General features: G+C 44.0%; 2 protein-coding genes across 3 annotated transcripts in view; both read left to right on the top strand.

Annotated features, from left to right (window-relative positions):
- Positions 1-844: 844 nt before the first annotated feature.
- On the top strand, positions 845-43,992 carry GUCY2F (guanylate cyclase 2F, retinal). Its single transcript, XM_057408540.1, has 18 exons — positions 845-1,657; positions 3,721-4,022; positions 5,550-5,904; positions 11,350-11,434; positions 14,830-14,926; positions 15,701-15,835; positions 16,853-16,933; positions 18,076-18,252; positions 19,175-19,331; positions 20,688-20,837; positions 22,938-23,086; positions 24,292-24,455; positions 24,735-24,927; positions 25,030-25,204; positions 30,793-30,891; positions 33,168-33,262; positions 34,389-34,474; positions 43,593-43,992. The coding sequence occupies exons 1-18, from the start codon at positions 925-927 to the stop codon at positions 43,729-43,731; spliced, it is 3,372 nt and encodes a 1,123-aa protein (XP_057264523.1). The 5' UTR covers positions 845-924; the 3' UTR covers positions 43,732-43,992.
- Positions 43,993-60,207: 16,215 nt separating this feature from the next.
- Positions 60,208-60,948, top strand: part of LRRC32 (leucine rich repeat containing 32) — a 17,151-nt gene continuing 16,410 nt past the window's right edge. Inside the window, exon 1 of one of the 2 annotated variants that reach the window (XM_057408549.1) lies at positions 60,208-60,661. The gene's annotated coding sequence lies outside the window, so the exon portion shown is untranslated. Of the gene's footprint in view, positions 60,782-60,948 lie in introns of both variants that reach the window. The other variant, XM_057408552.1, reaches the window with a different exon arrangement.

Genomic DNA, 60,948 nt, shown 5'->3' with positions numbered 1-60,948 from the left:
AAGGTTATCTTAACACAAAGCTTTTACTGTAATGGTTATTTAACATTTCTTCATCTAAATGCAAATCATAATCCTCCTTTCCCCTCGTTCTGTGATTGCCTGTTTATCCACCTTTCATTTTGCCAGGTTTAAGAGACTTTGCTAAGAATTGTCCCCAGAAAACCTTTTCAAACAGTTTTAAAATCAGATGCATGTACACAGATTTACTCCAAGTATGACGGAATAGGAGGATTCAGGATGGATGGGGCTTTGAGCAATCTGGTCTAGTGGAAGGTGTCCCTGCCTGCAGCAGGGGGTTGGAACTGGATGAGTTTTAAGAACCCTTCCAACCCAAACCATTCTGTGATTCTATGTATCTTTAAGTATGTGTATGTATGGGTCTATATGGATGTGTGTATTTATGTTTGTATGGGCTCTGATTCATGTTCTAAAGTCACTGAGGATTTTGGATTGGCAAAAGATGCTGACTTGGAGCATTCCACCTATTTATTTTCTTAAATGCATTTTTTTCCTGTGTGATTTGGGAATTATCCTTCCAAAGAAGGAAAGCCATAGTGCATCCATAGGTTGTGTTTACTGTTGCAATCAAAGCAGATTCACTCTTCGCTGCCTGGTTTCAGAATGTATTGCAAAGCACTTTAAGAAGTCTACATAAGTGTGCATTGAAGGGCTATGCTATGTTTAACTGACACTGGATGGACACTTGTCTACGTAGTCCTTGTCCACATGTCTGTGGAGGGTTTTGGCACATGGACGTGCACCTTGAGAACTGTTGTGTAATTTGGGCTGACTCAGCTCTCTGTACATGCACTGGACAAATACGTATGCCGGAAGGCAAATGTAATCTACTTTTCTTCCAGCTGCTGGTAATGCACTGCCTGGCTTCCCGAAGAACTCAGTGCAGCTCTACCCACCTGTAAAACAATGTCATTGCTCCCACTGTGTCCTAACAGCTTGCTCTGGTCAAGGCACATTAGATTGCATAAGTTCAACACTGGCAATTCATCCAAGACATTTTCCCAGGCTCTCTGGCAGCTGCTGTTGGGAATAACCCTGCTTTGCTCTCCAGCATGTTGTTCTGTCTTTAAAATTGGACTGCTTGGACCCTGGAGCTGTGACCCCTTCTTTTCCAAAGCCTTGCCCCACGTGGCTGCCAGGTTAGCAGTGGAACGAATAACCAAAGATCCTTCACTAGATCTTGGCCACAGGCTGGATTATGTGGTCCTGGAAGAAGAATGTGAGACATCAAGAGCTCTGGTTAAATTCATTGACTTTGGAAAGCTTTCCTCCGCTTTCGTAGGCCCTCTGAACCCTGGCTTCTGTGAGGTGGCCACACTCTTAGGGGAAAACTGGAATAAAGCCATCTTCTCATGGACGTGCATCAATTATAAACTGGATTCCACCACCCAACACCCCACATTTGCAAGGACCCTGCCCTCTCCAACCCGAGTTTTGTTTACAGTAATGAAACATTTTAGCTGGGCTCATGTTGGCATCATTGCTTCCAACGAGGATATTTGGATGGACACAGCCAACAAGCTAGCGAGTGCACTCAGGAACCAGGGTCTTCCTGTAGGCATTGTCATATCCATGCATAAAGGAGAAAAAGGCATTGAAGACACTTGGAACAAGGTTAAAGAAGTTGACAACATTAAAAGTAAGTGTTTTGAGTCTCCTTCCTTTCTTCATTTTCTTTTATCCGGGGTAGGACTGCATTGTTATCCAAAGGGCAGAACTTAGAGAATGAAGTTTTGAAGTCATTTAAGTCAAGCAAGAACTTTTTCTCTGACCTTAACAGAGCCAGGGCTTCAAGTAAAAGAATGCTGGGCATTTTGTGTGTGATGGACATAGGGCTAAGTAGTCTTCTACAACATGAAAGACTGGGTTCAGCTTGGAAAAATAGTTTTTAGTAGATGAGTGTCTGCTCTTGACCCTATTGATTGTAAAGAGGGATTTAGGGAAAGGTTTTATATTTATGCTTTTTGGATTATGGATTATCAAAAATTTCAATCTTTGATGCTGTGTTCTTGCTACCTGTGTTCAGGGGATGTATCAGAAGTGAAATCCACTGCTATACAGCACAAACTAAAGCAGTGGAAGGGCCCTTGCTGATCTACCTCAAATAGTAAAGAATGATCTTCTGTTGAGAAAATGTAGGGGAGAAAACAAGTTTTTCTGGGTCAGAGCCTTGTTAGGGAGTCTGTGATGGAGCTCTGATGCTGGGTGTGCACCTCTGCAGCACTGTGAATCTAGATGAGGATGCATTTTAACCAAGACTTTATGAATTTCATGTCAATGACAAACAAGGGTAGCAAGGTGCTATCTCGAAGTTGTATCAGTGCTCAAATCAGTATTTGAGACCAGATCCACCTTGGGTGGGTTCATCACCATCACATTTTCCATGTGAATTAGAGATGATAAACTCCTTTCATAATCAATGGAGAGAACCAGTCCCTCATCAGACATGATTCATCTGACCATCTTAAGCTCTCTGCTATAGCATGGGGTGAATCACTGTCTAGAAGTACCTGTAATTCAGCAACTTGAAAAACATCCCTGTTTACTTCAGCTTCTGCTTTGCCAAGGATTGTTTTTCTCCTAAGGAGAGACCACAGCTACTCTAGAGATCCTCTCCCTCCTGGTTTAGTAGCAGGCAGGTCTCTTTTGCAACTTTGCTTCCCATCATTGCCCTACTTTGCTCCTTTCACTGACTGAGTTTTGAAATGCTGTCTTGGATGAAAGATCAGGACTGATTCCTTTCATGAAAGGCCAGTGAGCAGGCTGGAAAGCCTGTTAAATAGATAGACCTGTATTTCAGATCACAGAATCATAGAACACCAGGTTGGAAAGGATCTCAAGGATCATCTGGTCCAACACTCTGTCCAGCCCAGTCTTAACAGTGTCCAATGCTGGGGAGTCACCACTTCCATGGGGAGATTATTCCAGGGGCTGATTGTCCTCTTTGGGAAAAATTTCCTCTTGTGCCCAGTGGGAATCTCCCCAGGAGTAACTTGTGCCCATCACCCCTCGTCTTTACCATGGGACTCCTTATTAAATGGGAGTCTCCATCTTCTTTGTAGTCACCCGTTGTCTCCTTACCAGACATGGAGACATTGGCTCCATGGCATTTTGGAGGCAAAGACAGACTCTGGGACAGCCAAGCATGGACCAGATGTTGAAACATAACACAGTGTCCTATGTTATGTACACGTGGTGACAGGGTGAGTGAGTGGAGTTTGTGCACTAACAAGCGTGTGGTGTCTGTCAGCTCAGGGCACACAAAGGGGAAGCTCACATCTCTCAGTCCATGACAGCAACGACCACAACTACCCATCATGTGAGGCACCCCTGCCCATGGCACAGAGTAGGAACTAGGTGATTATAAGGTCCTTTCCAACCCAAACCATTCTATGATTCTATGATTCATTCTATGTTAGCCTGTGCCTCACCTTTGTCAAAATCTCTCTTCCTTTCTCCTTATGTATGGCCCCAGGATTGGGTGATGCTCACAGCCTCCCTTGCTAGATACTGCAGTCCTCCAGAGGTTGAACAAAACTGGTGTAGCACCCAGCTTCCTCATCACATAACACTGGTATAGGACCACTAGAATCTGACCTGATAAGCAATTCAGACATCTTTTCTACTGGGGAGGTATGGAGCTATTTTGCATTGAAAACCCCAAATGGATTAACAACACTGTCTGTGATCCTTGTGTTTCAGTTATAATCCTGTGCATGCATTCTGTGCTCATTGGAGGGGAGGAACAGGCCACCCTACTCACAAAAGCTCTGGAAATGGGACTAGCAGATGGAAGATACGTCTTTGTTCCATACGACACTTTGCTGTACAGTCTTCCTTACCAAAACAACTCATTCAGCGTCTTTGATAATGACGAGAAGCTCCAGGAAGCATACGATGCTGTGTTGACTATCACACTGGAGTCTGGAGAAAGGACTTTCTATGATGCATTCAGGGAAGCCAAAATCAGCGGTGAAATAACCAGGGATTTGGAAGCCACCCAGGTAAATATTCTTTCTCTCTGTTTTATTCTGGAACCTGACAACAGGAGACATGGGACAAGCAATAGTTATAGAGGAGGTACAGGAGAGAGATAACCCAATCTCTATGCTTCTATTTTGGGAAGAATATGGTGAAATTTGGATGTGAACTGAGTTCATTTGGAAGAATTTTTCTGGATAGCTGGCATTCTGTCACAGCTGGTTCAACTGCAGGACTATGATGGGAATTGAAGAGAAAGGGGTTGTCTCTGAGGCTCTCATATTTGGTTTGCTACATGCTAACTGCTGCAGGCCCAAGTTGAAGAGGTGTCTCCTAAGGTGGATAAAGACCATAGAGTTTGTAAGGAGCCATAATAAGATGTCAGCATGCCTGAGAATCTGGGAGGATGCAACAGACAAAAGGAATATTGAATGCTTTTGAGGGAAATGGTTAGGATGGCTGCTGCCTCATTCTTCTTAAAACTACTGTCAAAGTCATTCTTTGTCAGCACAATTATCAAAATGTCACTAGAATCCTATGAAAAAACAAGTCAGTTGCTACCTTATAGGCATTAAAATAATTGGGAAATCTGAGAAAAGATGGAGGATTCAGCTGAGCTTTATCTCATTATGCTCTTTTAAAAATTCCAAGTATTTTTAAGGCATGATTTATGAGATCTGCATGGATGTCTACTTTAGGAGGAGATGAATCATGCCTTGAAAACATTCATTTCTTCTCCTTCACTCTAATGAGAGCCCTGATTAACTATATTGAGTCTATGGTTCTTCATTAAAGGTGTCTACTTCTGATCAATGAATCCCAACACAGATGTCAAATTCGATGGCTTCCAGCAGCAGTCCTCATTATATCATGAGTATACGGCTGTAATCAATGTTCGTCTGCCAACTGTGAATGACCATGTGACTAGAAAGGAAACCATGAGTGTGTTTTAGGGGAGGGGAAAGTTATAGGTTCCTAAAATCAAATCCAGCATGGAAAGGAGCAATATGAGGAGAAAAGGCTGTGGTACCCCTGAGAATGAGTTTGCCGTGGATCTGCTTTGTGATTTCTACATTTTAGGAATAAACAGTGTGCTGGCAAAGAGGACCAGTCCTTTGGGTATAACACTTTTCCTATCTGGGTAGGGAGGCGAGCCTCTGACTTTGATCTTCTATCTGTAGAAGATGTTTTAACATAGTTCTTTGAGGCAGGTTGTGCTAAAATGCCAGCTGATCATCAGGTTCAGAGTCTTGGTTCTTCCCTTCATAAAGCAATTTTACATGGGTTTAAAAACAGTTTGAAAATCTATTTTGGGAAGCAACCATAAGAAAAGACAGATATTCAAAGTCACACATAGATAGGGTCAACCCCAATAGCTCCCACAAGCCACCTTCAATCTAAGGTTCTTCAAACCCATTACTCTGTGAGCTCTTAATGCTCAGAGGTCTCAGTTCCTGAGTTTGCAGCTTAACCAGTGGGACGTTATTTTGCCACAAGTTTCAAATCAGAGGCTGTCAACATCCTGACCTCAATTTCTCCTGTATTTCCAGGTTTCTCCTCTTTTTGGGACAATCTATGATGGTTTTTACTTCATGGCAATGGCTATTGACAGTGCTCGGAGGAAAGGAGCCAGTGTCTCAGGAGCTAACATAGCTCAGCACACAAAAAACTTGAGTTTCCCTGGATTTAGTCACCAGGTAGAGACAGACCACTGTGGGAAAGGGCTGAGCAACTACGTGATACTGGACACAGATGGTCATGGGAACCAGCTCTTCCCAACCCACTTGCTGGATATGTCTTCAGACTCTGTGATGTCCTTAGGTCGGGACATCCACTTCCCCAGAGAAACTCTACCCAAGACAGACTCCAGCTGTTGGTTTGATCCAGATGTTCTCTGCACTGGAGGTAAGCTGGACATAAAAGCAGGGTTGAACGGCATTGGGTCAATGCAGCTTATTTCTTTCATCTTTTCTCTTATTACCCCTTTAAATTAGAGCCCCCCAAAGAGAAACATCTAAACTCAATAAATTACTATAAAGATGACCAGTCATCATGCTGTTTGTAATGGGAGTTCTATGCAGAGAACCCACTGTTGCTCCACAAGACTCTCGTATTGCTTGTTAGGTTCATATTCTATGATTCTACAAGGTTGTAGCCACTGTTGTGTGCTGGAAAGGGTTTTCCAGATCTGACAACCAACATCTGGATATGTTGATATCAATCAATACATGCCAAAGACTCTACCCAGCACTGCGTCCATGTCCTTCTGAGGGACAGGGCACTAAGAGGATTTGAAGACAGCCTAAGTGCTTCACAGCAGTAGATGCTCTCACCATCTCTCCTGGTTTAACCCCAGCTTCTTTACCCAGTCAGCTCTGCAGCTTTAAGGATCATCAGAGCTCACCTCATCAAGAAAAGATGATGATCATTACTCAAAATAATTAGAGTTACTTGTAGGTAGCAGAGGTGGTAATTGAAGACCTAAGGGCAGAGATAACTGCTTCCTCCTAGGTTTGCAAGGCTGGGCACTGGTTTTACTTATTGTTTTTAATTTGAGGCAACTATGGTGCAGTTTTAAAATCCACAGGGAGCCCAGCATCTCAGAGGAGGATACTTAGCCTCCACTTGACATATTTACATATAATGCTGAGCATTTACTCCTACTGCTCCAGGATATGACTTAAACAGAGAAAATTAACCTCATCTACACAATATTTAATGCAGCAGCTGTGAAAATCATTCCCCTTGGCTCAGCCATAACTGGTTTAAATCAGCGTTGCTCCATGAAAATTGGAGATACACTGATCTCACAGCAGCTGGCAAGCTATAGGAGAGACAAATATGATGCTATCGTATATCTAATTTTGCACTACAACTAGGACTGGAGTAGCAATTTATCATCCCATTGCTGTCTATGGAAAAATCACTGCTTCTTAGAGATCAGATTTTATGGTCACACTTTTACAGAAGCGTAAAGCTGAAGGCATTTTCAGTGGAGTGGTAATTTATTATTATTACTAATATTTCAGAGACTGAATTTTATGACTAGAATTAAATCCAGGCCTCAGTCTGCCTTTTGTATGGAGTTAACGTTGGAGACTGGTTGGATGTGAAGCTGCCAGGCTGCTGTGGTTCCTGACCCAAGTCTATCAGGAGCAGGCTGTTTCCAGTACATGTACACTTACAGACACACACACACAGAGCCAGTCCCCAACAGAGTAACATATACAGAAAAGCAATGTGCTTACAGCCACCACTACCCACAACCAGCATTGTCGAGACATGGACAACACAAATGGCATCATCCTGTTCTTATGCACCACTTAATCAGGCTCCAAGCTTGCTTCCATATCTCACAACCTCAGCTCCTACACACATATAGGTGTAGATGTACATACCATTGGTAGATGGTCCAAACCTGTAATTCCCCCATAGCCAGCTCTCAATCCCTTTGGTCTCTGCAGGAGCTGGTCTCCAGTCTTGTGTTCTCTGATGGGTCATAGGCTTCAGGACTCCTTATCTTACCTGTTGGCTAGGTTGATGTGAAGTCTACAAACATCACACACAGGCAATAAGCACACTCACACAGAACAAGAAATAGCCATAGGGGTTAAGAAGAAGGTAGGGCAGACTGCCGTGATCAGATGGCATGGTTTGGCTGCAAAAATGCACAACATATGTGTGACCAGCATCCACATCCTCTCCAGTATTTCATGCTTGAGCATCCCCAACCTACCTATATCCCCCCCCTTTCCCCATTTTCATCTTTTCCTCTAAAAGTCCCATATGAATTTTCACATACTTCTTATGGGAGATTTAGAGGAAGTCCCCTTCCTACAGCTCACTTAAAGCATCCCCTCATGAGTTTAACACAATCCTACAAGTGCCCTAAAGTATTCTCTAAACATGCTCTTTCCCATCATAAGCTTCCTTTCCCTTCTGATTAGTTATAAAGTTCTTGTGGAGCTTCCTCAAGGCTTTGCATGGTCTCTGCAATGGCCCATCCATCACTGACATGAACTCTGTGGTCTTTGGTATTGTCTTCACTCTCTCCTATTCCTTCAGGTTTGCTTATCAGGGTGTTTATTTATTTACTCCTCTTGTCCTTTTATTGTCTCTCATTCATCCCAGTGAATGCTGTGCTCCAACCAGCTCTCAATCTCAGTTTATCAGATGCTGTGTCACTGAATGAAATTGGATGGGCTTTGGACATTTTCCAGCTGTGTTTCCTCATGCCCTGATGTGTAACTGTGCCCCTGCTTCAGCAAAGGACGTGCTCAGAGAGACACCATTTGCTATTCTTTGGGGTTCTGCGCTGCCTTTCAAGTACCACATTGCCTTAGAGTCCTCTAAAGTGTGGCCAGACTCTTGTGGGTTATCATACGCAGTGTGAATAAGCAGAAGAATTTCTCCCAGGTTCTTTGTCAAAGGAGATTTGTTCAGACAGTAGGGTCTCTGGGAGCTACCTGAGGAAGCTCAGGAGACAGGACCAGTAAAAAACCCTGATGGAATACAATAGGGAGCATTAACAAACCCCACATTATTCCTACCACAGATTCTCTATGAAAGTGTTAGAAGGCCATGCAGAGATGTGAGATGGGATTTTCATACCGCTGCACTTCATCACTGGTTTGTCCAGGAGGCATTTACTTCTTGGTCCAGCAAATAAACCAACGTATGCCACTGTGACTGGACTATTCTAAGCTCATTCTCTCTTTAATAACAGATTTCCTAGCAGGAAACAGGCAATCACAGCACCAGAGCACTAGGCTTCCTGCAAATCTCTCCTAAACTGATCCAGTCCTTCCTTGTCCATGGATTTAACACTGTGCAAGACCTTTATGGGTTGTGTTCTGGCTTCATACTCACACCAGTCCTTTTGGAGGGGGGCACATCTTTGGCAGCTCCCTTGCCTCCTAGGGGTGAACATTGGGTTGCTGTCACTTGCTCTTTTGGGGACAGCAACACTTGACTTTCTCCATGCATGAAGAACAAACCATGTCTTCCAGTCCACCTTGGTGTGGTGTTGCTCATTCCTATATTCAAGGTGAAAGCTATTCCTGGAGAGAACTGGCTGTGTCTCCATTGCACTTTGGTGAAGTGAATCCTTGTTCCACATTGTGGTGGTTTAAGCTCAGCCAGCAACCTGGAACCACGCAGCTGCTCGCTCACCCAGCTCCCTTCCTCCCCCTGCTCCTGGAGGGATGGGGAGGAGAATCGAAAGAAGCTCCCATGGGTTGAGATAGGAACAGTGCAGTAACTAAGGTATAACACAAACCACTGCTGCTACCACCAATAATAATGATAAGGGAAATAACAAGGGAAGAGAATACAGCCGCTCACCACCCGCCAACCGATACCCAGCCTAACCGAGCAGTGATCCAGCCCTGCTGGGTAACTGCCCCCAGTTTATGCACTGGTCGTGATGTGCTGTGGTATGGAATACCCCTTTGGCTAGTTTGGGTCAGGTGTCCTGTCTCTGCTTCTTCCCTGCTTCCCCTCCTCCCTGGCAGAGCATGAGACTCACAAAGTCCTTGGTCAGAGTAAACATTACTGAGCAGCAACTGAAAACACCGGTGTTATCAGCACTGTTCCCAGGCCGAAAGTCAATAACACAGTGCTGCACCAGCTACTAAGAAGGAGAAAAATGCCTGCTAGTGCTGAACCCAGGGCACACATCCACATTGTCTGGGAAGCTGAGAAATGGGTATGAAGTATCTACCCTACTATGGCCAGATTCCTTCTCAGAAGGAGGTGTACAGGACTATACAGGCTGGAGTATGAAAGCAGTGACTTCTTATCTTGAATCTTAGTATCGTAGAATCCCAGACTGGTTTGTGTTGGAAGGGACCTTAAAGCTCATCCAGTTCCAACCCCTGCCACAGGCAGGGACACCTTCCACTAGAGCAGCTTGCTCCAAGCCCCTTGAGCACTGCCAGGGATGGGGCAGCCACAGTTCTCTGGGCATCCTGTGCCGGTGTATGTGTGAGAACAGGCAGGGACTGGGGCCCTGGGCTGAAGCTCAAAGTTTTTCCAAAGCAGGCAGAAAAACTACAGCTAAAATGCTCTCTTTTTTTCCTGAAAAGGACACACACTTTCAAAAATGCTGTTTTTCTGCTGGGGAGCTCTAGGTTTCAGTGCTTGATAAAAGGTGTGTGATTCAGGCACAAGTGTGACACAGAGTTATGAACCTTTTATCAACCCAAATTTCTCCATGCTCACCTGTGTTTAAGGATCTCTGAATACAGACAAAGTAGAAATATACGAAGACAGAAGAGGCAGAGACAGGAAAGAATTCCCACTGGAATTTACTCATCCACTCATGTCGGCATTCCTTAGCTCTCTAACAAATACACTCATGAGCAAACTATCCATCTCCAGTGCTCCCTGTCGATGGGCCCATTGAGGAAAACATCGACCTTCTCCTCCTCCTTTTCTGCTCTTTCCAGCGTTAGAAAAGTGTGGCAGGGAATGAAAAACCCCAGATGGGCTGGTGACTCACATGATAAAGATTTTTCAGCCTTTCAGTTCCTGGAGAGAAGAAGGTCAAATGTTGAGGAGTTATGAACTTTGCAGAAGCTGCCTCTAAAGCAAGTACTTCCCTATGAGTCCAGGCTTTATTTATTTGAAGAAAAAGCTGTTTTCCCACTGATTCAGGGCTCCATGGCTGGTATAGTAAAGAGTGCATGGAGACACAGAATTACAGTACTTGAAGTCATAGGATCACAGAATGGTTTGGGTGGGAAAGGACCTTAGGATCATCCAGTTTCAACCCCCCTCACATGGGCAGGGACACCTCACACTAAACCATCTCACCCAAGGCTCTGTCCAACCTGGCCTTGAACACTGACAGGGATGGAGCATTCGCAGCTTCCCTGGGCAACCCATTCCAGTGCCTCACCACCCTCACAGTAAAGAACTTCTTCCTTATATCCAATCTGAACTTCCCCTGTTTCAGTTTTAACCCATTACCCCTTGTCCTATCACTACAGTCCCTAATGAAGAGTCCCTCCCCAGCATCCTTGTAGCCCCCTTCACACACTGGAAGCTGCTCTGAGGTCTCCACGCAGCTTCTCTTCTCCAGGCTGAACAGCCCCAACTTTCTCAGCCTGTCTCCATACAGGAGCTGCTCCAGCCCCTGCTCATCCTCGTGGCCTCCTCTGGACTTGCTCCAACAGCTCCATGTCCTTCTCACGTGAAGTTTCTCATCAAAACACCTGTTTTCTATCATTCTCCCAGCTGAATATTTGACTTTGTAGTCAAATGGTCTGATACTGATATACGTGTGATATTATTGCCTAAGTGAAAGGGATTTTCTAATTCACTGTTTCTTTTCCCCTTTTTGCACAGGAATTGAGCCTACAGTCATCATTTTGGGAGTAATGGTGATATTTGGCCTGGTGCTTCTTGCTATGGGCCTGGCTTCTCTTATCAGGTGAGAACTGCAGGACCTCTTTGGTTTGGTGTCACTTCTAGTTTCTGCAGGAGGCTTTAGCCAGCAGTTTAGTTTGTGAACTCATAGCAGGCTTGGTTGTGGTCATTGGGGAAGTCAGTTTAATTGATTACCAATCAAATCAGAGTAGGATAATGAGAAATAAAACCAAATCGTAGAACACCTTCTCCCCACCCTTTGCTCTTTCTAGGCTCAACTTCACTCCTGAACTCTCTACCTCCTCCCCACCAGCGGTGCAGGGGGACAGGGTTGTGATCAGCTCATCACACATTGTTTCTGCAGCTACTTCCTCCCCAGGGAAGGATCCTCACACTCGTCCTCTGCTCCAAACTCAAACCCAATTCAACTTTATTAAGTGATAGTGGCCTGAGCACTGGGGGAATTGGTTCTGCAGTCTCAGGAGCAGCCACTGTACCCTTAAACCAGTCCAGGTTTGGAAGAGGATTGCAGTCTGTTCCTGGGAGGATTAGCTAGATGATGGCTCTGAAGCATTAAGAAGGTGGCTATCACTTTGGAAGTGCAAAGTACGCCACACAAACCAAAGACAGGAATCTGCTTTGAGAACATTGGGGTAGAAACTGAGTGGGCTGCCATGTTAAATGTCTTTTCCTTACCCGGATCACTCTTGATTGGATTTCTGTCCCTAATATAATCCTGTTTTCCATGGAGCACCTAGGCTGACCCTCTTTACTTTCTCCATGTATTAAAGAGGAAAAGAACATCTCTGGAGAGGGTTTGGAGCAATTAATTAGGATACCTCTTTATTACCAAGCTGATTCACTCCCTGTTATGGTCTGGAATCCAGCTCCCTGGTCATCCACAGTGCATCTATATTATTCTGGGCATGGGATCTGTGGAGCAAATGAAGCTTGGGAAGGGACAGTTTGAAACTATTGCATAGGTCACATCTGTGTCCTGACTCTATACCCAAGGTAGACATAATCCAGCAAGACCTAGCTGGTCCAGGAGCTATGGGTTGCTCTTTAGCAAGGCCACTATGGCCATAACCTAAAGTAATCTGCTCCAAAATAGCCTTTGGAGTAATCTGTCTCCCATTATTGATGTCTACATGGTACACGACTGAAATTAGAGTGAAATTAGAGTGAAATTAGAAGGCATATTTACTCAGCAGCACTGAGTTCAGCAGAACAAAGTTCCTGGACTGTCCCATACAGCTTTGCCTCTCAGATCTTCCCAGAATGTGTTTTCCTTCCACTTCTGAATCATCCTTCCTAACACAGATGATATCAGGCCACCCAGCAAGCAACACCCCAAACAGCTTTCTCCCTTATGACACACAGCTGCTTCTGATATCTTTTAATTGCAGGCACTGAGGAGGTTGCTCCATCCATCTGCACTTTAAAACCCTGCTCTATTCCTTTGGCCACCAGCCTCAACAATTAAGTAAATAGAAGACAATCTTTCTGCCTACTTTACTTGTAAGCTGTTCCACAAGTACCAGACTGTTCTTGGGAAGGCTCAGTAGTGAATAAAGATGTATGGCTGTCTGCAAGGGAAGAAAAGAAGTCTGGCATGACTCAGACAATGATTTATGTGAGGGAAGGGCATGTCTGGAACTAAATTTAAACCACAGCATGGTCTGAGTTCAAATGTGGGAGCTCTGGTCTTAGGCCTGCCAGGGATCTGCTGCATGACCTTAAGTGAATTGCTCCACAATCTGCGCTTTGCTTTTGGCAGAGGGATGCTTTCCTCCACGTTTGGGGGAGATGATGTGATTGACCAAGCAAGGTTTTCAGGTGGATAAGTGAAAGGTACATAAGTGATGAGGTTTTTCCATGAAGATAAGATGGGTGGCAAGGTGGTTAGAGAAAGGATAACAAAATCGCCCCAAGTGATGCCTGTGATTATGTGGCCAAGACTCTTGGACTCCAAAAAGCTGCCTGTGCTCTTATAAAATGCCCAGAGTGACACATAGGTTAGAAAAGTGAATTGTGGTGATGTATGGATATTTTACTGGATTCCCTCTAAAGCAGCCAGCAAAAGGCACCCTTTTCATCAGGAAAAATCTTAGGTGTGTGCAGATCAGATGTACTATACTGTAACCAAAGTTCCTTACACAAAAAAATGACGTGGAGAGCAATGGAGGAGCTTTCATTTGCCTTCTCTCTGTTCCTGCCTGATGAGTTTCTGACTGTCTAATACATGTAGTGTGCTTTGTGTTCAGTGTTAAACCTTGACATCCACTGAAACAGTGGGTTCAGAATGATGGCGTGTGAATTCTGACTCTTCCATGAGTCCCTAGAATAGCCATGTGTTGGGTATTAGTGTCAGATGTATTTCAGCTAAAAACTAACAAAGGAACTCTGGAATGTTCAGTAATGATTTGCATGAAGTGGACATCAGTCTGTTTAAACCATGCCATGAATGCAGTCCTTGACAACGCACCATTTCTTGTGGTTTCTTCTGCCTTGCCAATTAAAGAGAAGCTGAGAAAGTAGAAGGATGCAGTCAAGCAACAGGTAGTGTCTTTGCTGGTCTGATAGCTATACTGAACTTTCTTGCCTGTGGCAATTCTGCAGATCTAATAGTCTATCAAGGAATCAGAGAGTCATCCCTTGGAAAATGGGCACAGCATCCTGTGGAGATGCCAGGAGCACATTTGTCCTGTGTTACACAGTGCGTGGTAGCCATCCCATCTGGCTCAGGTCCTGGAAGAAGTAGGTCTGAATCAGCACAGTCTTCTTGATCTAATTACTCCTGACCAAGACAAAGAGCACTGGTTCAGCAATACTGTTTCTAAGACCCCAGGCTACATTGCACTATACTATGCACAGCAAACTGCTCATCCCCTGTAGCTTTCCCTTTTTATGAGCTGGCAGTCATTACAAGGAGGTATTTTGCTATGTGCATTACTTTACCATGGTACAATATAGAGATTTAACCAGCGTATTTTGATGGTAACTTGTTTTCAGGCTGCTTTTATAAGTTACCTGTGGTTTGGTTTCAGTTCCTAAGAAAAGCTGGTGTGCCTGAGAGCTGTTTGCCACCAGGCACATTGGCTGCTCTAATAAAACTTATTATTCTTTCCTAATGAAGAATAATTTGGGTTAGGAAAAGTAAAACTGAGCAAAGCAAAGTAAGCATTACCTACACATCTGATTCATATTTGTAACCAGATTAACTCAAGGCATCTATTTGACCCTTTGAGATTATAGCTTTTGTAGTGTGTGAATTGGATAACCCTTCACTCAGAGGGATTTGGTGCAAGTCAGGGCATCATAATTTGCCTATTGCTTTCGCCCATGCCCATCCCCACTGCCACTTAATACTGAGGGAAGGCAGATGTGGGGGACTTAGAGGTGGTGTAAACTGGTCACTACCTACAGATGTTAACTGTGACTTACCAAATCTTTCAGGCACAGTATCTTGAACAGCCAGCTATTCAGGGGACCTAACAAGATCATACTGACCTTGGATGACCTCGTCTTCATCAACCCTGAGCTACAGAAGAAGGTAAGTCCTTCAACTCCTGTAAGTAACCTGGTGGGACCCTCAAAACCAGGTTTGCTGTTTGGTATTTTCATACCCAAGAAGCTCTGGTAAAGTTCTTCACTTCTCCATGTCTCATTTTCCCCTGTATATCAGAAGATTTCCTATATGCAGAGTGCTTTTGAGTCTCAGATTAGATGCACATGCAATGTCAGAGCTGTTATGATGATGTAAAATAATTCCCTTGATTGCTTTTATTCTACCAACCAGCCCCTATTCTTTGTTCTTGAGGTTGGATGGTGCAGCATAGCTCATGTCCATACAGCTAAACCATCTTGCCCTCTAAAGCAGAGTGTCTGCATCTGAATTACTTATCTGGAACCATTCCTGGCCTGTGCTGGCTCCTGCCCAGAGCTGGGCATCTCCTGGGAGGGTGTTACTTGGCACAGAGGAGGACCATGCCAATGATACAGACTGCTGTGGAGCAATCCCTTTGCCTAGGTCACTGCCGCAGATTCAGGCTTCTTGCCTATGCCAAAGGAGACACTTCCCTGTGCCTTATTCAGAGTGACACCTGCCTTGTCTGCTATTTCCCCCAGTCCACAGCATTTCCATCACCTGAAGTGCTCCTGTAGTGTTTCAGCCTCATAGGGCTGACCTGTAGAGGTATTGAGAGGGGTGAGATGGGAAGTTCAGGAGGCTGCTAGCATGGGTGAATGTATGGCCAGAGGCAGAGCTGGAGGAGAGGGTTACATCCAGAGGTGGTAACTGTCCTACACCTGCTTTTCTTGCCTTCAGAGGATGACTTTGGACAGTCTGACTGAAGCAAACAGCATAGCAGCAGATGGCAGAAGCCTGAAATCCGTAACCCGCTCCTCCTCCTTGAAGAGTGAAGCTGCCACCTATGAAACCTCCAACGTGGCTCTGTATGAGGTAGGTAAGGACCTCAGGCAGCCTTCTCCCACCACTACTGTCCACTGAGCTGCTCAAGGGAGGGAAGTCTTGGGCTGCAGTACTGTAGGTCCCAGCATGGGAATGCTGCTGATGGACCTTAAGGGTGAAAATGAGTTACCCTCAAGCAGTGTTTAAGGTGACTCTACTTCAGCCCTCACCCTCATACCTGGAGGCATGTGGGGTGATGGTATTCAACATCCATCTGTAGCATTTCCAGGTCTGGTCCTTATTAGAGGTATCACCACCTAAAGGCACCGTGAAGCATCTTTCTTACAAAACAAGCTTTAGGTGGTAACATCTCCAGCAAGGACCTTTCTTACAAGGCAAGAATCCAAACACACAGAATAAAGGGTAGCAAATTCCCCTTTGTGCCAATAAGACTGTAAAGTGTTTAAGCAGAGGCAATGGCCAAGAAAACTCACCCCATCCATCAGTTCTTTCCTAAAAATGCAGCTTTTGGAAGAAAATGGCTTGTCAATTTTTCCTGAAAAAGAGCAAAATAAACTGGATCATTGATGTCAGAGAGAAGCTCTGGAGACAGTTACTTTCCTTTATCACAGGATCACAGACTGGTTTGTGTTGGAAGGGACCTTAAAGCTCACCCAGGTCCAATCCCTGCCATGGGCAGGGACCCCTTCCACTAGAGCAGCTTGCTCCAAGCCCCTGTGTCCAACCTGGCCTTGAACACTGCCAGGGATGGGGCAGCCACAGCTTCTCTGGGCAACCTTTTAATCAATTTATCATTGTTTATCAGATACAAATGCACCTTCCATGTAAGAAGTTCTAATCCAGATGAAGGTCCTGCCTTGCCCCATTTTTTTGAGGGTTTGCTGTGGATATTCTTATTTGGGTGCAGTATAGAAAGCATCCACTGCCAAGAACACTGAAAATCCCCAACCACTTTCAAAGTGAAGGATCTGAAATTCACACCCAAGTCCCAGTACTAGCTGCTGCTCAAAGGCTTCCTCTATCATTCACCCATTGTATTGTGGACAGGGAGACTGGGTATGGCTGAAAAAGTTCGAGAGGGGAGCAGCTCACCATCTGCGGCAAAGCTCCACAAGCATCTTGAGGAAGGTAGGAACAGGGGATGATGGGGTGTGTGGAGGGAAGGTTGCTTGGGGGACTTCTCATAGAATCATAGAATGGTTTGAGTTAGAAAGGACCTTCAGCTCATCCAGTTCCTACTTCCTGCTATGGGCAGGGACGCCTCACACTAGACCATATCGCCCATGAGTCTGCCCAGCGTAACCTTGGACTTGACTTTTGGTGACTGCAGCATGTTGTTGTTCTCTTTATCTCCTGTTTATTCACTGAATCAAACATCATGGCTGTCTGTGAGTCTTGCCCTGTGAAATCTGGTGGAACAGACCACACATGATTGCATTTGACTTACCAATGACCCACGTGTCATAGGCAGCAGCTTGCAGAGCACCCACCCTGGACCTACCCATGTCAAAGCTGGTGCAATGCTGAACGGACAATGAGGCCTTTAAGTGAGCTTGTCTGCAAAAGCAGAGCAGTTTGGAGGGAATCATCCCTGCCTGTGTCAGGGCAGGGTGATGCACTGGTAGCTGTTTTCATGTGCTCTTAGTTGCCAGTGTGGCACAAGCATGGTTGTGCATTTCTCTGGGATTTTTATGTCTCCAGCTAAGATGTTTCTTAGAAGTTTTACTTTTAGTTTTCAATTTTATTATTATAACTAAATGACAAGCAAATATATTTATTTTCCAAATTCAAGGCCATTAGTCGTTGGCAGCTACTGCTAACATGGTAGTGGCATTTTTATGTATATAAATAGATTTAGTAGGGCATGTTTCCAAAGGCAACACTGATGGATGCCTTTGGATCCTCCAGGCGTGGTGTTACTTTCCAGACCATACCAAAGCTGGAGCACGACTCCATGTGCTAAACCCAGTTTACCCCAGTTGAAGCCATTTTGTCCTAGTGGAAGATCCAATCCAGCTTGTCTTAAACAAATTTCTCTTCAGTTTGCTTTTGATGTCTTGCTTTCTTTGTCTTAATGGATAGACTAAGAAAAGGAAAGCTTAGATATAAGATAGTTGAAAGTAAGTACCAAAGACATTTTCTTCTCCAGTTTGTGCAGAACTATTTGGTAGTACAACGATAATGACATCTAATGATATAAAGAACTAGATATTAAGAGCAAAAGGCATCTGTCTGACTCGGTCTTGCTGTGATCCCCTGTCTTGTTTCAGATGAAACATCTACGCCATGAAAATGTGAATCTGTTCCTGGGCTTTTTCTCTGACTGTGGCATCTTTGCCATAGTGACAGAGTACTGCTCCCGAGGAAGCCTGGAGGACTTGCTGAGGAATGAAGATATGAAGCTGGATTGGATGTTCAAGTCCTCTCTTGTCATGGATCTAATCAAAGTAAATCCATTGCTACTGCTGAGGCAGGACCTGCATGTGACTTTTACATTGACATAGCTACTTTATCCAGGACTTTGGGATTGTTATAGTAATGCAGGGAAAACCAGTGTGAGTGTAATTGTACTGGTATACAGGGTCTTTAATGGAGACCTCTTGGTCTTCTTTTGTTACCATCTGAGAAAAGCACTATTTGGGATAATAGGGCTATATCCAAGCAGCAGGATAAGAGGTTAAAATTACACATCAGGCTAGAAGTGATCACTTAGAACACAGAAATTGGTGACAAATTCATAAGTACCAAAGGCTCCTTCTTGTCATAAATAAAAAATACATCCAGCATAGAATCAAATCACATCCATCCTCTGCAACATTATGGCTGCACATACGGTCACTTCAAAAGAGTGTTCACACACTTTCAAACATCTCCCATATGTTTTTATCCCCCTAATGGTGAACTACCAATTTGGGACAGGTGGCCTACAGACGGTAGACTGCCAGCATCGTTCTTACAGCCCATGATGAACCTTCTTATCCTCCTTGAGGGAGCTGGGTAAGGGCATCAGGCTCTTAATGGCTTCCCTTGACCTAGCCATTGAGTACCACTTGTGCCCACCCTCTTAACCTTGTCTCAAAGTACAACTTTCAAGTGCAATGAGTCCTAGGGCTATAGACGGAGACATTTGACTATTCCTGAAGTCCTTTCCAGTATTACTTCAGGTGCAGTGAACCTAATTCTGATTCCTTATCCACTTCTAAACTTTTCCCATAGTTTCTTGCATTGATCAGGACTGCATCTGACAGAGTCAATGCTGTTTATGATGCTGTATAGGGTGACAATTTGGTCTTCTGTCTCTGAATGCTGATGGATAGATGGATAATATCATTCTTAAGGAATAGCCTTGATCTTTTCTGTGTTTCATAGGGAATTAGGTATTTGCATCACAGAGATTTTGCCCATGGACGTCTCAAGTCTCGTAACTGTGTTGTGGATGGCCGCTTTGTGTTGAAGATAACTGACTATGGTTATAATGAGCTCTTAGAAGCACAGAAATGCCCATATATTCAGCCGCCCCCAGAAGGTAGGTGCCATAATGAAATATTTGGTTTAGATATATTCATCTATTGATTTAACACGTCCTAATGCAATTGCAGGCCAGTCGCCAAATAAGGATTTTATGTGCTCAGTCTCACAACATCTAGTTACCTGTATAAAATGCATTGTTACAGGAAAGGACAAGCAAAGCTTTTTTCAGACTTCCTGAAAGTGAAGTGAATAGCAGAGTGTCATGGCAAGGAAAAAGGATTTTATTGCAAGCAGTGACAGAACTTAAGCTTGTTGGATTTGGAAAAGGACTTAAGTGCCCCTGAAATCTGATAAAACCTGAATATCTGTGACTGGTAGAACTGGCTTTACATCCCTAGCCCAAACCCTGTATTTGAAGTTTTAGGTTAACCTAAATACGAAGAGATCTGTTTTGTAAAATTAAGCTGTCTGAGACACAAGATGATACAGGTCTCTTTGAAATAGGTCCAATGCCAAAGGCTGCTCAATGACATTCCCACCACTTAAGACAGCATTTCATGGCACCAGGTTTGGAGAATTGGACAGGTTTTCTTTCACCTGGCCATTGCTTTGGGGTTCCTCTGGTATCCCAGTTCATTCTTGAAACCTGGTTTCAAGTAGTATGTAGTGTTCCAATCCCTCTGTCTCAGGATTTGGTTCCTACACATTTCCAGTGTCTCAGATAGGACAGTTGCCAGAAGACTTTCTCCTCCTCCTTTACAAAAGTGATATATATTGTAGTAGCTGAAATGTTTCTTATTCCCATTACTCTCAATGCACAGTTACCTGGGTAACAATATCCCAGTCTGAAGGAGATTTATTTCTTGATGAAGCTGGGTATGTTTTACAACTGTGCCTTTCACCACTTGAACCATGGGATTATAAAGACTGATTGTGCTTCAGACTGCCACAAACTGCTTTTACAGAAACCACTTCCATCTAAGAAGAACTACAGAAAATATTTTATGAAGTGTTGCTTTGTGGAAGAGCAACAACAGAGGCGAGAAATCCAGGCTTCAGTGCCAAAGTTTTGTCTGAGTGATGTTTTCAAGCAATAAAATATGTTGAAGCTTTTGGCAATGGTGAGAAGATATTTTACGTTGAAGTTCAGGGCTGGTGTTATAGCATATAAGTCATTGTATATCAATAGATTTCTAGAACATAGAGTGAAATCTGGAAAATCCAAATGTTTCATCAGGATGGAAGTTTAGGATTTCTAAGACCTCACAAGAAATAGAGGACTTGATCCAGTAAATAATGAAGTATGTTCCAGCCTTTCCTCATATGACTGAAATGAAGTGTTCCTTTAAGCACCTAATTTGCCATAGTCTGAGCTGGCATGTAAGAAACCTGATGCTCCTGCATCTTTTAGAGTTGCTCTGGACAGCTCCTGAGCTGCTGAGGGACCCAGACATGCGCAGAAAGGGCACGTTCAAAGGGGACATTTACAGCTTTGCCATCATCCTACAAGAAGTGGTTGTTCGGGGTCCACCGTACTGCATGTCAGAACTCTCAGCTGAAGGTAGGCCACCATTTCAGTACATTTATAAAGCTTTACACAGAGACTCATAAAAGTTCTGGCCAAGCCCCTTGGGTAAAACATTAGAATGGAAATAATGTCCCAATCTCACAACCTTTCTCAGTGACAAAAGGTTGGTTTTGACAAAATATCCACAATGAACATCAAAATGTGTGGGTCTGGTACACTGACTCATCAATGCTATCAATGGGGTTCGGGCTCTGGGTACCTCTAAGATGCTTCAGATCTGGCCAGCAGTGAGGCTGTTGCAGCAGCACCACTTCCCTGTCCAAACTTTGACTTTTCATCACAGTGGAGGGAAATCTGATGTCCAAATTTCCTATAGCTTGGAAAATCCTTGTCTTCCCATAGCTTGGAAACTCCTTGACTTCCCATTCTTCAGCCCTTTTCTGTATGTCATAGAGGTTGAGAGTTTTGAGCTGGACCCCTCATTAGCATCCTATTTTATCCATCTGTCCATCTATGTTTCTTTAATTACTTCTCCATTTAAAGAGGTTCTTGATGTGTCTTGATGTATCCAAAGTGACACATCACTGACTTCTATATAAGGTGGCTTGTATCAGGAACAGCAAATAGGTGAACTCCTTAAGAACAGGTCACGATGCAATCTCCTTACTTCAAACTATGTTGTGCATACATAGGAAGGGCAAACACACTGTGGTCACAGTCAGATCACAAGCACTTGAACAGGGAAGGAGTGATAACAATCAAAAATGGGCTGATTTCAGTGAAAGCCTATTCTCAATGTCTTAAACTGGACAGTCAGTAGGTGAGCTATGGCTATCCAGCATCTGCCTGAAAAACTGGGGCCAAGCAGCTGCAGCAATGCGGTGACAATGATGATTATGACTGATGATGAGGATTATTAACCCACTCTGTAATTCAGAGCTGCACCTTTAATGTAGCCTATGATGTAATTAGCAGATGTCCCCCCCACCTATTCTCCCTGAGGAACCTCCAGCCCGTGTTGAACATCATGTTGACCTGATAAAATGATGAATTCCTACTCACTGCACTCTAATCCTCAAGGAGCTTTCACTCATGGCATGAACTTTAAAACTGACTTGGGAAGGCATTTCCTCTTGGCTGCCCCTTGGAAATATCTGGGCCAGGTGCTTTGTTTAGTTCATCTGGTGGAGACTGGTGGGATGAGCCAAAGAGCTTTAAAGTAAACTGTCAACACTGAAAGGCTTTGGGTACTCCCAGTAACAGCTGTGGAAATTCAGGGTTCTTGCCAGAAAGAGGGTGGTTTTCACTCCATTTGACTGCTCCGCACTAGGCAAAATGAAACCTTCAAATACAATCACTTGGAGTTTTTATTTTAAGCAGGAAGGTGTAGTTCTACTGTACAAAACCCACTTTTCCTCCAGGATATTCTTATTAAGAAATACCTAAATTGAAGTCACGCCTGGGTTCAGGCATCACAGTCCTCCATCCTTCAGCTGTCAGTGAAACCTGCGGCTTCACACCTCTGTAATGCTGTTTTATCTAAAAGCTGCAGATTCAAGGACTGACTTCTTAAGGTCTAAAAGCCCAAGCCCAGTTCCTTGTTAGTCTTTATTTTACCTCTGGATAGGGAGCCACTTCTCAGACATTGTTATGAACCCAAACTCTCCCCCTTAAAATACTTTCCACTGTCTCTGTTCCCATCAACCTCCTACATACTTGTTCCCAGTTAACAATGGAGCATCACAGGCTGGTATCCTTCGTGTCTGGGTTTAGGCATATCCCTCTGCACTCTCAGAACACTGCAGATCCTAATAGAGAGAGTCAGAGGCAATTTCATTAAACACAGCCCTGCAGTGTTGTCTGTCACACATTCATCTGTCACACATCCTTTCCCCATCCAGCCACTTCATTGCTCATACCCTGGTTCTCAGGGGACAAGGTGGCAGATGAATCTCTTGTCTTTTAAATCCTCCAAGACACACCTGGAAGTGGAAAGCAGAACCAGCCATTGGATGGTGAGGAATAAGAGTGATGAGTGATGGAGCAAGCAAGGGATAGGTGCAAAGATCCATGTCCTTTGCCCCCACCAAGACCCTGCATCTCACAATGTGCTTCCCATTCTCTTTGTCACAGAAATCATCAAGAAAGTGAAGAAGCCCCCTCCCTTGTGCCGCCCAAATGTAGCCCCTGAGTTGGCCCCCATGAGGTGCATCCAGGTAATGAAGGAATGCTGGGGTGAAGCCCCCGAACGACGTCCAACCTTTGAGGAGGTATTTCTTAAGGTCGGTGGAAGGAGCAGCGGGTTCAATCCTTTGTGTGCACTTGGCAGGGAATTGTTTTATTCCTTTAAGTGAGCCCTTAAGTAATGACTGAAGAAGTCCCAGAGCTCTCATTTGGCCTTTGCTAGTGGGCTATTTTACGGTTCATGGTGTCTGGTTTACATCTTGTCCTGAGCGTGGGCTGCCATGGCACCACTATGTGGGCTGCAAAGTAGGCTGAACATGAGATGGTGTCTTCACAATTGCAGTGTACCTTGCACAGATGATCTGATGGAGATGCGAGATCCATAAATTATGATAGCACCTTCAGATCAATATGGTTTTTGATCTTCTAAAGTATTTTAAAGGTGATTAATTTAAAAGGAGAATTCACCAAAGGCTTTTAAACACGAAGATATAGCCATTTGGCATATGAACTTTCTGAACTGCAGATTGGTGAAGACTGGAAGCCTATCCCACAGAAATATGATTATACCTGAGCTCTGTTTCAACAGCTTTCCCAGACATATGTTATTGGCCAATTTCATGGACTGGCAAAATAAACCCCTTGTCTGATCCAGTGGTACTGTTCCTATGTTCTTATAAGGCCAAAGTAAGTCAACCGATATTAATGGTTTTTACCTTTTTGTTCTAAGAAATTGTGAATAATTTTACACCCATATGACTCCACTGTTGAGTCTATGGCAGCTTCTAAAGCCATAGATGATCTGAATGGTCCAGAGGCTCATCTTCAGGTCAAGAGGAGAGAGCAAATCTTATTGAAGTACTGGGGATGGGAGGTGGCAGCACCCGTGCATGCCACAGTGCAAAGATGGATTTAAGACCAGTGACACATAAACAGGTTTCAAGCATTGTTACTGCCCTGCAATTTGCACCTCTGAATGCAAATGGCTGCAAGTTATCCTAAAGGTTGGTAACTGGATAAATCAGGATGCAAATCTGCAGCATGGTAGGACTCCATAACAACTATAGTGTTTCACCTCACCCTCACTGGAAGTTCATGTGTGAGCAACATGCTCCTGGGCAGCTTCCACAGCCATTGATGCTAATTCACCCTCTATCCAACCTTTCAACCCTTACTGTTGAACTCTTGCCACCCTTTAGCACTGTCCCTTTAAAATAAGTGTTGACTTTTTGTTCCTTTCCAAACTTACTATGCTACAATGGTGTAATGAGATGGAGAATAACTCTCCAGTTTGATTTTCCAGTTCAAAACCATCAACAAAGGGAAGAAGACCAATATCATTGACTCAATGCTCAGGATGCTTGAGCAGTATTCGAGCAACCTGGAAGATTTAATCAGGGAGAGGACTGAAGAGCTAGAGATTGAAAAACAGAAGACAGAGAAACTGTTGTCACAAATGCTCCCCCCGTAAGTACTGGTACTTTAGATGGTAAAAATAAACCAAACCCATAGCTAAACTGGACAGAACTGCTCCCCAAAAGTGAGCAGGATTGCAGAGCTGACCTCCAGTTTTGGCAAGCACCTTCCAATCAAAGTAAGAAACTTCAAGCAATGCTTATTACAGCCATATAAAACCTTCTATTTAGTGGCAAACCTTTTAAGCACGGCGGGGCAAGAGTGTCTGAGCTCTTGAGTATGTACTACAAAGGGGTTTGTGCCCTGCCATCTTTGCCTGTGCTATTACAGATCAGTGGCAGAAGCCCTCAAGACTGGTGGCACTGTGGAGCCAGAGTATTTTGACCAGGTGACCATCTACTTCAGTGACATCGTGGGCTTCACAACCATTTCAGCCCTCAGTGAACCCATCGAAGTAGTTGACCTCCTGAATGATCTTTACACGCTGTTTGACGCAGTTCTTGGAAACCACGATGTTTACAAGGTGAGAATCAAACTCTATGGGTCAAATACTTGTAGGTTTATTCTATGTCTCTTTTCCATCTTTTCTCCCCTATTTATTTATTAATCTAATGGCATTTGCTAGGTGGAGACGATTGGTGATGCCTACATGGTTGCCTCAGGGCTCCCAAAACGGAATGGAAACAAGCACGCGGCTGAGATAGCCAACATGTCCTTGGACATCCTCAGCTCGGTGGGGTCATTCAAAATGAGACACATGCCAGACATTCCCCTCAGGATACGAATTGGGCTGCACACAGGTAAGCACCTGAACATCAAAGAACGCTGCAATTGAATTTCCAGCTGTGAATGCTTTCTCCTTTCCTGACTCAAAGCAAGCACCCTTGGAAGATGCTTTAAAACCTTCCACAGCAACAAGGGCGTTAAAATGAAAACACAAACCCCGAGGAGGAAAATGGCTCAATGTCATCTGGGAGAGAAATTGCTCATTCTGTCCCAGTCAGGAACTACATCAGACACAGAAGTCACAAGGGTTTTGTTGAAAGGGTGGCTCTTTGATGTGCCACAGGATCTTCACTGGTGTGACATGGGGACATCCAAGTGATGCCTTTTAACTCTGTTATGAAATTAAAAAGCACAGAAAAGCAGGCACATAGAATGAAAGAATGAAAGTTTGTGGAGATTTATTGCAGGCAGGACATAACTTGAAGGGTATGCAATGCAGGTATTAAGAAGAAGTTATGTTGTAAAGAAAGTAAATTATCTCTAATGTAGAAGTCGTCATCTATTTAATTAACAGGAAAGTGGCTTGCTTACAAAGAAAAGAGGAAGTTCTTTTCTTTATAGGAAGTGTAATTCAATTCCAAAACAAAACAAAACAAAGACAGGAGGAGTGCATCATGTAAGTGAAAGCACGACTGGGATTTTAATAAAAGGCATCTGCTGCTATGATAGAATCATTATTTTTAGACAAGATATGAACCTTCATATTTTTATACCGTAGTCATTCATTAATACAATTTTCCCAGCTGTACATCACCAGAGTTCTTCTGTCTTCCCCTAAAGCACCAGGTACTTGCCCGTAGTGGGAAGCTAAACATGGAGTAAGACTGTCCAGGAGTCTGATTTAGAGTTACAGGAGGGTTTTGTCCTTCTGCCTATCCGATAATGCCCACATTTTTGCAGCTTTGGAATGCAAGCATTTTACAGAAGTCAATATCCCAGTTCCTGTTGTACACATGGGGAAACAAGAGCAGAGAAAAGGAAGTATCTCACCCAGAGCAGAGATAAAATCAGTATTTCATAGAATAACAGGTTGGAAAGGACCTTGAGGATCATCTGGTGCAACTTCTGGTATTTCATACCTCATATCAAAGGTTGATGTTTCATATCCCATGTTCAAGGTTGATATTTCATATCTCCTAGACAATATATGTTATTCTTTTGGGGTTACCTCTGAAAACTAATCTCCCTATTGTTTTCTTTGCAGTTTAGGGGTCTTAGCTGGCCATTCACAGGAGCCTAAAGTGCTAAGGAATGATTGCAGGAGCACTATGGGTTTTATACTCTGGCAGAAATTAGATGAGGCTATAGCCCCAGCTTGTCTTGCCCAGAGCAGGAGCACAAGCAGCACATTTTCAACATGGAAAGAGAGGAATTCGGTGCACAATATCTGCTGCTGCCTGTTGACAGCAGTTCTGCAACGTGTCTTCCGTGCACCCAGCCAAAAATCTATCCCTAGGTGATGCGTATGGGGGCTAGTTACGTTCTTTCTTGGTTTTATGAACTCTGGGTATCTGGAAAGCAGTGTTGCAACGAGCTGTTGTGTGGTGTGGTGTGTAAGAGGAAGAGGGGAAGGAACTGGAGTTTTCTTTCTAAAGAAGCAGAAGCCAGATCATGTTTTGCACAGATCTGGCAACTTCACACTCTCGTGGGAGCAGTGAGAAATGTATGCTCCAAAACAAACCAGATCTCCAAGCCACCGAGCTGACAGCAGAGTTTGATTAACCCTGGACCCCCTTTCTCCTGAGGAAAGAAGCATGAAGAGGGAATCACCAGCATCATGAAAGCATTGAGGATGTGCTTGGGGAGAGGAGGGCTTTGCTAACACTTTCACTGCCCTGGAAAGGATGGAGAATGGGTGTGAACACCAGTTTTGTTGGCCAGCTGCTCTCTGGAAACTGGTGTCAAGAACAGCTTGTGTTCCCCTCTCTGATAAAGCAATAAATGCCATTTGGGCATAGGCTGCCCATGTCCCTCCATCTCCAATGGAAAGCTGCACCCCTGGGAACTTCTGCTGGTCCATGCCCATAGCCCACTTGTGGTAATACATCGATGAGGAGAAGAGGACAAAAAGAACAGCGTTTGCTCTGCAGTTTCTGCCCTGCTTTGAACTGACCCTGGAGTCTTGGCTCTCCTCTCTGGACTTAACTCCATGTCCAGCAAAACTCAGCTGACTCAGCTGTTTCCATGTGTGTCTCCATCCGTGTGTGGGTTGGAGAATAGCAGTCAGGGAGAGCAGTGGTGAGAAAACAAGCTTTTCCAGAGGCTGAAAGGATCTGTTTATCAGCCAGGCTCTGTGGCAGGCAGCCCCACACTTCAACTGAGTGTATGAACCTCCACTGCACCACTGATGGTTGTTGCAGAGTCTTAGCCCCGCACCACTCATTAAGTGACCCTGCAAGCGCTGGCAAAGGGCCATTCCAAAACAAACCAGCTAACCTGTATAATTAAACAATGAGGCCATAACGTTCCCATCACAGGGTATCTGGTTTTCCCTGTAACTTGCTGCTGTGAGAGATTTATGGCTGGAAGCTTTTGGATAGCCATTTGCCGGAGCTGTCTAGACAAGGGGGAACACACACAGGCAGGGAAGGCAGCAAGTGGATGAACTCCTGGATGCTTTCACCATGGAGGAGTCCTTTGGGAATGCTTACACTGTAAGGTTGTTTTTGAACTGATAACTTTGTGCGGCAGGACGGGCTTAAAAGCTGTACTCTAGAATGATTGTATCTCACTCAAAAACTCTTGCCATTTAGCCATCAGCTTTGTAGATATGATTTCTGCCTATGGCAGAGGGGTTGGAACTGGATGATCTTAAGGTCCTTTTCAATCCAAACCATTCTGTGATGCTATGATTGGATGATTGCATTGACTAAATAGGAAACCTAAATTCAGGCACCCCATAGAGATGTTTCCAGGAGTGTTAGGGAGCATGCACTCATTTTGTGATTGATGGAGATGTGGTGGACATTTAAGTGGACCCTGGAGAGCTCTTCAGATGCAGGAGTGGAAAGGGTCTCATGGCTCAGTTGACTGCATTGATTTGGCTTCCACCAGCTGTTGACTGGGGCTCCCAAGATAAAAACACAGCTGACTCAGCTGTTTCCACACCATCCACAACCTGCTGGAGCAAGTCCAGAGGAGGCCACGGAGGTGCTGTGAGGGCTGGAGCAAGCTGCTCTAGTGGAAGGTGTCCCTGCCCGTGGCAGGGGGCTGGAACTGGATGAGCTGTAATGTCCCTTCCAATACAAACCATTCCATAATTCTATGAGTACGTAGGAGCTCAGCTCATATTTGTGCTTTTTAACTGAACTGAAATTCTCCTCAGTGAGGACTGTTTTTTGAACCACTTTCTTGTGTCTTTGCAACACCTATTGCAGAAGGAGCTTTGATCATTACTGAGATACCCGAGTGCCGCTGTCATGTCACCACCACAAGATGAAGGGAGGTGATGTTGTGTGAGTCAGTGTTTACTCAGGGAAAGCTTTTATGGAAGCATGAATTAAATAATCTCCAACAAGACTCTTTTTTAGTCAGTGTGAACACATTAAGGACCAGTTAGGTCAGCACTAGGCCCTTGACCCACTAGTATCAACAGTTGCGCTATGGAAGTGCCTATAGACTAGACCCTGAAAAGACTTCCTCTAGTGGATATAACACCTCTCCTGAAGAATTTAAACCAAATTAGGGATTACTGATAATAATGGGAATTACACTAGAAGAGATTCTGAGGGGCAATGTCTTATCCAAGGTTGCATGGCACATTGGCAGCATAAAACATTAAATCATGTTCTCCTGACCTCCAGCAGTCCCTGCATGCTGTGCTTGATCCAGACACGATGTTGAAGTCCTTGTAACATTTTTGGTATGAAGCATTCTTCTTCTCTCTTTTTTATTCTTTAATCAAGTTTTGCTTCACCAGGGGGAGGTAAAATCTGCCTCACTTCTGATTGCATCCTCTGTAAATTACATTACAATCCTGTTATTTTGATTCTGCAACAACAACTTTTCAGAGGTGACAATAAGAGGGGCTCTTGCAAAGTTTCCCATAGCTTTCAGCTAAGGAGTTTCATTGTCTTTAAAATGTGTTGGAAAACTATATGAAGAATCAGTTTTTGTAACTAAGAAGGCTAAAATCACTATAAAATTACACTGTCCTAAGGCAAGTAACTGATCATCAGGACTCTCTTTGTCAGGGACAGTAGTGACAGGACAAGGGGTGATGGGTTCAAACTGAAACAGGGGAAGTTCAGATTGGATATAAGGCAGAAGTTCTTTACTGTGAGGGTGCTGAGGCACTGGAATGGGTTGCCCAAGGAAGCTGTGAATGCTCCATCCCTGGCAGTGATCAAGGCCAGGTTGGACAGAGCCTTGGGTGCCATGGTTTAGTGTGAGGTGTCCCTGGCCATGGCTGGGGGTTGGAACTGGATGATCTTAAGGTCCTTTCCAACTCAGACCATTCTATGATTCCATGATAACTTCTAAATTAAGCTATTGTTAGTATTATTGTTATTATCAACATTATTATTATATTTTAAAACTAACGTTTTGACCTACAACTTTTTTCATTTAAAAACCTTATCTATACCATCATTTCAGATGTTGTTTATGTTGTACCATGTTCACATCTCTTGTAAGCTTGCATGGGAAAAGTTTTCCTTGTCATTTTGCCAGATCTTAATCCAGAAGGATTATGACATTGAAAGAGCACCCAGAGCCTGAAAAGACATCTGACATAAATGCATCCAATGGAAGGCACAGTCTTTTCTCTGCAGACAGCCCCAAGCCTCCTTTATATTGCTGAGAACACTCACTCTTTTTTCTTTACCTTTTTTCTCTCTTGCATTCCTTTTGAAATCCTGATATCTCTAATTGTGGGTGATGAAATTTGGCATATCATCCTCATCTCATCCACAGTCCAAACATCAGCTAAGACCAGTGCCCCACATGACAATTGGCTGTGCTGTTTGGCTGTCACGTATTATCTCCATGTAGGTTCATGTTCATGTAAATCCTGCGCACATACCTCTCCCCAAGAACTTGGCACAGGTTCTCTGGGAGCTGCTTTGGAAGGGAGTGGATCTTGTCTATGGAATAAGAAATAGGGAAAATCAACAGTTTTTGGCTAGACAGACAAGCTAATATGTCTTCTTTCCAAGGAAGGGTCACAGGGTAGTCCAGCATGCTGCCAGCATCTCTAGACTTCCAAGGCTGATTGGCAATCCTGTTTCACTGGGATGCAGGGCATGTCACAAGATCTGAACTTTAGTTTTCTTAGATGGAAAATGAGGTCTTTTTAAAATGAGATTGTGGCAGTTTTTGGGCTTCTATGAATTCTGAACAAATTTCTCCTAGATGATGGTGAACTGAGGTCCTATCACACAAGACCTTTCTCAAGCATAAAACACCACTGTGCAATACATAGAAAAGCTAAATTTCTATTCATCTCTAGCAAGCACCAAGGCCAACGAGATCTTTAAAAGTTGTTCTCCTATATTCCTAAGTGGGTTTTGAATACCGCAGGGGAGTATGAGGTTTGTTTGTTGGTGCATCCCTTGATTCATGCAGTACCATCTGGGTTATAGAGATGACACATGTCTTTCAGGGCCTTGTGTGGCAGGCGTGGTGGGGCTCACTATGCCACGGTACTGCCTCTTTGGAGACACAGTGAACACGGCATCACGAATGGAGTCCACGGGCCTGCGTGAGTATTTGGGACAGCCCCTGGGGTGGGTGGTTAAAGGAACTTCTCAAGAGGGATGAAGAGATGTTATATAGAGCATTATTTAGTTATAAACATCGCAACTAAATCAGCTGTGGAGGAAGAGGTAAGTCAAACAACAAAATTCAAAGCAGCCTGAAAGGAAGGCATCATCTTTCACATTATGGGTCTGCATTTAAGACCCTGCCTTCCAGCTACAGTCCTCTGATTTGGATCCCACCAACCAAAATCAACATGAATGTTGCCCTAGATTTCTCCTACATGGGTTGGATCTTGCTTTCAGTGCTGAGAACCCTTAATTCAGAGCTGATCTTGCGCAGTAAAATAAGGCACTTGCAGGGGTTGAAGCACATGTGGGCACTGCTTCCACTCTGCTGGAGGAGAAGAAAAGCAGACCACATGCAACCAGGTCCTGCAATATGAAAGGCATCACTTGTGATGGCTTTCATAATCAGTGATAATTCCATGAACAAGTGTCGGAAGATCCTAACAAAATCCTTAAGCTTTCCTTCCTCCTTGTTTTTTCTTGATGTCTTTCTTGATGGGTTGATGTTCAGACTATTTTTCCCTTAAGGTCTTACCTTTGTTTTTCTGAGGCTTCCAGTTGTAAAAGCAACAGCCTACATGCACAGAGCCAATAGTTGCAGCAAATAAGACTCATCTCTCAGCCAGTTCTTTTTGTCCCATGGCTGGAGACTTCTAGACATATAAAAAGAGCTGTTGGGCAAGAAACATTTACCTGCTTTTCAGTCATATGTGTACACGGATCTGCTGTTTGTTGCTTTGCTGTCCTTGGCTAATGGATATGCAAACCACAGTGGTTGAACTGTGTATGGCACAGTGGACAGCTAGTGACAGCTGTGTCAGAGCCCTGGATGTGTTCTGAATTTCCCTTTGATGTTCAAGCTTTTGGTACAAGTTGGCTTCCAAAGGCAATGTCTCATACATTTTCATCCTTGATCTCTGGTCTCCCTTTTGGTATTTTCAACAGCTCTAAGAAATTACCCATTGTGTCTGGTTTTCAAGCTACACAAAGCCTCAGATACTCAGTATTATCTTGAGGTCTTGCCAGGTTAGAAACAGATTGCAGTATATGTGCCACACTGGAACTTTTCCGCTCTTCCATACAATCCCCACATTCCTGGCTCCAGTGATTTTGATTAGACTAATAAAGACTAACAAAGACTAACAATCAGGCTAATCATTAATTAAGGAAAATTGTCTTTGTTTGTGATCATGGCTGGCTCATTTTAAGAAGCATGCACTTCATTTGGAAGGCAATGGAAAAGAGGAAATACTTTGATAGCAGATTTCAAATGGCAAGACACATACTTGAAGAATCCTGAGGTTTAGACCCTTGAAGTCCCACCGAGACTGGAGACAGCAGGAGCACTGCAGATGCAAAAGCACCTTTATACATTAATAGAAGTGCATATAGATAAGCATGTACATAGATATGCAGTAATAGAAAGACTGTAGGTTGGTGTCCCAGAAATGTAACTCAGAGCTCTCTGGTCTTCCTCTGCATAAATTGGTTCACCCCCCACCCTTCAAGGGGGAAGGGAATGTGATTGATGCATTTGAAAAAGAAATTCAACGAAAACAACAATAAAGGAAACTATTTTGTAGCAAAATGTTTAGCAACATTCCTTGGCTTGTCCACATCAGCAGAAAACCAACAAATTCCAGTGAGTTCCAGCAATGGTTGTGAAGCAAACTGGGGGAGATGGGAATTTTACTCTTTTTGTTCATAGACTGTTAGTGGCAGCTTATGGGTGGAATCAATTATTGGAAAAACCAAGATGGCTTTAGATGAACAGCCACATTTTTGTTATGTGCACTTGCAAACTCCATCTCTTCAAATCACTTTCAAATGATGTTGGGTGCCTGGAGCAGGACAGCTGGTTATCCTTCTTTTCTTTCTTGCTCCCTAGTTACTCTATGGCAATTCTTGATTCCACCTGATAATGTTGCTGAAAAAACACTTGCCATCTTTATTAAGAGCTGGACTTCTACACTTTGCATGTTTAGTATCCCTCTCCAAGAAGACCCCAGTGTAGATCTCCTCTTGCCCTGTTATAGCCCTACCTGGAAAGATCCATCTATCAGCGTCAAACTCTACATAGAAGAGCACCACGCAGCTCCAATAGCTTCACACCTGCGCGTTTTGGAGTGTTTTTCCTTGCCAGTATGAAGCAGGGGTAATTTGCAGCATGTGTGCGGTATAGTGATCCAGCTGTTTTGCTTTCCATTCCCAGCTTACAGAATTCATGTCAGCCAAAGTACAGTGGATACGCTTCGGAGTCTAAATGAAGGCTATGAAATTGTACTTAGGGGAAAAACAGAGCTCAAGGTAAGAAGACCAGGGCTGTATGAAATACTTCACACATGGGAATCTTCTTGCTTGAGGAATTTGCCTAATAAGCTCTTGTTTGACCTTCAACCACCAATCCACCTTTGGATCCTTCCCAAGTAGTCCACATCCATTGTTTCAATACATGAGGTAATTATTGAAAGACTGTGGGATCGAGGAATCAGCTGGATCTATTTATTTAGGACTCTATTTAACTCACCTTTGATAGAAGCTGCTACTTTTCAGTGTCCAAACAAGACAAATAATTCAAAATACCACTTCTCCCCTTACACAGCCAATAGACAGCGGTAGGATCTTTGTCTGCCTTAAACACCTGCAGTAAGAGGTCTGAATATGATCTCAGGTTCCACAACAATCTTTCACAATGAGTGGAATCATCTCAACTTATTCCATGGCAGCAAGTGGAGATAAAAGGCAATTATTCCAGGTTTAGTCAATGGAAGGAGATGAATTGGCACTTTAGGAAATTATTAACCTGACTTTCAGGGTCCAGTTTATGTGAATCATAAATCATAGAATCATAGAATAGTTAGGGTTGGAAAGGACCTTAAGATCATCCATGGGCAGGGACACCTCACACTAAACCATGGCACCCAAGGCTTCATCCAGCCTGGCCTTGAACACTGCCAAGGATGGAGCATTCACAACCTCCCTTGGGCAACCCATTCCAGTGCCTCACCAGCCTTACAGTAAAGAACTTCTGCCTTATATCCAATCTAAATCCATTTTCCCCTTCTTGAAAATGAGGGTTATATTTCCCTTTTTCCAGTCATGAAGATGAACGTCACTCAGGAAGTGTCTGTTTTCCTCCACTTCTCCCTTCAAGGGTCATTGATATCAGAGTTTGCAGTTCATCAGATACCTTCCACCCATAACCATCTTATTTGGTAGAGCAAGCATCATTAATTGAGAGAGTTTAAGATAGTTTGAGCCTCCTCTTTTAGGACAGTGAAATTCAAATCATCTCAGCCATTATGAGGGAGAGCCCAAGTTTTCCAGACGTGTTCTGTCTCTGGATATATATGAAGCCCAATGAGGTGGTTATGTATGGAGCAGAAGGTGGTCAGAAAGCTGCTCTTTATCTGGATTTTTGTTTTCATTTTAGGGCAAAGGAGTAGAAGACACATATTGGCTAGTCGGGAAAAAAGGCTTTCTGAAGCCCCTACCTAAACCTCCTGAAATAAAGCCAGGGTAAGTGTGACTTCCTCACTGTTCAATACATTCATTAAAAGGTCCTTGTTGGAGTTCACAGGCTGAAGATCTGTCTTTTGAAGTTATCTGTTTGCAAAGTCTACATCATTTTCCTTAGATGACTTACATTTTCAGGCATAGTACTGGGACTCAGAAGTGTGTTTTCTTCAGTTCCTTAATCACAGTTCCCAAGAAGTAGCAAGCAAACTTGCTGCTTCCCCCCATATTGTCCTGAATCCCCTTCCTGCTCTGCGTGAGTATGGGAGATGTACAAGCAGGAACACTTCCAGGTCTCTGGTGTCATCTGTATGTAGGTGACACTCAGATTTTTCTCTCCTTCCATCTAAAGGTGTTTTCTCCTGCAGAAAACTCCAGCCTCATTCACTATATAAACACGTTTCTTCCCTGTAACGCTGTTCATTTGAACAGAACAGTAAGGACACTTTGAGTTGTAAAAATATGTCACCCTTAGGCAACTAAAGACTTCATGATGTTGCTTCCATACAAGTGGTGGTAAGCAAAGATTGAGCATTTGAAATTCATTAAGCCATTCGGTAGCCTTGCAATGCTTGGCTTTGCAAGCAGAATACTCCCTGTTCAGCTGTCACATTCTGTATGCCTGGAAAGGATGTTGTGGTCAGGCCATAAAAACCAGGAGTGAGATTTGTTTGACAAGAGCAGTGTGGTCACCCATATTAAAACTACTCAACCTTGACTCCCTTTGTAGTCAACAAAGAGAAATACATGCACAGGGGTCTGATTTGACTTGCCTGTTTAGACATCTGCATCCTAAGATGAATTGCCCTCACAAGATGCTGGTTTTGTTGACTATAAAGACTAGCTCAGAGACAGATGTCTGACAGCAAACAAGGTCTGTTTTCACTTTGACTTTCCCTGAACAATCTTGTTCTAAGTTTTGCCTCATTTCTTCTTTGTAAAATGAAACTGGTTTTAATCTTCCTTTGCAGATAATGGTTAACTACTTGGGCAGTTGCATACAGGGCAGTCCATGTGCTCAGAGCCCTCCCAGAGCTTACCTGGAGTAGAATGGAATTAACAGCATTTGGGGCCATAACTTTGAAGTTATTTGGGTGTCAATCAGAGTGGAAGATAGAAGGTTACTGCAAGATAATTTTGAGACACAGTATTTCTTAGGCTTGGAGGCCTTGATGAAAATGAGCTATTGGGTAATGTGTGTTGATACCAAAGATGCCTTATTCATGGAAAATATGAAACTGGGAAGAGTTTTGCCAGATTGGCAAGGTGGGTTGCCTTACCATGCAGCCAAGGAAGCACCCGGACTTCTACCCTGAGAGTAGGTTCTTCTCATGCTGGTTTTACCATCTAAAAGTCATGTATTAGGCCTCTGTTGACTGCTGAGGTTCTTTCAATAATCCTCAAAGATCCTGTCCTCTGGTCATTTGTGCCAAAATCAGACCTATGCGGGCCTGAGCTGTTTCTAAGGATGGATTGTAAATGACAGAAAATACATCAGGTCCACAGGGACAATAAGAGGAGGCAAAGAATTTTCCTATGTACCCAGGATCAGGGAATCTTAAGCATCCTTGTGTAACCTCAAAAGAACCCATCAGTAGCACTGCAGAGAGGGAGGTGTCTGCTTTTATCCTAAGGCCCTGATCTTCACTGTTCTTTTGCAGTGTTTCTGTCCCCATAGCTCATCATACAGCAGTTGAACGGAATGTGAAAGTAATCAGGGGGAAAAACAAAGTTATACGAAACTGAGACCTAATAAAGGGTCAAAATGAAAGCTATACTGCATGGAAGCCAAATGTCAATGGGCAGAAAGAAGTAACTGGATGTTCAAGCAAGGCAAATATTTGGAGAATTGCCTCATGCATATGCTGTGCTATTATCGGGTAGATATCAGACATTATGTTCTGTTTTTCCAGCCTTATCTTGATAGTTCAGTTTTGTGCCAGATTATGAGAGGTTGAAGGTTGTTTCTCTTATATGAGCCAGTGTGGTAGATTCAAGTCACTGCCTCATACTTGTACAGGAGTTTCCACATCTATAAGCTCTTGAGCTGAAAAAGGAGGTACTGAATAAATTCCTCTCCTACTTATCTTTTCACCCTGTCCTGAAGCAACCCATCTTCTATTTAGGTCTTTCCTTTCCATGAGGTCCATGAGCATTTGCTTTTATGTAATGCTTTATTTTGTGACTTGAGTGGCCTAAACATCTACAGATGGGCAGTTGTGGTGGTCTTGCTGAGAGGTGATACTTAATAAGAGAAGGCTAATAAATTGTGTTTGGCCTCCTGCCTATACTGGAGAAACACAAACCTGTTGGCCATGTATTTAAGGGTCAGATACTAGGGGTGGATATTCTGTGTGGAGAAAGGGGTCGAAGATGCCCTAAGGAAAAATTGAATCTAATAAGGGCTTAATAAAAATATCTGTGTCTGTGTCTGACCCCATGAGTTATCTCATATGGACAACTTGATGAGCTTAGTTTCACTAAAGGTCTGTTAATGATTCATACTGCCATGACCAGTCATAGCCCTTGAAATATGAAGTTTTTCAGGCCTTCATTACAGTGTTTTATGGCAAAGAGAGCAGGTAACATTAGAAAACAGTGCTAGCTTCTTATTATTTCCCATGACCTAAAACCCATCAGCCAATCAAAGCTGCAAACGCAGCCCTTAGCAGGAGGATTTCCTGGCATGTGAAGTAAATTTCCCAGCTCTGATAGGTAGATCTATGATTAAGTAGCTCATAGAGCTGTTCATAGAAGGATAAATCAAGCTTCATTATCCTATTGTGCTTGCCGTAGTCTTAGCACCCTAGGCACTGGGAGCTGTCCTTGACCTTACAAAGGTGAGTTTATATGCAGAAGCCAAACTTCAGCAAACTTGAAAATATGAAGTGTTTCGTTATGTGATTGGGTTAATACTCAACCTCAAACCACCATCAAGTCAAAACCTGCTGCACTATTGTGCGAAAATAGGCAGCAATCTCCTCCACTCCCCTTTGGATGAAGTCCTGCTGGGTGCACTCAAAGAACAAGACTTTCATGCTTACCCATTTGTGGCTGAATTTTGCTATTGCTTGCATAAAGAGGAATGAGACAAAGCGTTCCTCTTCCTTCTCCAACTCTTATGATTTAATCTCATTAAAAGGTAGCATAGACACTTCCATATGAGCTGGTCATTTACACATCGTAGAGTCAGTACAGAGAAGCAGGCACATCTAGGTGCAGTTCTTCTGCCCCACAGAGGACATTTACATTGGGATAGACCCCATCTGCAGCCCAGCAGTGCCTGCTTCCTTCCACTGGCTCGGAAGAGAGCCCAAGGAATTTGGCACAGATGGAGACATCTCAGCTGCAGGTAGCTAAATTCCAGGGAGATGAACCCCACCTGAGCTGTAGATTCCCAGAAGAAGCTATTCCTTCTTCAGCCCATCAGGATTATAGCCTCCCGGCTTCCCTGTCCTTAGGACCTACCCCTAAAGGCTCCAGCACTCACAGGAAGGTTTATAAACAGGGATCAATGTTTCTATAAAAAGGAAAGGTATTTCCAGAGCTGAGGATTTAGGTAAGGTGTGGAAGGACAGCTTGGTGAGATGTTACCATACGTAGGACAGAGTTGACAAAAGAGCTGAAACTTGATTCTGATCTCCCTTGGGAAAGGCTGTTAAATTTGTGCTAAGCTTTCAGGCAAAACTGGCTGTCTCTAGGGACAGTTAAATAGGATTTCCATTTGGAAATGTGCCCACAGCTCAGAGAGCTGAGAGCTTCTGAAAGCAGCACCCTTGGAAGACCAAGAGGCACAGAGGTGGGAGCTGAACTAACCGAAGGCAAGATCTTCACAGCAGTTTTGTTCTGCTCTTCCCTTTGATGAATGAGGGGGAGGATCAGAGGAATAACGGAATAATTCTCCCAGGATTCATCTTGTCTAATGTATTCTGGACACATCCATGATAGATATGTAGTTTATGCTCCTCAATCAACAAAGTCATTCATCTCATCCTGGGAGAAGTGTCTAAGATGAGCCCTCTGGATGCGCCTGGCTATACAGATTACAAAAGATGCTTGTCTCAGAGCAGGCACTTCAGTTTGGGACAATTGAAATTAAATTAGCTAACCTCACCCTTTGCTGTAAGTCAAGATGAAGTGATACGGGAGGGGAATAAACAAAAATCAGAAGCAGACCCAATACTTGTTTTCCTTTTTCACACCAGAAGACACTTCCTTTTCAATCAGTCTCCGTTACGGTCTGTTCTTTATTGCAGATGAAACTGAACTGGTTCTTTCTCTAATGGCCTACATGTTCACTGCAGGTCTAAAGCCCATGGCTTACCCTTGGAAGAAATTGCAGAGTTCAAAAGGAGGAAAGCTGCAAAACTCATTGGCAAAAAGTCCTAGACCTGAGGTAGTAGCTGTAGGACAGTCCCAACGTAGCGCTGCTATTTAGTGCCTGCTTATGTGTTGTTCGTCTGCACTTTGCTGGTTTTAGTGTCATGCTTTATTTTTATTTGGCCAAAAATATGTATTATTCTTTTAAAGTGTCTCATTGGAAAGATGCTCAGAACAGCAGCAAAGCTGCCTAAAGATAGTAGTAACCTTGTTGGGTGATCTCCTATCAAATTTATGACCTATTACCACATTCATTCCTGAAAGACATACTATCTTACTGTGTTTACCTGCAGTGTATTATCAATCCACTGGGTGTCTATGTGCATTGTGCCAGGATGAGCCTAGTCCATGGTAAACACAGAGATAAAGCCTGAAAGAATTCAAATTGCCTGTTGTTGCTTTCTTGCAATGTCTATCTCCTGCCTAGTGTAATTCCATATCTCATGACGTGAAACAAGATGCATCTCTGTTATTCATCACTCTGGTTCCTGTGGTTCAAGAAATAAATGTGGATTTAGGATGATTTGGTTGGAATTCAGAAGTTACATGGAGTATAACAGCGTGAGCAAGGGTGCCTGATCACATAGGTGCTACCAGAACAAGGCTGGCATATGAGCAAGCAGACGCACACGTGCATAGAGAGGGTCTGATGTCCCTTTAAAGTGCTCTATGTTTGGGCAGTTTTACATAATATTTCTGAAAGCAGCAATAATGTTTCTGCTCAATGTCTTTGAACCAACTTTTACTCAATTTCCACTTTCTTAGATGTAGGCAGAGGTGGATGAAAGCTCAGAGTGCCGAGATACAGGCTGGTTACATACCCCTAAGATACACCATATCCAGCTGATAGATTACTCTAAAGCTCCATTCTGTTTTCTCACAAGGATAAAACCCAGCAGAGAACGTTTGGCTGTGTTCCTCTTTCCCAACCACAACTATTAAAGATTCAGGGGGTGTTATTAGGCTGTTTTATCTCCCTTAAGAGATTCTTAAATATTTGTATGAGGCTCTCCCTGTTCTAGAAACAGGGCAGAAATTCCACATTTTTTATAAAAAGATTTAAATATGGGACACACTGTGCAGAGACCTGCATAAGCACTACCATATGTGAGCACTCGCTGTTAAACATAAGCTCCAAGGCACAGAAGAACACCCTGCAGATCTATACCTAAGAGCTCCCTCAAGGAGCTCCTCCAAGGCCAGAGACAAAGAGGATCTCTCAATTGGGTTAGCCCTGCTTGGCAAAGAATGCACACATAGAAAATATTTAGGATGTATATCACCCCCACACATAGACTTTTGCACTGAAGCAAAGCTGGTTAGCAGTACCTCATGGAGAGCAGAAGGTCCTCATTAGATCACTTGGCTCGATTCATGGGGAAATAGCAGAAAAATCAATAAGGCATTTTATACCTGGAGCTTTTCAACACTCCTTGTTCAATTCTTCTTGTGTGCATGAAGCTTTCAATGGAGGCAATTATGTCCTCAACAACCACTTATTCCCACATGCCTGCTTGGTGGTTTAGTGGTGTTTCCAGCTAATCTATCTTAGACATTTTATAATAAAAGGGAATATGCCATCAATAACCTTGTTTTTCCTTGGTAGCAATAAAAAAAAACACTATACAAGGAACTCAGGTGTAGTGATCTATAGTCCATTCACCCAGTTTACAGTCCCATTACTCTGAGATGGTGAACTGTTAACAGTCTCACAGGGTCCTTGCTGTCTGTAGTAAGATAGGGATACTCATCTCTGAGTATTTATATGTTTTGGAGTATTCACCTGGCCTGGACTCTAGAGGAAGGCCTGCTTCTCATACTTAGGAAATGAATCCTTTAACCTTCAGTGAGTGACTATGGACTCTGCTGTCCTTGGTGGACACATTTTTGAACAGAAATGATGGTTCTGAATGGATCTGGATAAAAACATGCAGCAAAGCATGAGGATCACCAAAGTGCACCTCCACTTACTCCTGGCTATACCAGTAGTGAGCCTTATACTTTGTCCTGCAGTAGGATCTGTGGCTGTAACATGGACCTGCTAAACCATTCATCCAAGTGGGATTCAGCCTGAAGCACCAGAAACAATTGTGCAAGGCTGGCAGATGCAGATCACATAGGATAAATCATAGCAAGCACTGGTAGACAGCATCCTCAGGCACCCAAATCTCATCCCCAGCATCTTACAGTGCTTCTGATCTGGAGAAAGTGTTTCTTTCCTTCAAGGCCCAACAAAGAACTATCCCATAGAGATATTAATGATCCCTTGTGATCTCACTTTGGAGATGAGGCATAGATCCCATGTAGTCAGTCAGAGTTCATTGTGGAGTTCAAAGGGATGAGATTACACCCCAATGTTATTGGTAGCTGCTGTGTCTATGGAGGGATCCAGGATGTATAAATCTTAGCATCACCTGTATTGCTCTTTGCTGACTTTAGATGTATCAGCATACAGGCTGTGTGTCCTCCAAGGACAAAGGACCCGTCTGGGATCACCTAAAAGTCCTGAGGCTCAAATTTTTAAGTTATTTTCTATTCTTTTACTTTTCTCCTCAAGACTTTGCCTCTCCCTTTATTCTGGCTTCCTATACCATGAACTCAGCTTAGTGAAAAGAGATCCCTCCAGGTTCGTTCTTCTTCATTGCATCTTGCTGGGCAAGCCATAGACTAGCAAGGTGTGACTGACCAGCAGTCATTTAGGACAGGGTTTTTGGTTAAGATTCTCTCTGCCCTTAAAGGTGAAACCCCCACAGAAACTCCTTAACCTGCACTGCAAGATTGATCTCAGATGATTTTGCCTGCATGATCTATTCAAAAATTAAAACCACAACTGCAGAGACCAAACACTCATTTCTGCTGTTTTTTCCTCCCCATTATATCTTTCTTTTTTTCCTCATTTCTTCCACTCTGTATCAGCTACTTCTTCTCTTTTGGCATGCAGGGACACCTCCCAGCAACACACCGGAAGAGACATCTTCTTTGTCCAACACCAGAAAGGCCTAAAAAACCAACCAAGCAAACAATACCCCCAAACCAAAACCAAATTATGTATTTATTTTCCTTGTTTCCTTATGGTCTATTTTGGATAATTATTGACAAGGGCATCAGTTCTTTCTTATAAAGTTCAATGAAAGAATGTTCAGGGTGGATCCTCCATTGAATCCTAAATCACATTGGATTGATACATTTAGGTGATTTCTTAAGATTCAGCAATTTGCCTTTAGATCCCTTTCCTGCTTTTTTCCTTGCCTGTTCCAATGCCTGAGCACCCTCTGGGGCAGGAATTGTTCCTCAGCTCCATCTAAACCTGCCCTGGTGCAGCTTGAGGCCGGTTCCTCTTGTCCCATCCCTTGTTCCTTGGGAGCAGAGCCCAGCCCCTCCTGGCTCCATCCTCCTCTCAGGCACTTGTAGGCAGCCATCAGGTCTCTCTTCTCCACACTGACCCCCCCAGGTCCCTCAGCCCTTCCCCATCACACTTGGGCTCCAAGCCCTGCACCAGCTCCGCTGCCCTTCTCTGGCCCCGCTCCAGCACCTCAATGTCTCTCTTGTAGTGAGAAGAGCCTTGCACCCTTAAGCAGACCAACTCTCCAACTTGGTGTCATCTACAGATTTACTCTGTTCTATAGTAATTGCTTGTTCATGTACACACCAATGGTGTTTCCAGTTTAAAACCATATATATGTATGCACAATTTCTCAACTATTTGTTTTTAATTTAGCTATAATGGTGTTAGTGGTATGGGTTAGCATTTGGGTCTTTATTTTGGTTTACAACAGCAGTAACATGTTCTTCTATTATACACAAGGAGTTTGATTTCATATGATGCTTTGTAGGACAGGACAGCTGCAGAGTTGAGACCTCCCTAAAGCTCTGCCATTCACTCAGCTTCTGGCTTCCTACAGGTCCTTGATGTTTGTTTTGTATCTGAAACCCCATTCTGTCATAATAAATCTATGCCCACTGACAGATGGTAGAACCTGGGCATCATGGACACTTGAAGCACCAAAGCAAATGATAGCCTTCAGCTCCATCACATCAGTTTACTAGCCTGGATAGAGATAGAGTCTTTGAATTAGCCCAGCTCTTAAGTCCTGGTTCTCAGCAGAGCTCATTCTGCCAGGAGCAGTGGCAGCAAAACCACACCTGGATCTGAGATGAATGTCAGCTCTTTCTGGTTCTCTCCCCATCCTGTCTTGGGCTTGGTGAGATCATGGGGTTGTCTGAGTGGCTGGACCCTCATATGTCTCATTGGTGGCAGTGAATGGCCTCAAACCCAGAAAAGCCCAGCTGATTGAATAAATAATAATAAATATTAATAGGTAATAATAAATAATAAATGACTATAATAAAAAATAATAAATAATTATTATTAATGAAAAGGAATCTCTTTTATTACCAGCTAGGGGCTTTATGAGACTTCTGATGCAGTTAGGAATGTTTTTCAGGAGCAGCTGAAGCCCTCTGGTTGTTTTTATGCAAATAGAATTAGCATTGCTAAAGGGGATGTCCTTGGATGAAACCTCTGTGTATCCCATTAACCCATGCAACAGCTCCAGCAGTTGTATGGTCTACTGGGACCACATCCCTGCAGCTCTTTACCACCACCCCTGCTTGCCCGATGCCTCTTGATGGCTTTGAGAACATTTAATGGTTTTGCTTTGTCTGACACAAAATGATGCAGAACGAAAGGTGATTCCTTAGTGAGCAGGGTTGGTAACTCCTCCTCCTCTCTCTTTTACAGTCGCAAGTGGCCAGATGTACTGGCCAGGAAACTCAAAACTGTCCTGAGGGTCACAAAGAGGACACTGGCAAAAGCAGCCCTTACAGAGGTGGGGAGCATAAAGGAGGACAAAATGAGTAGTGAAGAAGAAGACATCTGAGAAGATCACAGCAAAGAACTAATGAGGTCAGAACGGACACCTTGAAGCCAACCCAGCAGAGGAGCTCACACCCTCCATTTAATTCCCTTCCAGCCAAAAGCAGTATAATCGATGAAGCCTCTTAGCTCTTGTAGAGGTTGAACCTCCGCAGGTAGATGAATCCTGACCATCATCTCTTGTGAAACTGGGCACCAGCTCAGAGCTGCATGTGTGCATTTTCAACAGGGGTCCACTGGGGAGGAAAGCGATGGTGATGGTAGTGCCAGCTCTTCATCAGCATCTGACACAAGGATGAGCTTAAAGAATACTTTAGCTAGGTCTGCATGGCAGCACAAACACATCCAGCTGCGTTTAGGTCTGGTTTCAAACAATAATGCCAAGTGCTAAAGTGGTTTAACTGTTTTGCATTCAATAGATTGTTGCTGCTGTCGTAGGAAGCTGGTTTCATGAAATTCAATGCCATTTGGGAGAAAAGGGTTTCGACAGCAGCAAAAAAATCTTTTTACTCTGCCATAAGGGGAAATTTTGAATCAAAATGTTTTGTTCCTGTATGTCAATTTAAGCTGAAACATTTTCTTTTCAATTGACATTTCAGCTGCAAATGTCATTTTAATGCCATTTTCAAGCTGAAATGACAGTTTGGAAATGAGGCAGTTTGGTATGAATCAATATTTGTTTCCAAATGCCAAAATGATTCTGCTGAAAATGTCAAAATATGTCATCTTTGCAATTCCAGATCTAAACTGGAAGAACATTCTGTTTTGCTTTACATACACATGTAGCACATCTAAAACATTTCATGCTTTTCATCCCGAAGCAGGATGAAAATGGAACGCCAGGATATTGGAAAACTGAGATGCAGAGAATGACATTCTGCAGTTCCTTTAGCTGAGTAATACTAATAAGAGATGACTCTTCTTTCCCGCAGAACTGGGGCTGAGGGAACAGAAAGTACATCAGTTAGGCAGTGCAAAGCCTGAAACACATCACTCTTCTTCCTTCCCTATCTCCAAATGGTCTAAAGGCACTTGTCTTCAAAGTAAGCCTCCCAGTGGGTAGAAACACCCTTCTGCAAAGGGACAGCACTTGGCTTCACACAGCACGCTTCACCAGGGTTGAATCCTTTTGTTGTTGGCCACTTCTTCTTCCAGGTTTCTTACTCCTGTTTATCATCTGGCTTCTAACAAGCTTCTGGGAATTGCTGTTCTCTCTTCTGCAAGGCTGCAGGGAAGAGCAGATATGGTAATCTTAGTCAATATTACCGCCAGAATGTGCTCACTGAAAACACGGAGACCTTTCCCAAGCTCAGTTTGAACTCTTCTCATCAGAGTGAGCACAGTGGATTTTTATCACTCAGATGATGACTAAGAGCCAAAAAGCACTTGCCAAGCCTGCTTGGGTTGTTGCAAATGTCTTCATGAAACGAGGCAAGCCAGAATCCAGATACTATTTTCACACTAATTCACCATAGCAAGTACAAAACACGTGAGCTGTCAAAGGAAGAGCTGTTTGGAGTTTAAACCTCTGAAAAGCAGAGATAGAAGGGAAATTCAGCTATGGTCTTTAATAATGAGATTTGACTCTGGTGCACCTGGTTTTGTGAAAGAAACTTGTCTATTTAGTGATGAGAGTTGATATGCCAGGTGGGAGAAGTTATCTGTCCTACAACACTTGGGCTGTCAGACAGGACTTAGGAAAGCTTTCACCTTCTGCACTGTGCTCACCATCCACTTGCAAATCCATCCAGAAATGATGTCCTGTGGAAGAGACCTGGGCCAGGCAATTCCGTTACCAATATACCTCAATATAGAGTTTCAGGGAGGGATGGTATCTGGATTGGTCTGTGAAAAAGTGAGTTTAAAATCAAACTATTCCTGCATAATTCATGTATTTTCTATTATTTTCCATGTTAAAAACATGGATCAGTGCTGCTCTGTTATGAAGTGGTGTGGGTTCAATTCCCTGAACTTCTGTCTTGGCTGAAGAGAACTGGAAGATGTGGCAGGCAGAAAGAAGGGACCTTAAGACTCATCCAGTTCCAACCCCTGCCATGGGCAGGGACCCCTTCCACTGGAGCAGCTTGCTCCAAGCCCCTGTGTCCAACCTGGCCTTGAACACTGCCAGGGATGGGGCAGCCACAGCTTCTCTGGGCACCCTGTGCCAGCGCCTCAGCACCCTCATAATGAAGAATTTCTTAGGCTCTTCCATGTGGATACCTCTGTGCCTGCTGGGTTTCTCAGCTCCCACCACAGTTCATGGAGATCAAGTTGAAAAGTCCAAGGAGCCTCATGACCCAGCTAAGCCCATAATGGGTACCTACATGTGGCTAGCACAGTCTTCGTTAAAGCAATGGGAACCTGATGCATGCAGAGATACCCAAACAGAGATATCTGTGATAGAATTCAGCTGCTGAAATACAGGTTCTTAATGCCGTTCATTAGGAGGTGCACAAGAGTACCTACAACATCCAACAAAGCCAAGACACAGGACTGCCTATAAGGATGCTGGGGAGGGACTCTTCATTAGGGACTGTAGTGATAGGACAAGGGGTAACGGGTTAAAACTGAAACAGGGGAAGTTTAGATTGGATATAAGGAGAAAAATCTTTCCTGTTAGGGTGGTGAGGCACTGGAATGGGTTGCCCAGGGGGGTTGTGAATGCTCCATCCCTGGCAGTGTTCAAGGCAAGGCTGGACAACACCTTGAGTGCCATGGTTTAGAGTGAGGTGTCCCTGCCCATGGCAGGGGGGTTGGAACTGGATGAACTTAAGGTCCTTTCCAACCCTAACTATTCTATGATTCTATGACTGGATCCTTTTGCAATGGAGTTGGAGACGAGAGATAGCAGACCATAAGATCTGAAATAATACTGGACAGGTATGTTTAATGAGATACACTTTTTGGGTGCCTTAACCCAAAACTGAATCCATTCCTGGATATCTGCATGCAGATGGATGAACCATACCATGAAAGTGTTTGCTATCAACTCTAACAGGAGCTGTGCTGATCAGCTCAGATGAAGAAACATCACGAATGGATAAAGTCAAGTTGGATGAACCTCACTCCCACATAGTTATCATCAAAGGTTCCAGAGGAGGTGCTGGACTCCCTGACCTGGGCCTGGAAACTGCCACATGGATTCTCTACATGGGTAAACCCTCTCAGAAACACTTTTTTCCCAGCACACAAGTAAAATGGATGTAAAGGAAGATACATACGAGCAGAAAACAAAATCTGTGATGCAATTTGACCCCTGGAAAAGCTTCCCATTGATCCATATAGCTGGCAATATGACAGTGAGCAGGAGGGACAGCAACCTTCTGTTTCTGATATATATATCATATTAAATACTTCTAACAACAAAACCAAAACCAACACACCTCCTTTTCAAGATCTACACATATGTACATATATTTCAGTTTTGGGATTCCTTGTTTTTTATTTCATACATAACCACCAAGAAATAATATTTTGAGTATGAGTTTATGTTAGTCCAAAACAAGACCATGTTAAGAAAATGCTGGGTAGCCAAAACCTAAATTTTCCAGCTGAAGATGATTTAAACAAGAGGATTTCAATCCGCCCTTCTGTCCACAGTTTTGGGATTCTTTCTTCAGCCTGTAGTCTTCTAAAATAAACAACATTCCTTGAATTTATTTAGAAAAGAAATAAAATAGTAAATCTGTGGGAAAGGGTAGGAGAGAGGCAAAGTTCTAATCACTGACGACTCCAGTAATCCCCAGATAATTCTTCATTCTCTTTGAAGCCAGTGGTATTTTTTCCCTCTTAATTTCAACAGGAAGAGGCCAAGGACTCATCCCTGAGTGTGATAACCTCTGCTGTTAGAAAGCCATAAAATACATTCCTGTTTCCCTGACATTGTTCTGTTTAGACAGGTTTAGGTTTACTCATGAGATACCTCCCCATGCTAACTGTGATTACAGCATCAGGCTCTTTTCTTCTTATTTCGCTCCTAAAACTAGCTTTTGGATGTTGTGATGAAGAAGATAGGGGCTGGAAGCAGCAAACGTAAGTGTTGTAGCTCCACAGCAGACTTCTCAGGTGATTGTGTGCAAGTCACTTGGTGGATTTCTTGGGTAGTGAGGCACAGACTCTAGAAACCACTATTAGCAAGAACCTACCATGTGAATGCTGGAGGTTTTACCACTAACTTTATAGGGTGGATTTTAATATAATCATGCAAACCTGCTGAGAGCTGTAGAAGATGTATATATGCACAATATACACTGTCTGAATAGAGTTCATATTTCATACAGCGTTTTTAACAGTGAATTAAAACCAAATGCCAATAAAGATCCTTGGAGACCTATCCCTCCACCTGAAAGTCTTGTTCTTGGCTGGATATTTGCTTTCAGCTGACTTCTCAGCTTACTTTTCAGTTCCCTCTGTGCAGAACAGAGACCCCTGTTCACATATTCTGCCCAATAATGTAGAATCAGGGCTCAAAATCCACAAGCCAGCAGCAGGAAAGTCAGGCAGAGGAGGTACGAGGAAGTGCAGAAGAACCCAAGGAAGGTATGGAGCAGCTACGTTGTGGTTGGATGTCCATAGAGCTGCAAGGATCCATGACTAGGGAAATTTCCCATGACAGGGGTACTAAAGCAAGGAGGAGGCAATACAATATGCAAATACATTTCTCATTGGAAAATACCAAGATGTTCCTCTGGGGTTTGGGACTGCAGCCCCAGGAAGGCAGAAATAGGGCTAAGGGCAAGTCTTCTGCAGCATTACCCCTCTTTGAACTCACAAAACTATGGGTGGGAGATATCAGGTCAACCTGCTTCCTTTCTGCAATAAACATGGTCTGGCAATGTCATATGCATAGGCAGACCCCTCCCCTGCTCCACCTACCCACTCACACATAGGAACAGTGGTCATCAGCAGGATGCAAATCCGTGAGCATCATGAAGGTGGGCTAAGGATTTCCTGCTGCTGTAGCCACACATCCTTCCATTCCCCTTCAGTCATGACAGACTGTCCTAGCGTGACTCATCACCGACCTCAGCTGTGTTAAAAATAATTGTCTGAATGAAGGAACAGGCAGGAGAAGGCAGAGGAACTACAGCTCTTCGTGTTCAAACTGACTGCATGTGAAATAGTGGTCTTAAGTAAAGCTCTTGCAGGCAAAAGAGCCTGCAAGATTGCTAGGTCAGCTTGTGGGGACAGAGCTGCACAAGACAAAGAACTTGCTGTAAAGAGATTGGGTTAGCACACAGAGTTAGACCAGACCTCCCAAAACGCACTAAGAGCCATTGCATTCAGGATGGTTTCCAGACCCTGAGCCACAGCATTCTTCTCCTCCAGCCTCCTGCAGCAGCACATAATGCTCCTGGGCCAGAAGCTGAGACAGGAAAGCAGGTGAAGCTTTTTGTATTAGTCCCACAGCAGGGTACTCCCCCAGTCTTCTTGTAATGACCATAGGAGAGGGTCCTCTGAGCTGGTGAAACCATCTCATATCTGTGCAGTGTAAGAAGCACCTCACATTTCTCCTCTGATGCTCATCACCTTACAGCTGTTCATACTCCATTTCATTCACCACCTTTCTCTTAATTTACTGGAGTTCCTCATCACCCTCTCCAAGCCTGACTTAACGATATCTGCAGATGTCAGTATCCTTTGCTTCTCCTTCCTTCCCTGACAAACATCCCCGAGCACCTCTAAATTCTGCTAAGCAGAATTGAAGGGGGACAGCAAGGACCACCCACAACAGCTGTTCTACAGTGAGTCCTCATCATGCAATTCTCCCCTTTGTTTCCTGCCTCCACATCAGTCTTGATCCATGACAACCACCCTTCACCTTGTAGCTACTTGGTGCAATAGTCTCCTTTCCTGCACAGGACCTGTTCAGTATCTTCTTAAAGTCAAGAAAAATTTTATCACCTTGTTCTTTTATATTGACTACTTTCATTGACACACTGAAATTATTTCAATCAAAGGGATCAAATCCCCTGTTTGCCATTACCTCTTCTCAGCCTGTCCGGGAGCCAAACTACATAGTACAGACAGGAGGCACAGTTAAAAGAACTGCACAACAGACTGAAAACAAATACATTCGTTTTCACAAAGCTGGAATTCTGAAGCATTTTTCATTAACATATGCAGAGAAGCTCAGGAAAAGCTGATACAGGGCCAAGGAGCAATGCTGAAATATGTTATGTCTACATAGGCCTGATGTCCAAAAGAAAGAAGCCGCAATACGATGCATGAAATTCCAGCTGGTCTTGAACAGAAGGCATTTATTAGCATTGAAGGGGTGTTTTTTGCCATTGTTGTTAGAATTTGCCAAGTTACAAATGTTCTGCAGTTTTACAATGGAAAACGGTCTGGTTTCCTAACAGTCTGTATGCCAGACACCTCCACTGCCCGTCTGCTGGGCTATCTCAGTGACCAACTCCAGCCTCTCGCTGCAAAGCAGCCCCGGGGGCAGATGTCTTGGATCCAACATCCACATCCAATTTCCTTCTCTATTTATTTTTTTTAGTCCAAAAGCTGGAACTGAAATAGCATTTCAAAATAGTGAAATCCTGCAGGAAACCAAGTGACCTTTCTCCACGCTAGTCAGAAAACTGGGGGCAGGAAGAGGAGGCAGAAAACAGGCTCTGAATGGCTGAAGCTGCAGTCTTGAGGTCTTTGCTCACCAGGAGCAATATAAAGTCTGAACATCATGAAGCACAGAGTAATATCTGATGGCAGTTGTAGTGTAATTAACAGCTTTAATCATAGAATCGTAAATTCATAGAATCATAAAATCATAGAATCTTGGAATAGTTTGGGTTGGAAAGGATCTTAAGGTCATGTATTGAGAATCTGGTGCTCTAGAAACTGGTTAAACTCTGCTCTGCCCTGGTACATTATTGCTTTAAAGAACCTAAAAATGATTAATCTTTACAATTCTGATTTTAAAGGAACTTCAGGCTTGGCTCTGAACATGCATTTTGTGACTCAGGGCTGTTTGCAATAAGAAAGCATCACAGGAGCAGTGCATTCCTTGCCAATCCTTGTTTTGAGCCGTCTGTGAAATCTTGGCACCATGTCCTGAGAACACTGTGTGGAAATAAAGCTTTTGTTTAACCTACTTGTGTGGGCTCCCTGTGGAAGTGATTGTCTGCCTGGCCAAATCTGTAACTCTCACTCCCCAAACACTATCATCATATAGAAAACACTGCAGGGAATAATCACAGGTTGTTACCCAAAGAAGGTGCCAAAGTTTCTTGATGGAAAGATGTTATCGAGGCTGCTGTGGTTGACTGAACCTGTCAGGGCTCCAACACCATCAGGAAAAGAGGGGAATATAGAATCATAGAATCATAGAATAGCTAGGGTTGGAAAGGACCTTAAGATCATCCAGTTCCAACCCCCTGCCATGGGCAGGGACACCTCGCACTAAACCATGCCACATTCACAACCTCCCTGGGCAACCCATTCCAGTGCCTCACCACCCTCACAGTAAAGAATTCCTTCCTTATATCCAATCTAAACTTCCCCTGCTTCAGTTTGAACCCGTTACCCCTTGTCCTGTCACTACAGTCCCTAATGAAGAGTCCCTCTCCAGCATCCCTATAGGCCCCCTTCAGACACTGGAAGCTGCTCTGAGGTCTCCACGCAGCTTCTCTTCTCCAGGCTCAACAGCCCCAACTTTCTCATCCTGTCTCCATACAGGAGGTGCTCCAGCCCCTGATCATCCTCGTGGCCTCCTCTGGACATGTTCCAATATGACCCAATACTTACGGTGAGTCCAAATCTCAGGTCCTGGCTGCAGGGTTATCCAGTAAATGTTGGTTTTCACACTATGGAGAGCCTGAAAACCTTCTCCTGCCTACCCCTGTTGCTGTAGCTTTGTCCTGATGGACGAGCATTGGGAAAGGTGCAGACTATCCAACACTGGCATACGTAGAGAGGGACAGGAGACGTAAGAAGAACAACCTCCTGACCAGGTAAGCTTAGAAGACTAAAAGGGCTTCATTCAGCTAGGATGAACCTGCCTTGGTTCTATGATTCTATGATACCTGAAACAACAGGAGTCCCTGAGCATTGAGAGCAAGGAACCTTGCATGGTGCTTCTGTGGACTTAGAAAAGGAAAAGCACAAATGGATGCTCCTTAGAAAGCAACAGAGAGACCTTCATGATTAAACAACACGTACGTGACACACTTCCTTGGCACTGGAGCCAGCTAATAAGCTGCCTTCCCTTCCTAAACACCCAAACTATGTGGTGGGAGTGTCTCTGGCCCCAACATTGTTTGGGGTTGTGCTTGTTTTCCTAGGGATCACTGATGGCATCAATATAACAGTTGAATCCAGCACCAAGGAACAGATCACTGGTTCAGATAGATTTACCATGAGACAGACAAGCAGACAAGTACTGCCACAGCCACTGCACAGTATACTATAAATGGCGGGTTTGGACACTATGGACATCAACTCCATGTTGCCTAAGGCTACATAAGTCCAGGGATAGTCTGTCCTCATCCCTGTGCATGACTTCAAAACACAATCCAAAGCAATTATGGAGTCAGGGTAATAATCTATAGAAGGGCTTGCAGATCTCAAGGGCTGAAGGCTGTTTGCCCAAAGGACAAAGGCTGTAGTTCTACTTGGAAATGGTGAATGAGGGTGTTGAGAAGTTTCTCTGGTTCATTTCCCCCTAGATTTAGACAAACCCTACCAACATGAACACAGCCTGAGAAGCCTCCTTTGCTGCCCTTCCCTTTGCAACAGGTCATCCAAGGAGAAAGGGCTGGGAACACCATGCTTAGGCAATACCTCTGATGTTTATACAGGTCTTGAGGTGTTGAACATGCTTATCCTCACTACCTCATGGTGCTGGGCACGTCTGCAGGAGGTATGGAGGGCTGCATGGCAAATCCCTCTGCTCTTTGCAGCTATAAAGGGAAATGAATGGAATGATGATGTCAAACCCTTGCTGAACTGAAAACAAACCCCATCATGGGGCTGGAGGAATCTACCTCCTCCAAGCTTTCAGCCCAAGGCTACCTTTCTCTCTGTGCCCCCCCGTTAACCCAGACTGGCGTTGTGTAGGCAAAAGCACATCCATGCTGTGGTTGTTATTTTTATGCTGTCCCGTATTTGCTATAAGAACTGGCCCTAGGAAAACATTTTGCTCTTGATTTTGTGCAGCTCACCCAGTTTCAGCAGAGTTTATTTAGAGAGAGGAAAAGGACACACGGAGAGCTCACTGGTCTCTCCAAGCTGGAACAAATATTTAGTTATACTATTATTTTCATGCTGAATCATTTTAACTGAACAAAACTTTAACACAATCACAGTAAGGGAGGAAATTTTCAGCATTAAAAAGACAAACTACAGCCAATGACAATAATTATCTACTACTCACACGTTATATTCAGACTCGAGGTACAATTCAGATGAGTGCATTTTCTGTCATATATATCAACGCAGATGTATACGTGCATCCATATTTATGTGCATAAACATGTGCATATATACATATGCAGCAGCCATTCACCACAAGAGGGCAGGCAAAGTATACCTAAATCAGTTGTCCTATGTGTTCCCTGCGCACGTCAATGAGTGCACTGTTCTGTGGGCAGAAAAGTATCACCAAAATTTTCTTTGACCATCTCCAGTGACTTTCTTACCCTGAATCTTGACCTTTGTGAAAACCTCACCTTGCACAATGAGCTGTTTGTTGGTTTCTTTAGAAATTCTCTCCAATTTAAGGATGCAATGGGCTGAGCTGATAGCAGCCCACCATGGGGTAAGCACAGGGAGAGTCGGATCATAGAATCATTGAATGGTTTAGGTTGGAATGGATGTACAGTCTAACCCCAGAAACTGCATCCCAATTTGCCAACAAATATCTGCATCATGTACAAGGAGCTGTTTTATAGGGGTACAGAGGCTCCTCAGGACAGGAATCCTGTTCAGGGCTTTGCTCAGTGGGGTACTAGGTGTCAGACCCTCAAGGCAACACCAGAATAGCAGAATCACTTACATTGCTTCTAGCACATCCAGAAATATCATTCCCAAGGAAACTCGAAAAGTGCTTTAAGTGATCGATATGCCCAGTCTGGGCTGGAATGCTGGGATTTACGCCAGCAGGAGGTATACCCACCACCATCAAAAAGTCCAGTTGTTTCCTGACTGCGGGAGGGACTCATTTCCTTTGATTTTCAATCTGTGTCTGCATTAGTCACTCACCACTCCCTGCCTGTTCACAGGAGAAAGTAGGAGCACCTTGTGGCTGACCCATCTGCTGGAGAATCAGATAAGTCATGAGCAAGAAGGGTTTCCATTTCCCTCCATGAGCTGTGAAGGATATCAAGATCAGTGGTTCATTTGATAGATGCTGACCTTGCAGATGTATACGTTTGATCAGAGATGTCTCATCTTTTTCACCTATGGCATCATTCTGGGGTTACAAAGGCGTATAAGAAAAAGCAGGAGTTTACTCTTGAGTGCTGTTGCTGTAGCTTCTTCTGTCTGTGCTGGGCATGATATATGTTTGAACATAATTATGCATCCTTTCTGCGTTCTCCATATTTCACCATTCCAGTGCACTATATTTCCTAGCCAAAATGCAGCCGGTGCAATAGCTCCAATGTTTTTGTTGTGTACATCCCACCTCTGAAATCTAGAAGACGTTAAGGTCCTTTCCAACCCAAACCATTCTATGATTCTGTGATCAGCATCAAATTGAACTTTCGGTGTTTGGAAAAATCAAAGAAGCCGATGGGTACGATGATAATAGCTTTGTTTTCTTCAGGTTGTTGCCTTATGTCTGCTCTCCCCACTGAAATAATGCTAACATCCCCCCATGTCCCCCTCTGTACCTCCTCCCTTCATTATTTGGTCCAAAGGGTTTGTTATATGGTGCAGGTGCCTTTCACCTCCAGGAATACGTTCCACCTGAAGCACTATACACAGGGACTGCAGTGATGGGGTCAGTACAACAAGGATGTTGCTCAGGGATTAAACCAGGGTTTCAATATTTTTCCTTCATGCCAAATAATCCAAAATGCATCACTGGGGGTGGGAGTTGGATGACTCAAGAAGAGCCAAAACATGCGCAGGAAGCAAAGATATTTTGGAAAGAACCCAGAAACCAGCTGTGGGCTATAAAAAACTGCTTTCAATAGGTGATGACGTAGTGATGGATCAAGGGTCTATGGGAAGGATCAAAGGGTTTAAGGAACATGACCAAAATAGAACATTTTAACTCATTTTTTCTTTTCCTAAAATTATTCTTCATCCCTGGCAGTGTTCAAGGCCGGGTTGGACAGAGCCTTGGGGGCCATGGTTTAGTGTGAGGTGTCCCTGCCCATGGCAAGGCAGTTGGAACTGGATGATGTTAAGGTCTTTTCCAACTCTAACTATTCTATGGTTCTATGATTACAACCTTCTTTTTTTCAGTGTTTGCCTAAAAAGCCAGCATAGAAGGATGAAAGGCCAGGGCAGACCACACTCTTGACCAACTGTGGCGAAACCCTTTACCACAAGAGCTGAAAACTGTGTGTTTCATGGTCAGTTTCAAGGCCTTACAGGTATAATACCAGTAATCCATCCACTATAGCTTCCCTGTAGTAAGACACCACCTACCCAAAGGAAATATGATAAAGAAGTGGAAAGAGAATGGACAACAAAAAGAGAGAATTGATTATTCCAGTGGTGGTTGATAGATAAAAGTCATTTTCTTAAGGTCTGAGTCAGTAACAGGGACTGAAAACACCAAGGAAAAAGATCAACTTTCCTCTTCGTTCTCCCACCCTAAAGAAAATGAAAAGAAAGGAAAATGGATGGAGAGGAGACCTAAAGAGAGAAGCATGATCTTTATCCCCATTAGCACATACTTAGGCACTACCTGATTTACAGATCCTCCTGCTGTTGCAGTGGCAGAGATAGGAGAAACACTTGCAAGAGAAACCACATCAGTCTGGTCCGGTTTGCATTTCAAGATAAACCAGATTTGTCACAGGGAGCACGGTTTCCTGAACCTGTTGATAAAGCTTGGGATGGCTCAAGCACAGGCTGGAAGACGTCTCTGGAGATAGAATGAGGAGCAGACAAATCCCAGAGACACTTAAAACACCTGGGTTGGATGCAGGCTGCCTCTGACCACCAGAGATCAAGGCAGAAGGTCTCTGCCCTTATCTCTGTCTTCTTGAGATGTTAACCTGGCAATTTAGATTGCAAGCCACAGCTCAAAGTCTCACAGGGCTATGGTGTAAGTCTGAAGCCCACAACCATCGGAAAATAAAAACCAGAGGACCCTGGAGACAGCTTTCCCCCTCACTAATCCAAACACAAATCCCATTTGCCCCATTTCAACCCCCAGAAGTGATGGGGCTCTCTGCAGCTCCTGTGATATGCTTTTCCTTACCTGGGAGTTTTCCCTTTCCTTTTCCTATCATGGACTCACTGCCCCATGTCCCAGCAAATCCCACATCTGGCCATTGTTTCCTCCTCGACTGTATTTGTGTTATCTTCAGTGATAGAAGACCCTTACCATGAAAGTCACCTCATCTATATCCTGTGGTGGTACTTGCTCACACTGGGAGTTTCAAGCAAGGGCACCAAGTACCCAAGAGTGACAAGACAAGCCAGAACTATGCCCATCCTAAAAATCACTGCATCATAATGTGGGCACAACTTCACCCCTTTGTACCTACTTACACTATGCATTTGTTACCCTGCTTTTTGGGTGAATTTCACAGCTATCTGGGTTACTAGTAGCTGGTTTGGAGCTAGCTAAGGAATGTCTCCTTTGCAGTTGTAAGTGGAGCATCTTGCAATGGCAATGTCCTCATGGACCAAGGTCTGGTGGACCTGAGGAAGGTTATGGCTCGTATCAGGGGGAATAAACCGGTTCTAGTCCAGGGAGATGCAAAGCCCAGCATCTTCCTTGAGTTAAGTTAAGACACAGACCTGCAGGCACCGTATGATGAGGATGAAATGGGAAAGGAACCACAGCTGACCTGGTGGTGAGGACAACTTCCCCATGCTGCTCACAACCAACGTCAGCACCAAGGCAAGCCAAAATGCCAGCGTGTAAAGCATCATCGTGCTCCCAGCATCCAACTTCCCTGATCAGCAGCAGGAACAGAGAGAGATTGGCCAGAAAAAAGCTCCTGACCCTCTTGTTCCTCATGTATTTTTCTAAAAGAACAGGCTATAATCGGAGCTGGAGGAAATGGAGCATAAATATCAAACTTTGTTTAGTCTGGGGAAATATCATTTATAATTAGAGATGGGCATCCTGTTGACATGATACAACCTATTTTAAGCGTGAGGTGAGCACGTGGTCAACCTCTAATCTTTTGCTAGTGATTAAAAACTGCCCGTTCTTCTCTTCCTGGCTGGTTTCTTTCTTGAGGTTTTTTTTTTAGTGTCATTTCTAAACAGCAACTGGGCTAACGTCAGCTCAAGATAGTGATGCTTATACTGGCAGTGATGTCTTGGAGCATCTCAGTAGCTGGGAGTTTTGCTTTCTGTTCATGCTGTTCTGCTTGTCTCCATGCCAGCCCCAGCAACCAAGCCTGCTCACCTCTCCCATGGAAGACTGGGAATCCTATGAGACTTGGAGGGTAGGGAACGGTCCAGAATTGTCTTTGTGTGATCAGTACTGACTTGTGTCCTTCTTTATGAAGTGGGATTTGGTGACTGCCACATCCCGCTTCTCTTGTGTGGAAGCGTGCAGGGTTTGTGCATGGCAGGTACCAGAAGGAATAATGACTGGATTGGAGCTTGTAAGCAGTTTTGGAGGCATGATGCTACAAGTCTTCAGGGCGTGGTATCCCTTTGAGTGTCCTCAGGTTCTTTCATGGAGTATGCATAGATACATCCACAATGTCAGATAACATGGCTCCCCACAGTCAAACACATTGAGGGTTAGCTCTTCTCATGGGCATCCTTCCCCACTAAACCACCTTGTTTCCTCCAAGCTGGGTGTAGTTCTGGGGTTTGCTTCAGGGCCTGCATCAGGTTTGTCTGCTTTTGCTCCACACAGTCCTCCTACATTATTTCAGAGGGCTTTTTGTCCTCACATTATTCAAGGCACTCTGAAAGAAATGACACAGTGAAACAATGACCTCAAGGCTGTGGGGACACCATCCAGAGCTGGATATCGGAGTACAGTATGCCTGGACATGGTCAAGTTGCTCTAGAGGAGAGCCAGTTCTGTGCGTATCAGGCCAAGTATCACTCCCTAAGAGATGCATCTTTAGTGGGAGAGGTGTAACTGGTAAAGCATCAGCACTCAGTTGTCTCTGGGGATCAGCCATAGCTGGACCCAATGCTTCTGCAGCACACACATCAGAGACGGTGGTCTAACAACAGCAGGATCTATGAGAATAATTATTTCTGCTTCCAAATGAGTCTGAAATTCGTTATCAGGAGACTTCTTCTTTCTGGCCAGTTTCCTTTTAACCAGGCATGCACCACTTGGAAAATACAATTGGACCCCCGTCTGCAAGCATCTGGTCCACAGCTATCCTCCAGGCTTGGCTGCTGTGACATCAAGTCGGCCATCAGGTTGCCCTGGCATGGTGACAGGAGGGGATACAATACATCCTTGTGCCTTGGTGAGCCTTCCTTGTGGGTCAGTCCCAACCAAATAAACTACCATGGACCACAAGGTGAGTTTTGGCTTGGGTAGGAGACGTACATCAACACATCGATGTCAAGCTCATGCCAAACCAAACAGTGCAGACATATTCACTAGGCATGGTGCCATGAGATGGAGAGATAGTGGACAGCTATTACATGGTTTTGTTTGGGCTACACAGCTTTCAGACCACAGACTCACCCTTTGGTACTTCCTTGAATTCTTGGGACCACCTATGTCACATAAAAGTGCTATTCTAAGAACATCAATAAGGTTTTGAGACTGCTGCACACAAGGAAGCTTCTCCATAGGATCTGCTTCTGTTGCCAAGAAAAATCAATAAGAAATCACACATTCGCTAATTGTTGAGCCATTTGGGCTTTAATAAATATACATCTATAGCTATGCATGTACACAAACAATAGCTATCACAGTAATAAAATCACTATTGTGTACTTCTTTATCATTATGTACACATTACCACTGAATTTATTATCCTCGTTACTTACTTATCGCAACAACAAGTGCAAAGTATATATACTTACTACAATATTTAACTGACCACATCTTTCACATCTGTAGACTTCTTGACATAGGGTATGAAAGGAATACAGGATCATAGAATGATTAGGGTTGGAAAGGACTTTAAGATCATCTAGTTCCACCCCCCAAAGGACATAGAATCATGCAACAGTTAGGGTTGGAAAGGACCTTAAGATCATCCCGTTCCAACCCCCCTGCCATGAGCAGGACACCTCACACTAAACCATGGCACCCAAGGATCTGTCCAACCTGGCCTTGAACACTGCCAGGGATGGAGCATTCACAACTTCCCTGGGCAACCCATTCCAGTGCCTCAGCACCCTCACAGAAAATGACTTCTTTGTTATATCCAATCTAAACTTCCTCTGTTTAAGTTTGAACCTGTTACCCCTTGTCCTATCACTATAGTCCCTAATGGCTTTTATCTGATCTTAACAGCAGAGGCAGGAAAGCAGGACAGAATTGGTGCTGTCCAGGACAAAGGAGTCAGCACCCCATTTTTGGGGTGAAAATCATTGGCCATCATTGCACATCTCAATGCAAAGGAGGGGAAACAGCTGATGCTGAAGCCAAGCCTCACCTCTGAGGGATAGTTCGCACAGTGGAGGTGCACCTAAAAGGGAGAAAGTGGAAGGTTTGAAGTGGTCCCTGGTGCCTTTGGGAGCTCCATGGTGGGGTGGCCTGGGGAGGCTGGGTCCTGGCTGGTGAAACCAAGACTTGGTTTGGTCCTAAGGCACCCATTCAGGAGGTGGCAAAACCTTATAAGAGGTTTGTACTTGTGTAAGCGAGCATGTGGAGCCAGAAGACACTTGCCCAAGTAGCAGGACATGTCTAAGCAGAAGACACCGTGAGCAGTATGCAGGTCTCCCACCGACTGACATGAGAGCATAATTTCTGAAATAAAAGGGAGTTTCACACCCAAGGAAAACAAATAAAACTCCATCCCATTGCCCTTTTTAAAAGGCATTTACATTATTACCTATTCGAGCATTACATTGAATTTATCCTTTCCCCCAGGGCTGCATTTGGCCATCCCACTGCTGAGCCGCAGAGACACACCTGAGCTGTTGGAACATTAACCACAATGTGTTTGCCCTACTGTGGTGCTTCCCTCTGATACACCCTTTTCCTTCACACCCTCCCCTGCACAGAATGGGGTGTAGGGTTCGGGACCAGCTCGATCCCTGTGATTTACCCCCACCCCGGTAAGTGCTGCCCCCCAGCACACGCAGGTCCGTGTGGCTCAAAGCTCACACTCACATCTGCGGGACAGGCACGGCGAACTTCAGAGACAAGCTCGTGTCCCTGAAGCCAGCAGAGGGGATTTTTCGTGGCATTCATAGAGTGTTTCATGTGTCAATACAAGCGGAGAGCATAATTACCAGCTGAGAAACTGCAGGAAACAAGCCAAGGTTGAGTGAATAAAATGGAAAATAAAGGGAAGCGCGGAGGACACACACATTTTAAAACCATTACGGAGGTATGCATTCACGTGCTCGTGGGAGCCTGGGAATATATAAGAGCCCACGACTGCGAAGGAATGAATTCAAGGACCAGTCTATGGGGAGCGTTTTTTTACCCTGTGACTTCAAACTTCTCTCGGAGCTCGCAGAGTTTTAGTCAGCTGGCATGCAACAGAGGTACGACTTCCCCAAGGAAACTCTTCCTCGGCTTGCGCTGGAAAGGCTGCTGGGAGAGTCCGGGAGGCAGAAGGCTGCGAGCAGAAGCGAAACCTCCTCCTCCTCCTCTTCCTCCTCCTCCTCCTCTTCCAGCCACAGAGCAGGTACGTGGAGACGCGTGTGAAACAGGGAGCCTGCTGGAAAGTTGAGCTTTGGACTGCGGGAGAGATGGGGGCTCTGGTGACTTAGAGCTGCAGCCTTTATAAATAACCCAGATGAGGAAGGTACTGTCTAAATAACATATACAGTGTTTATGAGTAGGCTGAGGAACTGCCTAAACACACTGTGCCGATGCTTTTATCCACACAGCTGTATAGTTAATCCATCAGGGACTCACACTGCAGCGAGTTAGAGCCTTTACGTTAAGGAGGCTCCGGTTAGTTTATAACAA

Source organism: Pezoporus wallicus, unplaced genomic scaffold (assembly GCF_028554395.1).
Source record: "Pezoporus wallicus isolate ANWC-B61680 ecotype Strahan unplaced genomic scaffold, APGP_CSIRO_Pwel_v1 contig_7461, whole genome shotgun sequence".
Taxonomy (NCBI): domain Eukaryota; kingdom Metazoa; phylum Chordata; class Aves; order Psittaciformes; family Psittacidae; genus Pezoporus; species Pezoporus wallicus.
The sequence above is the reverse complement of the archived record's forward strand: the minus strand, read 5'-3'. Positions and strand labels throughout refer to the sequence as shown.

Excerpts from the sequence above, each read along its gene's own strand:
- GUCY2F (XM_057408540.1), top strand. The coding sequence starts at position 925 with ATGTCATTGCTCCCACTGTGTCCTAACAGCTTGCTCTGGTCAAGGCAC. Across the intron at positions 1,658-3,720 it reads AGAAGTTGACAACATTAAAA|TTATAATCCTGTGCATGCAT; the intron begins GTAAGTGTTTTG and ends CTTGTGTTTCAG. Across the intron at positions 15,836-16,852 it reads CCAACGTGGCTCTGTATGAG|GGAGACTGGGTATGGCTGAA; the intron begins GTAGGTAAGGAC and ends TATTGTGGACAG.